Source organism: Capra hircus, chromosome 10 (genome assembly GCF_001704415.2).
Source record: "Capra hircus breed San Clemente chromosome 10, ASM170441v1, whole genome shotgun sequence".
NCBI lineage: Eukaryota > Metazoa > Chordata > Mammalia > Artiodactyla > Bovidae > Capra > Capra hircus.
The window spans coordinates 75,586,287-75,658,375 of record NC_030817.1 but is presented as its reverse complement, the minus strand read 5'-3'; the positions used below and the strand labels follow the sequence as shown (position 1 = coordinate 75,658,375).

The 72,089-nt window shown below is 37.5% G+C and overlaps 4 protein-coding genes and 2 pseudogenes across 4 annotated transcripts; all 6 read left to right on the top strand.

The window, feature by feature from the left end:
• Positions 2,036-2,959, top strand: LOC102181126 (annotated as a pseudogene).
• Positions 14,814-15,785, top strand: LOC102184811 (olfactory receptor 4K5). Its single transcript, XM_005685428.2, has one exon. It carries the CDS (start codon positions 14,814-14,816, stop codon positions 15,783-15,785), a length of 972 nt encoding a protein of 323 aa, XP_005685485.2.
• On the top strand, positions 25,767-26,831 carry LOC102185089 (olfactory receptor 4K1). Its single transcript, XM_005685429.2, has one exon. It carries the CDS (start codon positions 25,821-25,823, stop codon positions 26,775-26,777), a length of 957 nt encoding a protein of 318 aa, XP_005685486.2. The 5' UTR covers positions 25,767-25,820; the 3' UTR covers positions 26,778-26,831.
• On the top strand, positions 30,139-47,363 carry LOC102181395 (olfactory receptor 4K1-like). Its single transcript, XM_005685573.2, has 3 exons — positions 30,139-30,163; positions 34,104-35,044; positions 47,247-47,363. Exons 1-3 carry the CDS (start codon positions 30,139-30,141, stop codon positions 47,361-47,363), a joined length of 1,083 nt encoding a protein of 360 aa, XP_005685630.2.
• On the top strand, positions 56,196-57,235 carry LOC102185366 (olfactory receptor 4K15). The gene has a single exon (XM_018053805.1). The coding sequence runs from the start codon at positions 56,196-56,198 to the stop codon at positions 57,210-57,212; it is 1,017 nt and encodes a 338-aa protein (XP_017909294.1). The 3' UTR covers positions 57,213-57,235.
• On the top strand, positions 67,503-68,469 carry LOC102181688 (annotated as a pseudogene).

Sequence of the window (72,089 nt, the reverse complement as noted above, 5' to 3'; positions counted from 1 at the left end):
TTACTGTTTTTTCTGATTGGAAAGATAATATATACTTATTGCAGAGCAACAACAACAACAACAACAAAAAAAACTTCAGCAAACATAGAAATGTGTAAAGAATAAATTTATTACATTCTTTCACTCAGAGATAACCACCGTTAACACTTTAGGGTAGACCTTTATAAGCTTTTCTGTGTATATAACACTAGCAAGAGTTTTGTATACAGATGATTTTAGTACATGGGTCTCAGACTGCTCTAAAAAGTTTCCTTAATTTCAGATTAAAAAACAAAGGTTTGGATAGTTAAGAGTCCTATCTTGTCTGACTGCAGGTTTTACTAGGTATGATGACCTTGAATTCTTAAGTCAAAAGGGGAAAGATCCACTGAGCTGGTGGACAAAGGAAAGTAGAGACAGAGGAGCTAAGTGCAGTGATAGGCGCTCAGTTGTGTGTGCCTCTTTGTGACTACAGAGACTGTAGCCCACCAGGCTCCTCTGTCCATGGGGTTCTCCAAAGACAGACTTTACTGTTTTGATTATTTTGCCTAAGGTGAAAAATGGTCTGTGTAAAGAGGTGCCACTGAAGTGCATGGAATAACCATTCTTTTAAGTGGGATGATATCAAATATCACACTTTGATATTTAAGTACTGCATTAATTAACACATGCAAATATTTTATCATAGATGGAACAAAGGCATTGTACCTAACAACTACTGAATATCTTTTATGGGCCAAGTATTGTTATAAGTTTAACAGAAGTGGACCTTGTGAGGCCTTCCCCAACAGGCCTTCCCCGACAGCCTCTGCTTTAGCTACTCTCTGAAGTACCTAGATAATAGTATTTGATGCACATTTCCTGAGTTGTTTTATCCAGTGGAAGATGTTAAGTACTTGATGACCAGGAGCACATAGCCCCCAGGCCTCCTGGAGCCTAAGGACTAATACTGTTAACCCCTATAACACTGCCCTGTTACCTTGCCATCAGCCAATCAGAGGATTGCGCATGAGATGGATGATCACAAACCTCGTGGGCCTTCTCCCTCATCTGGCTTTTAAAAATGCCTACATTTTTGGGCTTGAGTCACCCGTTTCCTTTCATGGCCCTTTTATAAAGCTTTGTCTGCTACAAACTCTGATATTTAGGTTTGTTCAACCTCTCTGTGTGTCAGGTGCATGAACTTGGGCTAACACTAAGTGTTTTATCTATTAATATTATATTATAGATATTCCCTACAATCTAAAATAGGGCATATCAGTGAAACATTTGCAAGCAAAAATGTCATAAAGTGAAGCAGTAATTACCTGAAGACATAACTTGCTAATGGATGCACAAATGACCTGAGATAAAACACAGATGCTCACAGATACAGTTCACAGGTATGGTGGCCAGATGCTAAGAACCTAAGTGTAGTCCTAGGAAGAAGCTTGGCAGTGCCACTTCTTGCTATTCACGGATCCTGAAGCCTCTATAACAACTCACTGTAAAACAAACGCCAAACACTATTTTGGCTTTTCTCCTTTTTTATAAAAGCAAAAGTCTTCTTCAAATTTAAGTTACCAAAACAGGCAATAATATAAGTCTTTTTCTATAAAGCAAACTTTCAATAAGCAAGAGACACTTGTAATTCTTTTAATCTTTACAAAAATCCTATGAGTCATATATTATCATTTTCTCCAGTTTACAGTTGCAAGCCCAGAGAGCTTAATTAATATACCCAAGTTCATATTGCTAGAAATTACAAGACAATTCTTTGAAAGCTGTCAGTATGAGTCTAGAGTTTCTTTCCTGTTTCAGCAATTGTGATGATTGGTAAACTATTCTTAGAATAAAACTATCATGCTCAGATGCAGAGACAAAAGCCAAGTTATCCAGTCATTAAAAAATAAATGATTGTATACAACACGTATTTTATGTGCTAATAAGGAAGTAAGTATGTTGAGAGGGATTTGACACCAAGCTTGGCCTTGCTCATTTTCTCTCCCAATCCTATGATGCATTTCTATTTCACTTTACAGGAACATTCCCGATCCAGTTTCAGCAATTTGAAACCATGGACCAAGAAAATAATTCAGGAGTGACTGAATTTGTACTGCACAGTCTTTCAGGTTCTCGAGAGCTACAACTTTTCTATTTTGCATTTTTTATACTTTTCTATTTATCTGTTGTGCTGGGAAACCTCCTCAGTGCTCACAGTCTTCTCTGAACCTTCCCTACACACACCCATGCACTTTCTACTCAGTAACCTCTCGTTCACTGATGTGTGTCTGTCCACCTTTGCTACCCCCAAAATGATTGTTGACTTCCTCGTGGAGCACAAGACCGTCTCCTTTGAAGGATGCATGGCCCAGATATTCTTCCTGCACACCTTGGCTGGTGGTGAGATGGTGCTTCTTGTGGCCATGGCATATGATAGATACATGGCCGAATGTCGCCCGCTGCATTATGCCACCATCATGAATGTGCGCAAGTGCATAAGCCTCGTGGTGGGCTCCTGGCTCACTGGGGTTCTGCACTCAGTAAGTCAGTTGGTCTTCACAGTACACCTCCCATTCTGTGGCCCCAACAGAATGCACAGTTTTTTCTGCTATCTTCCCCTGGTGATCAAACTTGCCTGCACAGACACCTTCACTCTTGAGGTCCTGATGCTTTCAGACAGCAGTCTAATGGCCATGTGCTCCTTTGTGCTCTTGCTGGTCTCCTACACGGTCATCCTGGTCACTGTGTGGCAGCGTTCCTCAGCGGGCATGGCCAAGGCAAGGGCCTCCCTGACTGCCCACATAGCCGTAGTAACCCTCTTCTTTGGGCTCTGCTTCTTCATTTATGCCTGGCCTTTTAGCAGTCTCCCAGTGGATAAGTTTCTCTCAATATTTTATATAGTTTTTACTCATCTTTTAAACCCCTTGATCTATACTTGAGAAATAAGGAGGTAATATCAGCAATGCAAAAACTAAGGCACCAGCAGGTGCGTTCCTAATGGTCTCCCAGTTCTCCTTTATGGCAAACAGCGGCCCATAATAATAGCCAGGTTAGTGTACCTTCTTTTGTGAATTACTGTTATGTCTCAAATACCATAGAACACATTTCTTCCTTTTTATATCTTTTGCTTATAGAACAGCAAACTCGTCATCTTAGATAACAGAAGAATAAGACACCCTGTCTTTTACTTGTGAAATAATTTTTTAAATTTCATGGCAAAATTATTTATAGTGTTGGGAAAGGGTGTATTTTTCCTTTTACCCCTTGTGAGGTCTTGTGCATAAACTAGTAATAAAATTGACACAAAGCAGATTAACAGGAGAAAAAGAAACACATTTTAATTCATCCACATGAAGCTCTCACAGAAATGAAACCTAATAAGAGGCCAAAGCAGGCAGATTTTATACACTTTAGACAAAAAACAAACAAACACAAAAAACAATAAATTTGTGAGGAATTGACAGGACAAAGAAACTTATGATTTGGGTGCTCAATTAGTGAAGAATCTAAACAAATTTTGCACTTGAGATAGTAAATTAAAGAAGTAACAGGTTTGTATCTATAGGCTTCTTGGCCCAACTCCATCTTCGGTGATAAGGGTGCCCTTCTACCTCCAGATACGGAGGGTGCAACCCCTCATATAAGAGATTTCCTAGTTTCGGCAGACAGAAATGTGGGTCAGCCAGAATGTCTTTCTTGCACTGGTCATTTCTTAATTAACTTTAAGAATCAATATAGTAACTTTAATAATCAGTATGCCTCACAACCCCTCATATAAGAGATTTCCTAGTTTCGGCAGACAGAAATGTGGGTCAGCCAGAATGTCTTTCTTGCACTGGTCATTTCTTAAGTAACTTTAAGAATCAATATAGTAACTTTAATAATCAGTATGCCATTGAGGCATATTTTGAGGCAACTTACTATGGAGATCAACAATAATATTAAAAGTCCTCTTTTTCTAAGTCTTTTTTTTTTTTCTTGTAGATTATTGGTGGAAATGTAAATTGGTGCAGTAAAAAACAGTGTTAAAAAAACTAAAAATAGAACTGCCATATGATTTAACAATTCCACATCTAACTGTACACACATACACACACACATCTGGAAAAAATGAAAGCACTAATTCAAAAAGATATACACACCTTGATATTCATAGTAGCCCTGTTTAAAATAGCCATTGTCAGAAGTAACCCAAGTGTTTGTCAACAGACAAATGGATTAAAAAGATGTGAGATACACACACACACACACACACACACGCATATATAACAATGGAATATTACTCAGCCATATAAAAGAATGAAATTCTACCATTTGCAGCAATGCGGATGGATCTAGAAAATATTACATTTAGTAAAATAAGTTAGAGAAAAACAAATACATTATGATATCACTTATGTGCATTATTTAAAACAAATAATACAAATGAAGGCATACAGTAAAACAGAAACACACCCACAGATATAGAAAGCAAACTAGTGATTACCCACGGGGAGGACAAATGGAAGAGGGGCCTGTTAGGGGTCTGGAATTAAGAGATACAAATGACTGTGTGAAATTGAAAGTGAAGTTGCTCAGTCGTGTCCGACTCTTTGCAACCCCATGGACTGTAGCCTACCAGACTCCTCCATCCATGAAATTTCCCAGAAAAGAGTACTGGAGTGGGTTGCCATTTCCTTCTCTAGGGTATCTTCCCAACCCAGGGATTGAACCCAGGTCTCTGGCATTGCAGGCAGACATTTTACTGTCTGAGCCACCAGGGAAGCCAAAAATGCACAAATGACTGTGTATAAAATAGATATGCAACAGGGATACATTGTATAGCACAGAGTATTACAGTCATTATCTTATAATAACTTCTAATGGCATATAAACTGTAAAAATACTGAATCAGTATGCTATACTCCTGAAACTAATATTATAAATCAGCTATACATCAATAAAAGTCTTCTTTTCCTTAAAAAAAGTGACCAGATTAATGCTTCTTCCAATCTCCTTGGTAAATATGGAGATGTACAAAATACTAAAATTATGTATAATATGTAAATCATATTTTCAAGTTTTAGGATAGTAATTAATTTACAGTTATTTTCCAGCCATCATCTTATCTGATATCATTATTGCCATAAATTTTACAGATGAGGAAAAATTGGCACAGTTCTTACCATTTTAGTTGACAGAATAAGTCCTTCTGATTGCAGACCTCATTCCCTGTCTCTTCTGTCTTCGTACATGCATATAAATACAAACAACTGTATTCCTTGCTATTCAAGCTATTTTAATCTGAAGTAAGGAACTAGTTTCACTGAGATAATTTTTTGTATATTGGCAGATTATTTCTAGCAATCTAAAGTCTCATTGCACACTAACCAAATTTAGAGATCAAAAGAGCACATAGGTTATGTTGCAGAACTCATCTGAACTCAGAAACCAAATAGATTTGCATACTTACTTTAACAATGTTACAAATACTAAAACATGACTTCTCAAGCAATGTTTTCATATTTCAGTGTATTAAATCAAAGTTCAGAATTGACACTTAAAGTTGGCGATTCAGAGTACATAAAAAAAAGACATCTCTCCATATAAAATGAGAGGATTTTTTCTAATAGTGTTAAATGTGTGATTTGCTCTCTATATTCTCCTCCCTATCTCCATGCTATGCACTCTAATTTATGTTGACCAATAAAACATAATATTTTAACGCTCTTTCAAAGTATAAAATCATTATTTTGAATTTTCAAAAATTTTAACTTTTTCAAACTTAATGTTCAATTCTTATTCATTAGCCATCTTTCACCAATTAGAAAACTGAGAGTAAGTGTCATACAAATTAATTTAGTTGAACATACTCATAATTGGCAAGAAGAAGAAATGAGTCAAGTAACTTTAACTTCTGACTTCTAGTCTTTGAAAGAAAGTCCATGCCCAAAGGCAAATTATGCTTTTGATATAGCACATATAGAAGAAATAGGAGAGGCACCCCACTCCAGTACTCTTGCCTGGAAAATCCCATGGACAGAGGAGCCTGGTAGGCTGCAGTCCACGGGGTCGCTAAGAGTTGGACACGACTGAGCAAATTCACTTTCACTTTTCACTTTAATGCATTGGAGAAGGAAATGGCAACCCACTCCAAATGTTCTTGCCTGGAGAATCCCAGGGATGGGGGAGCCTGGTGGGCTGCCATCTATGGGGTCGCACAGAGTCGGACACGATTGAAGCAACTTAGCAGCAGCAGCAGTAGCATATAGAAGAAATAGTTGTATGGAATAGGATTTAATGTCAATTATATGTTAAACAGTGTGAGACTCATTTTTTTCTCCATAATTTTACCATTCTGTAAGATTTTGTTGATTCTTCTGTGAAACATAGGGCTGGGTCATACAACAATGGGAATAAAAAGGAAAACACACATTCAATGATCACATAAAGTTTATAAGTTGTGTTTTTATATATCATCTCATTCCATCCTTGCAAAATACCTATGGATTAGAAAACCAAGCTTATACCTCTATTGGCAACACTATTGAAACTTAAAAACATGATAAAAATACTTTTGAGTTTTTGGTATTATTTAACAGAAATGAAGGACATCATGGTATCTGAAATGGTGGAAGTTTGGGAGGGGGAAAGTTGATGGACGGTGACTGTAGGTCATGAAAATGATGGGCAGTGCTTGGCTGCCAGGGGTAAATTTTGTTTGTGCAGGACGGTTTGGGTCTGGGAACTTCGGTGAAGGTATGGACTAGCACAGAAAACTAAGTAGCACCAGGAAAAGACCAAAATATCTGTCTTCACTCCAAACTTACGGATGTAAAAACGCTTCCTCTTGGAAATTACAATGGTGGGATTACCAGCATGTAAATTTAGAGTTTGACTTTATATGCTGTGTATATTTTGAACACAATTACCTAATATAATCGCCTATGATATTGAGAACTCAGGGGCTTCCACGGTGGGCAGTGGTGAAGAATCTGCCTGCCAATGCAGGACACGCAGGAGACATGAGTTCAATCCCTGGGTCAGGAAGATCCCTTGGAGGACGAAGTGGCAACCTCTTCCAGTATTCTTCCTGAAGAATCCCATGGACAGGGGAGCCTGGTGGGGTACTGTTCATGGGGTGGCAAAGAGTCGGACACAACTGAGCACAACCCAGTACTCAGTGTGGAGAACTCAAAGGGACAATGAAGTTTGGGTGGCATTTGGAAAAGCAAAAACAAAAATGTCTCTGAAGGATCACATGGATTTGGACACATGAAGTCCTTCGGCTGAGCACAGAAGAACTGATGCTTTTGAACCGTGGTGTTGGAGAAGACTCTCGAGAATCCCTTGGACTGCAAGGAGATCCAACCAGTCCATCCTAAAGGAGATCAGTCCTGGGTGTTCATTGGAAGGACTGATGTTGAAGCTGAAACTCCAATACTTTGGCCACCTGATGCGAAGAGCTGACTCATTAGAAAAGATCCTGATGCTGGAAAAGGTTGAGAGCAGGAGGAGAAGGGGACGACAGAGGATGAGATGGTTGGACGGCATCACCGACTCAATGGACATGGGTTTGGGTGGACTCCGGGAGTTGGTGATAGATAGGGAGGCCTGGTGTGCTGCAGTTCATGACAAAATAGATTAACCTCCAGTTTCCCCCTCAAATCAGTAGTAAATCTATTAGATATATAAGAAATATGTTCAAAATGACTAAATATATATAGCAAATTAAAAGGAGAAAATATTACCATCATAAAGTAAAAGCAGGTGACTTCTGCTTAGGGTAAAAAGAGTAGACATAATTTTCCATATTCTTCCTGCTAAATACAATTATCATACTGGACATAATCTATTAAACAAACATTATTATTCTTAGAAGGGAGACTGGATAGGGACCCAAGGAATGACATAATATAACTTAAAAAGCCAACAACTCAAAAACTCTAATGAGAAAAGACAAAAAAAAAAAAAAATCCTTACAAAATCTTGTTCTCTCAAGCTGAAGAACCAAGAAGGCAGCTGGCAAGACAGAAAACTTCTACAATAATTTCTCTCCTCCAGGCAAAAACCATACCAAAACATTTTTCATCCTACTTCACACTAGCAAAGGCCAATGGATAGCTTAGACTGCTATCCCTAGTCAAACTGTAAAAATGTACCCAAATCCTCCTACCTCCTGAGATGGTGTCAGAGGTGGGCATGTAGGGAGCCAGAGCTCTCTCTTTGTCAGACTATAATCAGTTCCTCCTCCCTTGGTGTAAGTGGGTAGCAGCATCAGCCTCCAGTCCCTCCCAGCCAGGTAGTATTGAAGGAGGCCTCGGGAGGAGCCAGAACTCTCTCCCACCCAGCAATGACTAGAAGCTCCTCACTTATCCTTAGGTGTTGAGAAACCAGACTTCTACCCACACGGGACCTGAGAGGGCATTGTTCCCCCTGTCTTCATTTTTTTTTTTTTCTCTCTCTGCCAAAAAAAATGTGGGTTGTGTCTCTTTTATCATCAAAGATGTCATGCTCATCACATGATTTTTATTGTGCTTTTATTTTACTAACATTAGAAGAAAAGGGCACTAGATTATAGGTAGAGAATGAGGCCCAGTGATTCACCATCATTCCCACAAACAAATGGAGAAACTGAGATTCAGGAATTGTGTTTTACCCAAAAGAATATGGCTGGCTAGCCCCTAAGTTCAAATATCTCTCCAGGCATGTAGGCAGCTAGTGAGGTTGGGTTCTCTGAAGAGTTAAAAGCCAAGTACAGTGAGGGTGCAAAATAAAGAGAAGACTGATCTCCCTTTAAGCTAAGGGTAAACAGAGGCTAAATTTGTGGAAAATATGTGGAAAATATGTGGAAACCCATCCAACAAGTAATATACATATTTATGATTACAATTCCTTCAAGTCTTTGCTCAAATGGAATGTATAACAGGTACCTGTCAAAGCAATTTATAAAGAAGCGAGCTAAACAGACCAGTTTAAATAAGGTTAGTAAGGTTTGTTATGTAGATTCCTTGGAGTCATCTCAGCTGGTAAGGATCTAGGGTTGTCTCTGATTAACCTCTGACATTCCTGGTAGAAAGGAGAAGGGAACACCCATGCAAATGTATGTCCTGGTTTTAGGCAGATAGGGAGGTCAGAGAGCTTTGATTATACCTGCTTCTTCTCAATTGTCTGAGATTAAAATGATTCTTAAGCCAAAGTGGCATATTTCAGAGTGGCATATTTTGATACCTTTCAGGCTTTATTATTAATAAAAATGAAGGAAATATAGCAAAACATTAAAATATGGCAAAATTAAACACTATACAAAGACATTTAACAGTTCTCTTTGAGTATACTAAGCAAGAGAGTTCCAGAAAAACATCTAGTTCTGCTTTATTGACTATGCCAAAGCCTTTGACTGTGTGGATCACAATAAACTGTGGAAAATTCTGAAAGAGATGGGAACACCAGACCACCTGACCTGCCTCTTGACAAATCTGTATGCAGGTCAGGAAGCAACAGTTAGAACTGGACATGGAACAACAGACTGGTTCCAAATAGGAAAAGGAGTACGTCAAGGCTGTATATTGTCACCCTGCTTATTTAACTTATATGCAGAGTACATCATGAGAAACGCTGGACTGGAAGAAACACAAGTTGGAATCAAGATTGCTGGGAGAAATATCAATCACCTCAGATATGCAGATGACACGACCCTTATGGCAGAAAGTGAAGAAGAACTAAAAGGCCTCTTGATGAAAGTGAAAGAGGAGAGTGAAAAAGTTGGCTTAAAGCTCAACATTCAGAAAACGAAGATCATGGCATCTGGTCCCATCACTTCATAGGAAATAGATGGGGAAACAGTAGAAACAGTGTCAGACTTCATTTTTTGGGACTCCAAAATCACTTCAGATGGTGACTGCAGTCATGAAATTAAAAGACGCTTACTCCTTGGAAGAAAAGTTATGACCAACCTAGATAGCATATTCAAAAGCAGAGACATTACTTTGTCGACTAAGGTCCGTCTAGTCAAGGCTATGGGAGAAGGCAATGGCACCCCACTCCAGTACTCTTGCCTGGAAAATCCCATGGACAGAAGAGCATGGTAGGCTGCAGTCCATGGGGTCGCTGAGAGTTGGACACGACTCTGACTTCGCTTTCACTTTTCACTTTCATGCATTGGAGAAGGCAATGGCACCCCACTCCAGTACTCTTGCCTGGAGAATCCTAGGGATGACAGAGCCTGGTGGGCTGCCGTCTATGGGGTCGCACAGAGTTGGACACAACTGAAGCGACTTAACAGCAGCAGCAGCAGCCAAGGCTATGGTTTTTCCTGTGGTCATGTATGGATGTGAGAGTTGGACTGTGAAGAAGGCTGAGTGCCAAAGAATTGATGCTTTTGAACTGTGGTGTTGGAGAAGACTCTTGAGAGTCCCTTGGACTGCAAGGAGATCCAACCAGTCCATTCTGAAGGAGATCAGCCCTGGGTGTTCTTTGGAAGGAATGATGCTAAAGCTGAAACTCCAGTACTTTGGCCACCTCATGCGAAGAGTTGACTCATTGGAAAAGACTGATGCTGGGAGGGATTGAGGGCAGGAGAGAAGGGGACGACAGAGGATGAGATGGCTGGTTGGCATCACTGACTTGATGTACGTGAGTCTGAGTGAACTCCGGCAGTTGGTGATGGACAGGGAGGCCTGGTGTGCTGCGATTCATGGGGTCGCAAAGAGTCGGACACGACTGAGTGACTGAACTGAACTGAACTGAAACTGAGGCTCAGAGTTAAATGATTTACCTAAGAACTTATTCTTAGTTATTAATAGAGTTGGGAACAAGAATCTACCTCCTTTAAGTTCTTATTCTTTGTCCTTTCCTCTGTATACTGCCCAAGGGCTGAAAGACCGTCCCTTTTTCTCCTATGATTTTATGGCCCTCATTGTAATTGTCAACGATATGGGATGCTATTTACTTTGTTCCAAAGGGAATATGCAGTAGAAAGGATTAACAATACCCATTGGAAGATGAATCTTTGCTATCTATTGCTAAATCTCTAAAGCTTCAGTTGGTTACTTAGATAAATCCATGCACTGTTCCAATCTGACAGGAGAAAAAGGCATCTATAAGCATAACTAGGTGGAAAAAGTTAATCCCACAGTAGGAAACTGCAGAGTTCGATTTACATTTGGACATGTCTTATATCAGGTAGGTTATATTGAATAAAAATGTACATTAAAAATAGATTGCGTCCAGGTACGTATTGCATTATTACATTGTGTCTCAAAGATACTCCACAGCTGGGAGGAAAATGTATTAAAAGTAAAAGAAAATGAGTCAAGATGAGAATGTTTGTGTGTTTTAGCAGGTTTGGAAGAATTTGTGAGAAATTGTGTAAGAAGGCGAAGTAATCTTAGTCAGATCATGACAAACTCCAATTGTATTTTAAAAAATCCTTTATGCTATGCTTACCTAGTACCTGAATAAATAAACATGAAAATCAAGGCTATATATTTCTTTGTGGATACAGGCCGATGTAAAACTATAAAAAAATCATGGAAATGTTAATACAAAATTCAGCTTATAGTTTTGTAGTTGTATATCTTTGCCTCAGTGATTTACTTTACACTCTGTAAAAGTGGATCAGACAAGATTTATTTAAACCTATAGAACTACAGTGCAGATTTCTTATTAAGATTCTCATTATTTTTTTATCACTTTTTAAAAGCTTGGTAAACAGACAGTTGTTTGTTTCCAATACAAAAAATTAGCAATTTTCTCTATGCTGCAATTCAAAGGGATTATTTTATTCCCTTTGAATTTGTTGGTTTGGTTATGGGCACTGGTTTTAATGACTCAAGTATGAGCTTGTATTATTAATGAGATGAAATGTTTTTGTTCCATGTGGAGATGAAGTTTATGTAGGCAGTTTATGGTTTGTAGACAATTTACTGGGAAGGCCTCTGTGCACAGGAAGATTAGAAGATAGAAATACTATGTAAAATGATAGATATGCTGCTGCTGCTAAGTCGCTTCAGTCGTGTCCGACTCCGTGCGATTCCATAGACGGCAGCCCACCAGGCTCCGCCGTCCCTGGGATTCTCCAGGCAAGAACACTGGAGTGGGTTGCCATTTCCTTCTCCAATGCATGAAAGTGAAAAGTGAAAGCGAAGTCACTGAGTTGTGTCCAACTCTTAGTGACCCCATGGACTGCAGCCCACCAGGCTCCTCCACCCATGGGATTTTCCAGGCAAGAGTACTGGAGTGGGGTGCCATTGCCTTCTCTATGATAGATATGAGGTGAAATATATTTCAGTTAGCACTAAGTGCATTTATGGAAAATCTATTCCACGCAAAGTATCTGTACTATATCCTCTGAGTTGTACATAAGATGTACAAGTATTCAAGCATCTCTCCGTGTGGTAGAGAAATGTTAGCTACCCACAAACTCTTACCTTAAAAGAGCATATAATATACATGAAAGTAAAGCACCTCAACAAAATTAGGAGGTAAGAAATTTCAGCTTAAGCTCTGTGAAGACTTTTTGAGGAGATGGCACTTGCATTGGAATAGACCATCTATTTGTGAAAGATAGGAAAAAATGAATAGGGAGTGTTTACCAGCTTAGTAAATGATTGAGTGTGTCTTTGCTGGAGAACGGTGCAGATAAAACCAGATAAAACCATGTTACTTGGTTGTCATGGTAAATAATTTAAAATTTATTAATTTTTTCACTTTAAGGAGTAATGAGATGTTACAAGTGGAAGAGTGAGGAAAAAGTAAGGTTTACAACCTGAAAGAATGATAGCGACAGTTACACGATGAAAAATCCTGAAAGGGAGAAACGGTTGAATTGAGGAGAAGAGTTGTGAGCCAGAAATGTACCTCATTCTCTCAATTTATACACATTGTGCTGTGTGCTCAGCTGCTCCGTCAAGTCCAGCTCTTTGTGACCCTACGAATCATAGGCCGCCAGGCTCCTCTGTCCATGGGATTTCCCAGGCAAGAATATTGGACTGGGTTGCGATTTCCTTCTCCTGGGTATCTTCCCCACCCAGGGACTGAGCCTACATCTCCTGCATTGGCAGGGGGGGTCTTTACCAGTAGCCTCCGGGGAAGCCCGTATAATGGAATATTACTCAGTCCTCCAGGGTATCTTCCTGACTTAAGGATCAAACCCACGTCTCATGTCTCATGCATTGGCAGGCAGGTTCTTCACCACCAGCACCTGGGAACCCCTTTATACACATTGTGTTCATACAATAAACATTTTCACTAGGTAGAGTTCATCATTTTATGTAATAAATTCATAAACTTGAGCAGGAACAACTTTAGAGATGGGGAAACAGAAAGAAAGCGAGTCCACATGGAAAAGGTAATAAAATAATGTATTCTATATTTCAGAATAGTCAGTTACATATTGTTATAAACACTGTTGTCACTAATACATTCATTTAATTTTTAATATTTTAAGATGGATTCTTTTAATAGTTTGATTCCAGAAGTCTATAATAATGTGTATATAAAACGTGGATAAGTTGAAATATTTCTGTGAACATTCTTCTGGTAAAAATATAGGAAATGATTTTCTCATTGAAGCCTTCCATGTGTGGATTGTGATTGCATCTGGATCTAAATGAAAACTGATCAAAAAGTATAGAGTTTCAGATATGTAGGATGAATAAATACTGGAGATCTAAGTAATGGATTATATATTTAAAATTTGCTGAGAGACTAGATTTTAATTGTTTCACAAATGAAAAGATAACTATGTGGGATAATGGATATGTTAATATTAGCTTGATTGTGGTAATAATTTCACCATGTATACATGTACCAAAATATCACACTGTATACCTTAAATATGTTTTACTCATCAGTTATTACACAATAAAGCTAGGGAGGGTGGGATTGAGAATCTAGGATGGTATCCCAGGGACAGAGTGAGACTTTAGCTTCTTGTATGAAATAGGCAGTTGAACACATGTATGATCCTACATGGGGGTAATATCACTTCTCACTCTAAGGTTCATTATTATAACTGTGTTCAATGGTTAATTGTGAGAACAAATACAGCTATAAATACAGCTTCCTGAAAGGTTTTTTTTTTTTTTTTCAGTTCAAAGGAATTGGATTTATACAGTAAGGCTATATTACTACAGGGAAGAAATGAGATGTAAGTTTGAAATAATTCTCAGGATTATTCTGATTCCAAATAAAATATATTTAAAGGAGCATGGGACATTTATAACTCAATTATTTTTATTTCTCTATGCTGAAACAATTAGTTTTTAATTATGAAGAGGTCTTAATAATATCATGGAGAACACTAAGCAAGGGGATCATAAATTAAATTTAATTTTGATAAGCAAGCATAATGGAAAATTTAGGTTCTGTTTTTAAATTATTAAGCAAAGATGAGTTTTAGATAATTAAAATAAAGTTATAACATGCATTTTAAGAAATTATACAAAAAAGTAATTGACAGTCTAGGTTGCAACTAGAGACCTGGAAAATATATATTCAACAGTATCTCCTTAGTAGGAACTGTTTAAATTGTTATTATTCCTGCAATAGTAGTAAAGTTTTGTTTACATTGTTATCACGATGTTAGATCATGAATGAGCTTGTTTACTACTGTGTGAAAGATTATTAAGACTATCCCAAAACTCAAGGGGTTCTAATGAGACTGGTAAAATTATTTGGACATTCTCATAAGCTCCTTCTGACTCTTCAGATATATTATCATGGTCTCTTCAAAATTTTTCATTCAGCAAATATGCGTTATATCTGGTATTTCAGAATCCTTTACAATAAAAGTGTTATAGTTTGTAATTCTGATTCCTCCGATTCCCCTTCTTCAGGATTGTTTCAGAGCAAGTCTGCAGCCTGGATCCATGGATAAGGTCAATTCATCGGTGGTGTCTGAGTTTGTGTTACTGGGACTCTCTAGTTCTCGGGAGCTCCAGCTCTTCTTTTTTGTGTTCTTCTCTGTGTTATATGTGGTCATTGTGCTGGGAAACCTTCTCATTATCCTCACAGTGACCTCTGACAACAGCCTGCACTCTCCCATGTACTTTCTCTTGGGAAACCTTTCCTTTGTGGACATCTGTCAGGCTTCCTTTGCTACTCCTAAGATGATTGCTGATTTTCTGAGTGAACACAAGACCATCTCCTTCAGCGGCTGCATAGCTCAGATTTTCTTCATTCACCTTTTCACTGGAGGGGAGATGATGCTACTTGTGTCCATGGCCTATGACAGATACGTAGCCGTATGCAAACCCCTGCACTATGTCGTCATCATGAGCCGAAGGATGTGCACTGTTCTGGTAATGCTCTCCTGGGCTGTGGGCTTGGTGCACACACTAAGCCAGTTGTCGTTTACTGTGAATCTGCCTTTTTGTGGGCCCAATGCAGTAGACAGCTTTTTCTGTGACCTCCCTCGAGTGACCAAACTTGCCTGCCTGGACTCTTACATCATTGAAGTACTAATTGCAGTCAATAGTGGAATCCTTTCCTTAAGCACTTTCTCACTCTTGGTCAGCTCTTATATCATTATTTTCATCACTGTCTGCTTTAAGTCTTCTGCCGCAATGACCAAAGCATTTTCTACTCTGGCTGCCCATATTACTGTAGTAATATTATTCTTTGGACCTTGCATATTCATCTACGTGTGGCCCTTTACCAGCTACCCTGTGGATAAAGTTCTCGCCATATTTTATACCATTTTCACTCCCATTCTAAACCCCATTATTTATACATTAAGGAACAGAGATATGAAGACTGCCTTGAGGAAAATTCTGACCTGTTATTCGAGGCCCAAGAAAATTTCTGAAATGCCAGTAATAGTGAGGAATTCCCTTTATTAAGACCAAATTCATTCAAATTCCACAAATCAATAGTCTGTTTATAAATATTTTCAGCATGCTGCATGGTATATCTTAACTGTGGTAAAAGTAATGAAGAAGATGATTTAGAGAATATTTAGTGGATATTAAAATTTTTCCCAGATATCATCTTAGCAAAAGTTACATATCCAAGAATGTGAAAAAAAAAATATCATGACTACTGGTTCTTGAGATAAGTTATGGGATGGCTGTATATAGATAGCATAGATGCTTTTCAGTTCAATTCAGTCCAGTCACTCAGTCGTGTCCGACTCTTTGCGACTCCATGAATTGCAGCAAGCCAGGCCTCCCTGTCTGTCACCAACTCCTGGAGTTCACTCAGACTCACGTCCATTGAGTCAGTCATGCCATCCAGCCATCTCATCCTCAGTCGTCCCCTTCTCTTCCTGCCCCCAATCCCTCCCAGCATCAAAGTCTTTTCCAATGAGTCAACTCTTCACATGAGGTGGCCAAAGTATTGGAGTTTCAGCTTTAGCATCATTCCTTCCAAAGAACACCCATGGCTGATCTCCTTCAGAATGGACTGGTTGGATCTCCTTGCAGTTCAAGGGACTCTTAAGAGTCTTCTCCAACACCACAGTTCAAAAGCATCAATTCTTTGGCGCTCAGCTTTCTTCACAGTCCAACTCTCAAATCCATACATGACTACTGGAAAAACCATAGCCTTGACTAGACGGACATTAGTCGGCAAAGTAATGCTTTAGTAATAGGTAAATGTAAGTAGGATGGGAAAAAAGAATGAGTCGCTGATTCTTTGGTGGGGATAACTTTAGACCTTTTAAAAAATCTTATGGGTTTCCTAATTTACATGCCTAAGAATCAATATAAAAATAGTATTCAAGAATTTGAAACTGAATTTTCCCAGCCAGAGGATAGCAGCTTCACTGATTTAAGATAAGTGCATAAAATTAAGTGAAGAGTCTTCAGGTATAAGATTTCTCCTCCAATATCAGGAGAAATGCCTATCCCATATTATTTTCCAATAATTAACAGTGCTTTAAAATATGGAACTAAATATAATTGGAAGTTTACTTTTCAAATATTTAGTGGGCTTTCTCTGATCAGTTAAGGAAATGACAGTTTCCTCCGAAATTATGAGTTGTAGAAGAGAGGAGAATCTTTAAAGCTGACCAATTCAACACTGACTTTTCAGTCTGTTCTATAAGGAGCTGTGCAGCACTCTTTGTATGTGGGCCAAATACAAAGTTCTTTGTTATAATGATCAATGTTAAACATACATCCTGGTTAGCAATCAGGACCCCACAAATGGATCTCTACCCTGGACTCTGGGGACAGTTAGGGAAATTAGTACTGTTGATTAGACCTTCTAAGTTTACTTTCCCAAATCTCTCAATTCATAGAAGGCAAATAGATTATGTAAATATTAGTCTCTCTCTTATGCTAAGAATGAAAACTCTAATTTTGCACTTCATTGTTTGCCTTTTTTATATATTGTTGCACTTTATTGTTCAGTTATACATTGTGTGAAGGCAGTTGGTTTTTAGTTTGGGTAAGTTGATTTGGTAGGTAATTTTTGACACTGAAATCTATATGCCGTATATAATATTGAATTAATCTTAAATTTGTATCTTAATGGACTTCTTGAAATAAAATGCTAAATATTAAGAAACGGAGTCTGAATTCCCAGAGTTAATTTCACAAAAGAAGAAATATTCATGTCAGAGGACTCCAAATTTTGAATTTTTCCACAGGACCTCACTTACATTGTATGCAAATGAACAAAGTATCTTTGCAAGGTCTCTCTCAAGGAGATATAAAGTGCTCTCTATATCTCAACTAAGTTTTTTCAAAGAATGTCTTGAAAGTCAGCAATTTTTCTTGTAGTAGAGAAAAACACATTTTGTTCTTATTTCTTTATGGAATCTCTTTATGAGCTGCATATTCAAGGTCCTACCTTTAAATGTTGATGAAGTTGACAACTCTCTTAGCAGTGGATACAATTTCAGATAAGTTAGAAGAATTTCCATCCAATGTGTGCCAAGAAAAAGAGCAATGGTCACAATTATGTCTGGTGTTTCCTTTCATCAAAAAAAGTAATAAGAAAGGTTAGAAGAAAATTACAAGTATTCCTTTAATAAAAAGTATATTTTTCCTTCCTGAAGCAGGGCATGGCAACCCACTCCAGTATTCTTGCCTGGAGAATCCCATGGACAGAGGAGCTTGGTGGGCTATAGTCCATAGGGTTGCAAAGAGTTGGACACTACTGGAACGACTTGGCACACACATATTTTTTCCTTAGTGCATTTCCTTTAAAAAAAAATATGTATTTTTGATGTGAAATATTTTTAAAGTTTTTAAAAATGCTGGCAAGTCCCTCCTTTGTCCATTTATTGACAGGGAAACTATATCAGTTAACAGTTTAACAGGAGAAAATCAAAATTTAGTAACATACATATGTTTGAGAGACCTGGAAAAATGTATAACTCACCAAAATGGCTAAAACCTTCACCTAAATACTGCCTGCAGCTAAAGAGAAAAGAGGATGTTGGGGACAGAGGTATGATTAGAGGAAGGCAATTCACATGGAAATACAAAAGCAAATGTTTGGTAAATGAATATTTGCTGAGCTGTGCAGAGACAATGGGACACTGAGAAGAATCTTAACAAACAGACTTTGCTGTGTTCCTCCCTGCTATACACCTAGTTCATATGATAGTTATCAAGGAGATAGTGCGTTGTGCTAAGTCACTTCAGTCGTGTCTGACTTTGCAACCCTATAGACTCTAGCCCACCAGGCTCCTCTGTCCATAAGATTTTCCAGGAAAGAATACTAGAGTGGGTTGCTGTGCCCTTCTCCAGGGGATCTTCCCAACCTAGGAATGGAACCCATCCTTCCCAACCCAGGGATGGAAACTTGTCTCCTGCATTGGCAGGTGGGTTATTTACCACCAGCTGGGAAGCCCATCATGGAGAAGGCAATGGCACCCAACTCCAGTACTCTTGACTGGAAAATCTCATGGGCGGAGGAGCCTGGTGGGCTGCACTCCATGGGGTTGCTAAGAGTCGGACACAACTGAGCGACTTCACTTTCATGCATTGGAGAAGGAAATGGCAACCCACTCCAGTGTCCTTGCCTAGAGAATCCCAAGGACGGGGGAGCCTGGTGGGCTGCCATCTATGGGGTCGCACAGAGTCAGACACAACCGAGGCAACTTAGCAGCAGCAGCAGCAGCAGCAGGGAAGCCCATCAAGGTAATAGCTCCCTTCCTAAAACAGATTTTTAAGGAATCTCCACACTGTTCTCCATAGTGGCTGTACTAGTTTGCATTCCCACCAACAGTGCAAGAAGGTTCCCTTTTCTCCACACCCTCTCCAGCATTTATTGCTTGCAGACTTTTGGATTGCAAATAGAACTGCCTTATGACCCAGCAATTCCACTGCTGTGCATACACACTGAGGAAACCAGAACAGAAAGAGACACATGTGCCCCAATGTTCATTGCAGCACTGTTTATAATAGCCAGGACATGGAAACAACTTAGGTGTCCATCAGCAAATGAATGGATAAGAAAGCTGTGGTACATATACATAATGGAGTATTACTCAGCCATTAAAAAGAATACATTTGAATCAGTTCTGATGAGATGGATGAAACTGGAGCCGATCATACAGAGTGAAGTAAGCCAGAAAGAAAAACACCAATACAGTATAGTAACACATATATATGGAATTTAGAAAGATGGTAATGATGACCCTGTATGCAAGACAGCAAAAGAGACACCGATGTGTAGAGCGGACTTTTGGACTCTGTGGGAGAGGGAGAGGGTGGGATGATTTGGGAGAATGGCATTGAAACATGTATACTATCATGTAAGAAATGAAGCGCCAGTCTATGTTCGATGCAGGATACAGTATGCTTGGGGCTGGTGCACGGGGATGATCCAGAGAGATGATGAGGGGTGGCAGGTGGGAGGGGGGTTCATGTTTGGGAACTCATGTACACCTGTGGTGGATTCATGTCAATGTATGGCAAAACCAATACGGTATTGTAAAGCAAAATAAAGTAAAAATAAAAAAAAATAATAAAACAGATCCTGTCTACATTCTTTAGGCAGTTAAAGGGAAAATCAAAGTTTCTTCGTGAGTCTTTGCATCTTACTTGTCTTCATCTCAAAATAATTCTCATGCCAAAGAAATATTTTGGGGTAGCAAATTGTGCTTCCCTACAGCTATTTTAATGATAATGTTTTTTCTTTTCCTGCAAGCAAAAGAAACTAATTCTGACCATTCAAAGCACAAAGTTACTATTATAATAAGTTGGTATAAAGAAAAAAAAAAGTTGCCTTTTGTATCAGCTCCAAAAGGATCAAACCCTTAACCACTGCAGTCACCTACTGAGGGTGCACCTGAGAAGAATTCAGAATGGAGAAAACACTGGTAGCACCTACCTCTAGATAGTTAAGATGCCCTTTGAAGGACGATTTTCAATGACCTCAGATTCTTGTATTTTTCCACACAGAGAAAAACACTAAAAGCATTAATTTGATATGTCTGTTCCTTTGTAATTAACAGTAATCTGCTATTTTGTTTGACTACATGTTTTTCTCAGCAAAAATATTTGTATTCTGGCTCCTTCCTCACCTCTTCAAACAGTTCCTCAGAGCTCTTTGAGAGACTGTCTCCTGGGCTGTTCTCCAGGCTTTTCTGGTGGCTCTGATGGTGAAGAATCCGCCTGCAATGTTGGAGCTTGTGGTTCGATTCCTGGGTTGGGAGGATCCCCTGGAGGAGTGCATGCAACCCACTCCAGTATTCTTCCCTGGAGAATCCCCATGGACAGAGGAGCCTGGTGGGCTACAGTCCATGGAGTTGCAAAGAGCTGGACACTACTGAGCAACTAAGCAAAGCACTCTTGGGCCATAGTCTTCAGTTAGGTTTCTGAATAAAATTTAACTCACAATTTTTATGTTGTGCATTTTACTGTTAGTCAATGTGCGGCCATGTATATGCTTGGTTTGTAGAAATGTGCACATGATAATTTTACCAATCTTATATTTTCCCTTGTCAGGTTTTTAATCTTACACATATTCATCTATGAAAATAATGTAATAATTTAATCATTGAATATATTCCACCACACTAAAATATTATATTTCTTTACTCTCAAATTTATGGATACTTGGGTTGTTTCGAGTATTGATCTCTTTCAATCCACCCTGCAATACATGCCATTGTTCTTGTGTCCTTAGGTATGTGCACATTTTATTTGAGTGTGATTACACACACATATACACATGCAAAGTGATAGGAGAAATCTATTTCAATCTCTTTCTTTAGAGCTGGCCATTTAAAACTTACGTCTACATCACAACCTTTGGAAATCTAGACCATGTATTATATGAAATATAGTTGAAAAGACTGGTCCACTAAAAAATATAGTCACAAACTGAAAGCAGAGAATTAGTTTATTTTGTGGGAATGTTTAGGACTCCAAGCCTGGGAGACAGCATCTCAGTAGCTCTGAGATAACTTCTCCAAAGAGGCAGGAGAGGGGATCAGGCTATATACAAGTTTGCGACAAAGTGGGTAAGCAGTCTGAACGTGAGAGACTATTGCTATGTAGTAAGGAAACCAGATATCATGGGAAGAGGCAAGGCTCAGGCTCACTGAATTCATTCCTTTCATATGCATCTCAGCTATCTAGGGCCGAATCCTGTTTCTAGATAGTTTATATCCTTAATCCCTTGTTCACCATGTGGAGTGGCAGGTGTGGCAGATGGCTATTTCTTGCATCCCCCCAGCTCTTCAGCAATTGCCATGGGGGGTAGGGTGGTGGCATCTGCTGGATCACAGGCATTTTGCTCTGTTTTCGGGGCCCTCATCCACATTTGGAGGCCAAAAATCACTGATGACTCAACATTTCTTGTTTATTGATATGGCAGGAGATATTTTCATTTCACAGACAGCTGAAATATTTTTGGGGAAAAATACGTTTTTCATGTATAAGATAGGGTGCCTTAAAATATTTGAAGAGACATTATGTTTAAGTGGGAGTAGGTTTTCTTTATTAAACTACAGATGGTAGAACCAGTTAAGCACTCTAACAATAGACTAAGCTGTCCTGCAAAATAGTGAGCTCATTGTGATTGGAGGAAACCACTCTGAGGCTGGGTGATCATTTGTAAGACAGTATGATTGTTTTCTTGGGCTCCAAAATCAGTGCAGGTGGTGACTGCAGCCATTAAATTGATAGATGCTTGCTCCTTGGGAAAAAAGCTATGACCAACCTAGACAACATATTAAAAAGCAGAGAGATTACTTTGCCGACAGAGGTCCATATAGTCAAGGCTACGCTTTTCCTAGTAGTCATGTGTAGATGTGATAGTTGCACCATAAAGAAAGCTGAGTGCCAAAGAATTGATGCTTTTGAACTGTGATGTTGGAGAAGACTCTTTAGAGTTTCTGGGACAGCAAAGAGATCAAACCAATCAATGCTAAAGGAAATCAGTCCTGAATATTCATTGGAAGGACTGAAGCTGAAACTCCAATACTTTGGCTACTTGATGTGAAGAACTGACTCACTGGATAAAGATCCTGATCCCTGATGCTGGGAAAGACTGAAGGCAGGAAGAAAAGGGGATGACAGGATGAGGTGGTTGGATGGCATCACTGATTTGACGGACCTGAGTTTGAACATGCTCCAGGAGTTTGTGATGGACAGGGAAGCCGGGCGTGCTGCAGTCCACAGTGTCACAGAGTCAGACATGACTGAGCGACTGAACTGAACTGGACTGATGATTGTTTTACTGACAGAAAGTCACGAATTGAAAAATTACTTTGCTGACTAGGAATCAGTGGTAAATAATCTTTTGTTTTCATACACACCAACTAGTTGGTAATAAACTTTTTTCCTTTCTTTTCAATTCCTGGAAAAATTAGTTCGTAAAACATAATTACTCCCACTGTTGGATGACATCAGATCTCTAAAGGGTGATTTCTCACTTCCCCAAAGAAATCACTTTCCTGGATTGAGGATGGAAAGCTTTATATTGCATTACCTTAGATATTATAATTATATAGTCCAGGACAAGAGGAGTAGAGCCTTCGCTACTTCAGGCAAGAACTGAGGGGTATGCTTTTGCATAGCCTGGTTCAGGGACAAGTTTAAATGCATCAGATCAAGAGTATATTGCAAATATTTTTAATATGGCAGGCAGCCAAGTTGGTAATAATAGGATTAATATTTGATAAACAAAAGGAAGTATGATATAACCATTATCTGTCCCTTATATGCCATTTTTTATGCTTTCTATCCAGAAGATCATTGGCCATTTGTTAAAACAATTATTTACTATCACAATTTGCCTAGAATGAAGAAGGCGTAACTATATAATGGCCAGTAAGGGTATCCTTTACTGCTTCTGCTTTGCTGTCCGTCACTCAACTGGAGAGTGACAAAAGTTGGTTGTTCCTTTTTGACTAATGGGTTCTACCTTAAATATTAAGAAGAAAATGAGATATAACATTGACTTTAATCTATTCTACTTGGATTAAGAAATCACAGGAAACTAGGATGGAGAAGATTTTGTAGTAGTTTCCTGTATTTTGAAAAATGAAATGCCAAATCTTATCATCTATTAGCTACTTTGTAGAAAACTTGGATATTTTCAGAAGAACTTTCTTAAAAGATGAGACGATCTTTAAAAATTGAATAAATACCACTAACTGCAGGTTATTAACCATTATGCTTTCCCTTCCTCCTCTTCCCTGTGCTTTCCTCCTTCTCCTCTTCCGCCCCCCTTTTCTCCTCTTCCTCCTAATTATTTTCTTCTTATCTTCATCTTTCTCTCTCCCTTTCTCCCTCCCTCTCTCTTTAATGTTATTCCACTAAATTGTCATGATATTTGTCAGGCTTTATCTAGGAGACTGAAAGTTATATGAGGTCCCTCATGGCCACAAATTTTATATGTTTAAAATTGGTAACTGCAGCTTTGTGGGATCGTTTTTAGTTTTAGAAATGGAATTTCTTTCCTTTCCCATGTTTGTTCGTCTCCTTCTCTGTATTGCTCATGTAAATACATGATCAGAAAAGCCAGCACTGGCCCAAATCTTCCACACGGAGATGAGAATCGCATAATGGAAGTTTGTAATGAGGTCAGTTCATGCCTTTTTAATCCGTTTCTATTCTTGAGTAACTTAAGTTTCTGATTCTCCTTAAAACTAGAGATTGTAACTCAAATGCACTGAGTAAAGTCCTTGAAAGGGTAGAATTTAGTGCCTCAAAAATCAGGGTATAATCACATAAATTAAAGCTTTTAACAGTTTAAATATTTTTAATTGGTTAATTTATGGTTACTGTTCAGTCTTGCTTTTAAGCTTTTAAATATCTGTTATATTAGTTCTATCTTTCACTGAAGAATACAGGGTGTAGAACTTCAATCAGTATAGTGACAAATTAATACCTATTGTGTTGTGCTGGGTACACAGAGCTAAAGCCAAAAATGTCTCCCGATCTACAAGAGGTTGTGCAGGGTTTTCTTCTGGGATCAAGTGGCCACATGGTGCCCAACGTATTAAAGCAAAATGTCAAAAAACAATTTAGAGGCAATTAACACATTATTTAAATGTTCTCTTTTGAAAATCTATCTTGTGTTCAAAATGCACCATATAGAGTCATATAAAATATTTCCAAAAGAACAGACAGATTTTGATAAATCCAGGTGTGTCAGGCATGTTAGGGAAGAGACAAAAGGCAGAGTTGGAAGAGACTGAAGATACATAGGTGACTCATTCACCGTTGGTCTTTATGTAACAGAAGGTGAACTCTGATTAACTATTGTTCAAAGGATAAAAGCAATGTTCTTGATTTTCACAGAAACTTTCAGAGTATTACCATTGCCTCTTCTTTCCACATTGTCACAAATTGTCACAAATATTAAGCTTCCTAAAGCACTGTCAAACACTTTATGATTCTCGGTTTCGAGAACATTAATGTAATCCACTGGCATTACGTTCAAGGCTAATTGCATCCATGTTTTGCTCCTAACCTACCGTTCCCAACTTCATTCTGACTGTTCCTTAGCACACCCTCTTCCAGCCAAGCCACTGAACTCGTGGCTCTCTGAGGATGCCTTTCATGGTTTCACATTTGTAGCTTTAGTCCTGCTATTCCCCATGCTCAAAATAGCCGTTTCCTTCAGATCTGGCTAGCAAATTACAAGCTTTTAAATAGTTTTAGCTAAAATGATACATATCCCATGATATGTTACCTTACAACTTTGGCATAGTTTATTTCATTTTGCTAATATCTATCGTATTGTTTTATCAGTTATCGTTTGCTTGTTTCTGATTTTATAATTTTAATATGAATATCTTATCTCTCTATGATAGAATCCATATCTAATTATCTTTATTTCCTTTTTTTAAAAAATTTTACTTTATTTTACTTTACAATACTGTATTGGTTTTGCCATACATCAACACGAATCCGCCGTGGGTGTACACATGTTCCCAATCCTGAACCCCCCTCCCACCTCCCTCCCCATATCATCTCTCTGGGTCATCCCAGTGCACCAGCCCCAAGCATCCTGTATCTTGCATCAAACCTAGACTGGTGATTCATTTCTTATATGATGTTATATATGTTTCAATGCCATTCTCCCAAATCATCCCACCCTCTCCCCCTCCCACAGAGTCCAAAAGATCGTTCTATACATCTGTGTCTCTTTTGCTGTCTCACATACAGGGTTATCATTACCATCTTTCTAAATTCCATATATATGGGTTAGTATACTGTGTTGATGTTTTTATTTCTGGCTTACTTCACTCTGTATAATCGGCTCCAGTTTCATTCTCACTTCTACCTTCCACAGCGGTCACAGATGTTAAATACTTGTTCATTGACTATTTACATGGTCTCATTAAATTAACTTATAATTGAAAACTTATCACATTTCTTTTGTATATATACTAGATACAGTGTCAATCATTGTGACATTTTCTTGATTTTCTTTTACTTAGGTAACAGTGGATTGGATACATGGCTCACACAAATGAATCAATGGTATCTGAGTTTGTGCTTCTGGGACTCTCTAATTCTTGGGAACTCCAGCTTTTCTTTTTTGCCATCTTCTCAATAGTGTATGTGACATCAGTTCTGGGCAACATCATGATAATTGCTATTGTTTCCTCTGACTCCCATTTGAACTCTCCTATGTACTTCCTGCTCAGTAACCTTTCTTTCATTGATATCTGCCAATCTAACTTTGCCACCCCCAAGATGCTTGTGGACTTTTTTGTGGAGCACAAAACTATCTCCTTTGAGGGTTGCATGGCCCAAATATTCCTTCTTCACAGTTTCGTTGGGAGTGAGATGATGTTGCTTGTAGCTATGGCATACGACAGATTTATAGCCATTTGTAAGCCTCTACACTATGGCACAATTATGAATCGAAGACTCTGTATAATTTTTGTGTTTATTTCCTGGGCTGTGGGTATTCTTCATTCTGTGAGCCACTTGGCTTTTACAGTGGATCTGCCGTTCTGTGGCCCCAATGAGGTAGACAGCTTCTTTTGTGACCTTCCCCTGGTGATCGAGTTGGCTTGCATGGATACTTATGAGATGGAAATTATGACTCTAACTAACAGTGGCCTGATATCACTGAGCTGTTTTCTGGCTTTAATTATTTCCTACACTGTCATTTTGATCACTGTCTGTCACCGTTCCTCCAGTGGACCATCCAAGGCACTTTCTACATTAACTGCCCATATCACAGTGGTGATTCTTTTCTTTGGGCCTTGCATTTATTTTTATATATGGCCTTTTAGCAGACTTTCTCTGGATAAGTTCCTTTCTGTGTTCTATACTGTTTGTACACCCCTGTTGAATCCCATCATCTACTCTCTGAGAAATGAGGATGTTAAATCAGCCATGAAAAAATTGCGAAACCGTCATTTGAGCTTCTGGAAAACTAGGGAACACCATGGAGGAACATAAATATGCAATGGAAATGAAGAGCCCATTGCTGGATCACAGCATCAAGTCAATTATTTTTGCTAATGACAGGGGTTATTGAATTACAGAATTAGATTTTTTTCCCAACTGCAAAGGAATTACATAAAACCAGTTCCTGGTTTGCTATTTAATTTTAACCAGTTTTTCATAGTTTATAATTCTAAAGTACAAATTCTCTTGAAAATATTTAGTAACTTTTCAAAATATTTTATAAATAATTTAGATATTCTAATCTGCAAGAAAAGCTATTCATGTTACCAAATTTGTGATTCTCTTCAATTGAACTTGTGTAATTTTTATGCCTTGCGATCAAAACATACAAGTAAATTATGTTTCTGTTAGGCTCTATCAACTTATTCATAATATTTTTTTCTATAAATTGACATGGTGGAAAAATATTGTTTTAAAACATAGATTTCACTTCACTTGTATACATTTGTTGCATGTTTTTTAGCTAATCTTTTCCTCATGTATTGAAAATTTTTGGTTATTTATAGTTTTTCCTATCTGCTGCTATGTCCCAATAAAATTTTTCTGTTTTTTCTAGATTATTTGATATACATTTCTATTCATTACAAAACTTTTTCTAGATATTTGGTGCTATCAGCAGCATACCTATCTATTTCCCTAGCCTACTTACTTTTAAGTAGAAAAAGTTATTTATAATGAGTTCTACATTAGTCATAAAAAATTGCAAATATCTTTGAAATTGTCTGCAAATACATCAGATATAGAATATTTAAATTCACAGAAAAAGTCAATTTCTTATGTACCTAAAACATACAAATGCACAAAAATGACAAAATTTTTTTGAAATTGAGGATAAAGTCTGAGATCTATTCTTTCATATTTCTTGGAAAACAGAAGAAAGAATGTAAAATTCTTGTACTTGTAATAATATTTTGCCTGCATGCTAAGTCGCTTCAGTCATGTCCAACTCTTTGCGACACTCTGGACTGTGGCTTGTCAGGCTCCTCTGTCCATGGGATTCTTCAGGCAAGAATATTGGAGTGGGTTGCCTTGCCCTTCTCCAGGGAATCTTCCTGACCCAGTGATTGAACCCAGATCTCTTATTATCTCCTGCACTGGCAATCAGGTTCTTTACCACTAGCACCACCTAGTAATAATGGTTTTAAAATCTGTGCTGGAGAAGACTCTTGAGAGTCCTTGGACAGTAAGGAGATCAAACTAGTCATTCCTAAAGGAAATCAGTCCTGAATATTCATTGGAAGGACTGATGCTGAAGCTGAAGCTCCAATACTTTGGCCACCTGATGTGAAGCCTTCATTTGAAAAAGACCCTGCTGCTGGACAAGATTGAGGGCAAGAGGAGAAGAGGACGACAGAGGATGAGATGGTTGGATGGCATCACCAACTCAATGGACACGAGTTTGAGCTAACTTGGAGATAGTGAAGGACAGAGGAGCTTGGCATGCTGCAGTCCATGTGGTCCCAAGGAGTCAGATGAAACTTAGCGACGGAACAACAAATTATTATTTCATTCGCTGGCCAAAGGTTTCTATATACTTCTCCCTTTGCCTTATGAAAAAGGCCTTATAACAAAAAGACTAAATGTATTCTACAAAGAAAAAACAGTCGCTTAACAGAAAATAGAAAGCCTGCAATTGTCATCACATTGGGTTCAGTATTAATTAAATTTTAATACATAACTTAATGACTATGTGTTTAGATATTAACTCTGCATGATAAATCAGAGCCAGCTGAGTCTTAGATATAGATAGTCTTTTACAACCATGATACTTATTATTAGCTAAGGATTCTTGGAACTTTAGACTTCAGGTCAAATTCATTTGTACAATAACAAACATGGTAATGTTCCTTTAACATGACTTTTATTTTTAAACAAATTTTATATAGTGCCAAAACATTTAAAATATGTAATAAACATTAATACATTCATGATATTGTTGGTAGTATTTTTTTCCCTTTTAACTCTGACTTGCAGGTGAAAATGGAGAGTTGCAAATGGTACCCTTGAAAAACTGTCATTTAGCTGCTCGGATCCTCAATAATCAAATATCGAGGTAGAGGAGGGGTAGGTGACACAAGGAAAAATGGAGGTGAGGGAGAACAGTAGGAGAAAGAGGGAAATTAGAATTTGAGAGTGGCCATTTGATTTGGCCAGTTCCTTGTACTACCAGAGACACATTCTTCCACTTTCTAATCATTGTTGGGTCTACTTGGGACTTTTGTGATTGGGCACAACCTATCATATTGAGTTTGATAAATTCAAAAGTCAAAAAGCTAAAAAAAAGTTGGCAAATATGACTACACTAATTTCCATAAAAGTTTTAGTTTCTTTTTTTTTTTTAATTCTATCACAAATAAAGTCAAAAGAAAAATTAGGTGACAAGCAGTATTATCCACAGGGGTAATATCTTTAATATGTAAAGAGGTTTTATAAGTCAGTAAGCAAATACCCATGGCATCCAGTCCCATCACTTCATGGCAAATAGATGGGGAAACAATGGAAAAAGTGAGAGACTTAATTTTTTTGGACTCCAAAATCACTGCAGATGGTGACTACAGCCATGAAATTAAAAGACGCTTGCTCCTTGGAAGAAAAGCTATGACAAAAATAGACAGTATATTAAAAAGCAGAGATGTTACTTTACCAACAAATATCCATCTAGTCAAACCTATGGTTTTTCCAGTAGTCATGTATGGATGTGAGAGTGGGACTATAAAGAAAGCTGAGTGCCAAAGAATTGATGCTTTTGAACTGCGGTGTTGGAGAAGTCCCTTGGACTGCAGGGAGATCCAACCAGTCCATCCTAAAGGAAATCAGTCTTGAATATTTATTGGAAGGACTGAGGCTGAAGTTGAAGCTCCAGTACTTTGACCATCTGATGCGAAGAACTGACTCATTTGAAAAGACCCTGATGCTGGGAGAGATTGAAGGGAGGAGGAGAAGGGGAGGAAAGAGGATGAGATGTTTGCATGGCATCACTGACTCAGTGGACATGGGTTTTTGCCATAGCTTACAATAGCAACATGTCTGCTATTCCTGAGTAAAACCATTTTTCTGGTAAAGGTAACTGTCTGCTTTATCTTAAAGGTTGGCATGACTTATGGTTTTGTTTTATTTTTAAAGGTTAAACTGGAAAAATCAATGGTAAAAGTTGAGATCATCAGAAGATCTTGAAACTTTTGAGGAGAAAAATGATGATGGTTTAGACAGGGGAGTTAAAATGAATATAATTTAACAAACTGGGAATATTTTGGAAGAATACAAAGTAGTATGTAGAAAAAAACTAACGAAAAAGAAAGAGCTAAGTTTCTGGCTGAAAATGCTGAGGCAAAAGAAGTGCCATTAGCTGGGGATGGGGCCGAGTGAAGGAGGAATAGGTTTGGAAACAGAAGAACTGAAATATCTGTGAAATATTAAAGAGAAAGATATCAAGAAGGAAGCTGGTCCATCAGCAGAGAGTTCAGAGAAACCTGGGCTTCTTTATTGGCTCATCAAGTTTCCCTTTCTTGCTGTCACCTGCTCTTCTCTGCAGACTTCAGTCCTTTCACTGCTCTGAGACCTCTTTCCACAAAATCCAAAAGCAAACTACTTGCATATCTAAGCAGTTTTACCCTCTGTATGCCCAAATGAACTTTCTGATTCTAATGTATGGTTAAGTAATGAGCAAAGACAATTAAAATATTGGATTTTGAGGGGTAGTTTATTATAAGGTATGGAGTTTGAAAAACTTCATCATACATATTTCCATAAAAAGAAAAAAGCAAAGGATTAAAGAAAAGACTCTAATTCTCTTAGGCCCCTTGCCTGACTTATATTTCTTATGAAACATATTCCTGCTCTGGGCATTTGTGCTAGTGTTTGCAATGGCACCCCACTCCAGTACTCTTGCCTGGAAAATCCCATGGATGGAGGAGCCTGGTAGGCTGCAGTCCATGGGGTCGCTAAGAGTCGGGCACGACTGAGTGACTTCACTTTCACTTTTCACTTTCATGCATTGGAGAAGGAAATGGCAACCCGCTCCGGTGTTCTTGCCTGGAGAATCCCAGGGATAGGGGAGCCTGGTGGGCTGGCGTCTATGGGGTCGCACAGAGTCAGACACGACTGAAGTGACTTAGCAGCAGCTTACTGCCTTAGTCACTTTAAACAAGAGGGAAAAAGGCACATGGAGGGAGACAGGTTGTTAAACAAAAGTAGCTGGTGTTGCAAGCTCCTAGATCACTACATTTCCCTCTTGTGATACGTACTTTGCTTTCAATTATAGACAAATAACTTAAATGTTTTTATTATCTTGTTTTTGAGGAAAACAACTCGAAGTGTGTTGATAATTCCCACAGCAAGATGACCTCACTTAATAAAGGGAGCTTTTTTAATGGGCTATTGCAGTCCATGGGATTGGTTATCTGAGATTTGGGGGTATGTAGTATAGTATTCAAATATTGTCTTATGGGCTCTTGTGACTCAATCTTTTTTTAAAAAAAGACAATAGGTTTTGGAGGTTTCTTTTCTTCAACCTATTATTGCTCCCCTGTGATTTCTCTCAAAACTGGCATGCAGAATTTAATCACACGAAGCAAAAAATTAAATATAGATATTAACATTCAGAGTTAAAGGGATTCTGGGCTAAAGTAATTATAGAATTGAGATGACAAGATTCTGTAATAGCCTATATGGGACAAGAATCTGAAAAAGAATGGATATATGTATATGTAGAATTGAATCACTTTGCTATACACCTGAGACTAACACAATATTGTAAGTCAACTATACTCCAATTTAAGGAAGGAAGGAAAGAAAGTCGCTCAGTCGTGTCCGACTCTTTGCGACCCCATGGACTATAGCCTACCAGGCTTCTCAGTCCATGGGATTTTTCAGGCAAGAGTACTGGAGTGGGGTGCCATTTCCTTTGCCAGGGGATCTTCCCGACCCAGGGATCGAAGCCGGATCTCCTGCATTGTAGGCAGACGCTTTACCCACTGAGCCACCAGGGAAGTTATAAAAGAATTAAATTAAAAAAAGAACTTGGAGTTTGTATATGAGATTCTAAAATCTGAAATAAAACATTAGACTTATCTGATTATTGTCACTGCTAACACATTGATGGACTGAAGCACCCAGGTGAAGGTAAGCATATTGCTAAATTATTTTGAAAAAATAGATATGGTGATAGAGAATAGAATGGGGCAAAAGTTGTCATTTTAATAACCCGATAGATTTTGCATTTATCACTTTGAAAACTTGTCAAGCCTTGTATATACATTGATACACTATAAGAAGATGTTTTAAAAGGCATAAGTTTCTATGAATAATACAAAAAATAATTAGTAATTTTTATATTTTAAAATGCTCTCAATATATGGATGTCTTACCTTGAATAAATAATACAGTATATCTCATGCAGCTGTCACCGAATGTGATGACAGACACAGAAACATTTTCTCAGATTCAAAGATCTGGCCATAAACTTCATTTCAAGGGTTCTTACAAGAAATCACAGATCATTTCAATTTTATTTTGAATGGCTCAATTATCGCCATGCATTTACATAAAAATATAAATTCTTTTTCAAATTCTGTATATAGAAGTATATGTATAGAATTTGGAATGCAATTTTATATCTATATTTCTTTTTAGAAAACAAAAGAGACTAGGCTTTTAGTGTGTGTACATATTTTAAGACTGAATTTACAGCTTTCTAAAACTGTTTAAGCCTACGAGGCAGAATATTGTGCAAAAAAGTCAATTATGCCAATTTCATAGTAAGGTTAAAAGCTAAGTTTCCATTATTTAATTTCTAATAAACCAGCCCAAACTATACTGATGTTTTTCAAGAGGATGCTTATTTCACATAAAAAAATTTTTGCACATGTTTGCTATTCCTTTTGTCTGGAATAGATTTCCTCAAGGCTTGCTCTTCATTTGCTTTAGTTGGTGCTGAAATGTAACCTGCCCAGTGAGGCTTTCATGACCACTTGGTTAGTCCATATTCCTTTACCCTGTTTTATTTCCTCTGAAGCACTTGTCACTAAATGACATAATATATATTTTATCTCCATTGCCTCTGCCAGTCCCATAGTTTCTTTAGGATACAACCAAATGAAGATAGGACATTTTTCCCCTCCCTTTTTTTTCCCCATTGCTTTGCCTCCAGAGCCCATGGAGGTTGCATGGTGCAGAGCAGGCAATTTGTATTATTTGTTGAGTTAATTAATATATAAATTATGTTTTCAGTTGACTTTGGAAAAACATTTTTGTTATTGTGATAAACTCATCAGAGAAAGAAGAGATTAAAAAATGACCAGCAAAGATAAGTGGTACAAATATGTTTAAATAACAAACATATCATAGTAATTAAATTACATTCAGTTCCATATTTGAAGTGCTTTGAAAATCTGATTAAATAATATTATATTCAACTGCTGTGAAAAGTAGATCACACTGAAACATGTATAATATCATAGAAGAAACAAATCGCCAGTTTAGGTTCGATGCAGGATACAGGATGCTTGGGGCTGGGATGACCCAGAGAGATGGTATGGGGAGGGAGTTGGGAGGGGGATTCAGGATTGGGAATATGTGTATACCTGTGGTGCATTCATGTTGATGTATGGCAAAACCAATACAATATTGTAAAATAAAATAAAATGAAATAAAATAAAATAAAATCTGAAAAAAAAGGAGATCATATGGAGAGAAATAAAGAGTGATTGAAAAGAACATGTGCTTCTGAGATTCTAGGAAGATATTTTGACTACTAAATCATGTAAAACTCAAATTGTTTTAATATAGAAAAGTGAAAGTAATTTGTCACTCATAGTAGTTTAACTTGTTACAAATTAATTTCTCTCTTTTATTATCACTGCAGATTTTCTCAAATGCATGGACACATCTCACTTATTTCTCCAATGTCATTGCTAAAGTAACTGGTCTGATTTTCATCTCTTTGCACTTGGCCTAAATTTCTTGTCCCTCCAAGATGCTATAAAAGGCATCAGATTCATCTTTTGAATTTGTAATCTGAATGTGTAAGTATGGTACATGGGACTTTCAAAGTGCTATTGAGATCTTGCACACTTCTATAAAAAGTATATTGGTATATAATATCAAATCAAATTTTCCCTTCCTTCCATATTGACTTATCTATTAGATAAATCTGTTATCTCTGTCCATCTTTATCTAGCCAATCCATAAATGCAAAAGTAAATGACAATTTTTATAGTTATGTAACATAAGGAAAATATAAATTCCTAGAAATAATAGTAATAATACCCTTATTCGTTATTACTTTTTTAATAAATAATTATTTTTTCTTCCCCTTAGCTAACTTGAGCAGCCCAGATTCATTTAATGGATGGAGCAATAAGTCAGTGGTTACTGAATTCATTCTGTTGGGCTTGTCTAGCTCTCGGGAACTCCAGCTCTTCCTTTTCTTTATCTTCTCTGTGTTTTATGGTGCTGCAGTGATGGGAAACATTCTTATCATTCTCACAGTGATTACAGACTCTCGATTGCATTCTCCGATGTACTTTCTTCTTAGCAATCTCTCCTTCATTGATGTATGTCAGGCTACATTTGCCACTCCCAAGATGATTGCAGATTTCCTCAGTGAACACAAGACCATCACTTTCAAGGGATGCATGTCACAGATTTTTTTCTTGCATGTTTTTGGGGGCAGTGAGATGGTACTTCTTGTTGCCATGGCCTATGATAGATATATTGCTATATGCAAACCTCTGCATTACATGACCATCATGAGCCGAAGAACGTGCGCTGTCCTGGTGGGGGTCTCCTGGGCCACTGGCATCTTGCACTCAGCCAGTCACCTGGTATTCACAATAGATCTTCCTTTCTGTGGACCCAACAAGGTAGACAATTTCTTTTGCGATCTCCCCCTCGTGATTAAACTTGCCTGCTTGGACACCCATGTTTTTGAGATACTGGTGCTCACAAATAGCGGCCTGTTGTCACTTATCTGTTTTCTTCTTTTGCTCATTTCTTACACTATCATCCTTGCTACTGTCCATCGCCAAGCCTCTGGTGGGACATCCAGGGCACTTTCCACTCTGTCCGCCCACATTACTGTTGTAGTTCTGTTCTTTGGCCCATTAATCTTTATCTACATTTGGCCCTTTGAAAGCTTCACAATTGATAAATTTCTCTCTGTGTTTTTTACTGTATTCACTCCTCTTCTTAACCCTATGATTTACACTCTAAGGAATAAAGATGTAAAGGAAGCCATGAAGAAACTAAGGAACCAACATGTGGGTTCCAAGGAAGCGTTCTAGACAACTGTGATGAAGCAACACAAGTCCTTTCTTCTTGCTCTTTGTAATGCCCATGTATAGTTGTTATCATTGTGTTTCTATCATAATTAGTCTTCCCGGTTATAGGACCTGAATTGGTCACTCTAAAGTTGGCAAATGCAATGCAGAACCTCATATTATGTTACCAGTTTTTATATTCTGTGGCTCACTTCATCTTCCCTGAAATAGTAACTGTGCTCTGCTGTGCTTAGTTGCTCAGTTGTATCTGACTCTTTGTGACCCCATGGACTGTAGCCTGCTAGGTTCCTCTGATTCTCCAGGCCAGAATAATGGAGTGGGTTGCCATGCCCTCCTTCAGGGGATCTTCCCAGCCCAGGTATTGAACCCAGGTCTCCCACATTGCAGGCAGATTCTTTACTGTCTAAGCCATGAGGGAAGCCCCAAAACAGTAACTAAATATATTAAAATTTATAATTTCCCTTATATAGGTCTTGTTAAAAAATCTTGTAGCTTTTTAAAGATATCTCCATATTAAATCAGATTAGCAAACACATCTAACTTGACTGGAGTAGCATAGAAAGCAATTCAGTGCTAAAAACAGAAATTGCTTTGACATTACAGGCTAAATGAAAACTACTTTCATAAATTATAGTTCATAACTATTTCAGCTAATAACTTGATTCCTATAAGTAGCTGCAAATATTTCACATTCATAAATAAGGCAATACTGTTCATAAATTTTAAATTATGTTTATTAATTATGTTAAATTTTAAATACTCCAAATACTATAGTATCAATGATAGGACTGAGTTTTGACGCTCTGATTTTGAAACAAATAACATATCAATAGCATCACCAAGGCCATAATTCAAACTATGAGTAGTCTTATGCTTTCTGGGACAACTGTCATAGCACTTTACAGATTTTATTTATATCATTGATAATAAACCTACCAGCTAAAAATGATTATAGGATATTTAAATAGACAGCGATGTTGCTTAATTCATGTGAGAGTTTAAATTTCAAAATAGTCACAGAAAGCACTCATATTAGTAATTATGAAATTTATCTCACACTTAAAAAAAAATTAAGTGAAATTTCAGAAACATCTCACCAAATCAGGGAATGACTAGGATAAAGAAGGTGAGAACAATTTATTCAGCCCCTTATTAATCACAGATCTATCACTGTTATCACCACATCACTGATTCATGCCAAGAGGTGTTTATTCTGTTTGTGTTAGCTTTAAATCCAAATGTCACTTTTTAACTGAAGATGTAATTGTGTTTTTGTTTTTATTACTTAGATTTAAAACAATTACTGTTCTATTACCATATTTATCAATATACAAAAAGTTTAACATGTAAGCACATGCAGTAAGTGCCATAAGAAGGATATAATATTCAAAACAGTGATTTTCAGGTAAGTTATACTGTTGTTTGATACAGTTGAGGCATTTGGAGTGATGAAATAGGAAACTAGTGGAAAGCTAGTTTGTCCTTACCTCAGTCATATCTTTGATACATTGTACCCTGCAGCAATCTGATCTCTTTATCACATTTGTTGTCCACATGTGAGGGTGTGAGGTTACTTCATTGGATATCACTTTAATAAATTTAAATTTATTTAAAACAGGCTATATGAATATTATTCAAATGAGAAATGACAGATTTTACAAAAGAGGCAAAGCCATAATTCCGTGTTTAGTAAAAGATTTCAGATGAAGTCAAGATATCTATTAGAAAGTTCATTACTAGATAATAGAGGCAAGCAATGCAAGTAATGGATATAACAGACATTGCAAACATACGTTTATAATGGGATGTTATAAATGTATGCAGTGTTAATAATTTCAGTGTGGTAATGTTCAGCTTTGTTCAATTCAGTGCAGCTCACTACTTTTCAGCAATTTTTTACTTAATTTATGCAGATGTTGTGGACAGAGGAGACTAAGAAAGAACTTTGACCTCATATAAATGACTGAATATTAAGGGAACAAAGACTCACAGAACTTACTCTGTATTCGAATTGCAGAAGGGTATGACCAGCAGAGCACATTTTGCTGTCCAACCACCAGAAAATCTCATAATTGATACCAATTTAATGAATTGCCCTAGTGCAAGTTTTGGCTCACAGACTTACAGACTCAGAAATGCCAATTTGTTAATAATTGCAAGAAACTTGGGGGAATTTGTCAAGTTCCACTGAAATTGTAATTATAAAACAAATCAGATAGTCACAGCATTGTGATTAGAATAGATATCAAATTATCAGTGCTTTTGGTGAACCTATGTTGGTTACTTGATTGACACAAGATCATCATACTCTGATAACCCAACATGGAAACACCACCTGAACAATGTTGGGATGGGCACTGTTCTGATTTGCCTTGGTGACTCCCTCTCTTATTTTTCTATATATTCAGGGCTGCATATAGTCTTTTTCAGGATGTGTTAAAACCTCTCACCAGATTAAAGTCAAAATTTACTGGCCTAAGAGTCACTGTAATTGAATTGAAGAGAATTGACATATGTTCTATCCATTATGTATGCGTTTGGGAACGCATGTAAGAATTAAAGATTTTAAAATTTAAAAAAAAATAAAAAAATTAAAAAAAAAACAAAACCTAATTCTCAAATAATAACCATATTTTACTATTGCTAAACACTCATGAGTCATATATCATAGGCAGCAAATTTCATGAAAAGCTATGCAAATGATTAACACAAACAGAAAAAAAGTTAATCTATTAGGTAGTAAAAATATGATTTGAAACAAGAGAGAAGTGTTATGTTCTCTGTTATACTGATAAGGACTAAAATAAGACTGAAAATTTGGAAATGTGGAAGTTCTATTTAGTCAAATATTACCGATAAATTTTTAGAAAGCAACCTGATATATTTATCAAAATGTGTCTGTATTCATAACTGAATAAATTTATCTAGGCATCTTCTATCTTGAGTAATTAAACTCCCAATCCCCAAGCACAAAATTAAATATTTATAAACATTATACATTATGGACTCTAGAAAATAGAGTCCCCATTAAGAACTGGATAAAGCTAGTCATAAAGAAAATACAAATTTTGACTCCTTTCATGCAAGAATGCCATTGAAGACAGAGATTGATAGTTTTTCCCCTTTCTGGAAGAACATTCCTCCACCCAATGGAACCAGAATAAACTTCATTCTAAAATTTGACAAGCATCATTATAAGGGAATATTTAAAGTGAATTTCACTTAAAAAAGAAGTATAAAAAATTCCTTTAAAAACAGCAATACAAATTCAAGAATATATAAAGACAGGAAGCAAAAGTGATGATCTAGTTACGATACCCAGAAATATAATATTGGTTTGAAATTTGACTATCATTCAATATAATTCACTGTACTAACAAAATACAAGAAAATAAACATATGATTATCTCAATACATGGGAAAAGTCTTTAATAACAGTCATTGTTGAAAAACAAGACTTTCATTAGCTAAGAACAGAAAAAATATCTATGGCTGAAAACTTCAATATGAGGCACAATGAACATAACAGTACCTATAAATAGAATTGTTATCTACTAAACTGAAATGCTAGTTCAGAAAACAAAACAATGTCAACAAAAAGTTTTAAAAAAATTTATAAACAAGAAGTAGAAGGAGGTGGGATTCACAGCAAATTGAATTCAGATAAACTTTAGAGGTTAACTAAGTGAGTAGCAAAAATCCACCCTAAAACATTTAAAAACTGCAACCTGGAAACTTTACACTAAGTTCAATCAACCAGACACAGAAGAATAAATATTACTTGGTGTCACTTATACAAGAAATCTAAAATAGTCGAAATCATAGAAAATCTCATAGAAGCAGAGAGTAGCAGTTGCCTGATAAAAAGGAAAGCAAGAAGATACTAGTTTAGTAGTTTCTATTATAAGATTAAAAGCTCTGGAGTTCTAATATTCATCATGGTGACTATAGTAAACAAAACTGTATTTTACACTTGAAATTTGTTTAGAGAGTATATCTTATGTTGAATGTTATTATAAAAGAAGCAACAATAATAAAAAGGAAACTTTCAGAAGAAGCAGATATGTTTGTGATACACATTGTAGGGACAATCTCACAAGTGTATAATTATCTTCAGATTCAGGAAATTATATAAATTAAAAATGTTCAGCTTTTGTATGTCAGTCATACATCAATAAAATGTTTCTTAAAAGGTTAAAGCTCCACATCTAACAAAAAATTAGAGCATGACAAAGTAAATGATATAACATTTAGTGAATATTTGAAATAAAAACATTAGATATAAAAAAGAAGTGTACTTATATGATAAGATGTTACAATATCATTTAATAAAGTGAAAGATAAAAAGTATAGATCAATTAAAAGGTAAAATAAACCCAACAGAAAAAAATAGAAAACTAAAAAAAAAAAAATCCAATAGAGGAAAGAATGAGTAGGAAAAATGAGCAGATATTGATAAAATAAAGGGCTTCCCCTGTGGCTCAGCTGGTAAAGAATCCACCTGCAATGCGAGAGACCTGGGTTTGATTCCTGGTTTGGGAAGATCCCCTGAAGAAAGGAAAGATTACCCACTCTGGTATTCTGGCCTGGAGAATTCTTGGGGTCGCAAAGATAAAATAAATAGAAAAAAACAGCAAGATAGTAGATATACAGTCATTAAAGTAATTACATGTGAGTGGTCTAAGGACTTCACTAAGAAACAGATAGTGTCAAGATGAACCACAAGCAAGAACCAGCTGTTTGCTGTGTATAAGGGATCAACTTTAAATATAAAGACATAGACTGCTTAAAATAAAAGGATGGAGAAAAGACATACGATGCAAACAGTAATTATAAGGGAACCAAAGAGATCAAACCAATATCTGACTCTGAAGACTTCAGAACAAGGAATATTACTGAGAATAAATAGAGATATGCTGTGATAGTTAAGAATTTAATCCATCAAGAAGGCATAGTGATCCTAATCTACTCACACCTGATTGATGAGCTTTTAATCAATACATTGAGCCAAACATTTCTTCTAAATGTATTTATTTATTTGTTTGTTTTTGTGTAGCAGAGTTTTCTTAAAGTAAGAAAAGGGACAGGGAAAGCTTCTGACAAAGACATCAGGAGGGGGGCAGAGAATGACCTTTGCTGGTCTAGCATGGGAGTTATATAATTTTAAAATTAGCTATTCAGTTCAGTTCAGTAGCTCAGTCGTGTCCGACTCTTTGTGACCCCAGGAATTGCAGCACACCAGGCCTCCCTGTCCATCACCAACTCCCAGAGTTCACTCAGATTCACGTCCATTGAGTCAGTGATGCCATCTAGCCATCTCATCCTCTGTCGTCCCCTTCTCCTCCTGTCCCCAATCCCTCCCAGCATCAGAGTCTTTTCCAATGACTCAACATGAGGTGGTCAAAGTACTGGAGTTTCAGCTTTAGCATCAGTCCCTCCAAAGAAATCCCAGGGCTGCTCTCCTTCTGAATGGACTGGTTGGATCTCCTTGCAGTCCAAGGGACTCTCAAGAGTCTTCTCCAATACCACAGTTCAAAAGCATCAATTCCTCGGTGCTCAGCTTTATTTATAGTTCAACTCTCACATCCATACACAACTACTGGAAGAACCATAGCCTTGACTAGATGGACCTTTGTTGGTAAAGTAATGTCTCTGCTTTTTAATATGTTGTCTAGGTTGGTCATAGCTTTTCTTCCAAGGAGTAAGGGTCTTTTAATTTCATGGCAGCATCACCACCTGCAGTGATTTTGGAGGCCCCCCAAATAAAGCATCTCATTGTTTCCATTGTTCCACATCTATTTGTCATGAAGTGATGAAACCAGATGCCATGAAGCGATGAGACCAGAAGCCATGATCTTAGTTTTCTGAATGTTGAGCTTTAAGCCAACTTTTTCACTCTCCTCTTTCACCCACATAAAAAGGCTCTTTAGTTCCACTTCACTTTCTGCCATAAAGGTGGTGTCATCTGCATATCTGAGGTTATTGATATTTCTCCTTGCAGTCTTGATTCTAGCTTGTGCTTCACCCAGTCCAGTATTTCTCATGATGTACTTGGCATATAAGTTAAATAAGCAGAATAACAATATACAGCCTTGACGTACTCCTTTCCCAATTTGGAACCAGTCTGTTGTTCCATGTCCAGTTCTTACTGTTGCTTCTTGACCTGCATACAGATTTCTCAGGAGGCAGGTCAGGTGATCCAGTATTCCCATCTCTTGAAGAATTTTCCACAGTTTATTGTGATCCACACAGTCAAAGGTTTTGGCATACTCAATAAAGCAGAAGTAGATGTTTTTCTGGAACTCTCTTGCCTTTTCTATGATGCAACAGATGTTGGCAACTTGATCTCTGGTTCCTCTGCCTTTTCTAAAGGCATCTGGAAGTTCATGGTTCACATACTATAGAAGCCTGGCTTGAGGAATTTTGAGCATTAGTTTGCTAGTGTGTGAGATGAGAGCAATTGTGTGGTAGTTTGAGCATTCTTTGGCATTGCTTTTCTTTGGGGTTAGAATGAAAACTGACCATTTCCACTTCTGTGGCCACTGCTGAGTTTTCCAAATTTGCTGGCATATTGAGTGCAGTACTTTCACAGCATCATCTTTTAGGACTTGAAATAGCTCAGCTGGAATTCCATCACCTCCGCTAACTTTGTTCATAGTGATTCTTCCTAAGGCCCACTTGACTTTGCATTCTAGAATGTCTGGTTTTAGGTGTGTGATCACATCATTGTGATTATATGGATCGTGAAGGTCTTTTTTTATATAGTTCTTCTGTGTATTCTTGCCACCTCTTCTTAATATCTTCTGCTTCTGTCAGGTCCATACCATTTCTGTCCTTTATTGAGCCCATCTTTGCATGAAATGTTCCCTTGGTATCTCTAATTTTCTTGAAGAGATTAGGCTATGTTCTCTCCCTATTGTTTGATCTGAGACCAAACTATGGTGGAGGTAATGAAGATAATATTGACCTCCCTCAAAAGGTCCCATGCAGGCACTGCTGCGTGCAGTGCCCCCAAGCCTGGAGCAGGCCACCACTGACCCTGAGACTCCTGGACACTCAAGGGCAAGAAGTTTTTCAGGAAGGAGAAACTGTCCTCAAGCAGGATACATTTTTTTGTGTGTAATCCTTAGAACAGAGTTCAAACTGAGTTGTTTGTTTTGTAATCATCAGTTTTGAGCTTAAAGAAAAACAAGTTTTATGTGACTAAGGAATGTAGAGGAAAAAAAGATGTTTGTCCTTTCCTCCTCCTTGAGAATTCCAGATCATTCTCTCTGCTTCAAGAGCCCCAGACCCTTTTCTCATCCTCCAGGAACCCTGGACTTCTTATCAACCTGCCTAAGGATTGACTCTCTCATTCCCCTCTTTTCTTTCAGGAGAATTATCTTGCCAAGGGAAAGGGGCATCATTTTCATTCCATAACTACTTCCTGCTGCAATGGGGTGCTGTCCCTAAATTGCTGAGGCAACATATTTTCCTAACCCTCCTGAGGGTTTCTGCTCCAGAGACCTCAAGTAAGAGTTGGAGGAGTCTGTGGTGCTCGTAGGAGCCTGAACAACCAATCATTTGTAACTTAAAAGATTTCAAATGGTTAAAAACAAATCCAGTTACACAGTTACAGACGCAGGCAGCAAAGACAGAGCAATTAGAATCATTACGATTAAAACAGTTTTCCACAATGAGGAGCTTCTTAATGTTTCCCAAAGTGAGGTGACTGAGGATTCAGGAGAATCCATAGCCTGAATCACCTTGTTCATGTGTTTAGTAAAGTTAGTAACATTAGTATTCATATTGGGCATGAATAATGGCACAAGCTCCTCCTTGTGCAGCCCTTAGAATATCTAAGGCCAATCTGTTTTGTAAAATTGCCTTTCTAATTTGTATCTGTTCAGCATCAAGGGCTGAAAGTTAGTCACAGCATCAACTCATGGCATAACATCTGATCTGTAGTTCCCAGAGATGGAACAAATATTGCAGCCAGATAATCATACCAGTGAAATACATATCTTGCCCAATTAGTTTTAAGATGTGGCAGATAAGTAGGCTTCTCTGAAAGCTCTGAAACTATGAAGAGTAAAAGCTAGACCTAGGGTGCATCTCCCTATCCAGCCAGGGAGAAGCCACACCCATAGGTAAGAATTTCATATTCAGTAAGTCCCATTTGGTGCAAGCCAGCATGACTGAGGGATCCAGTCCCAATCAGTGCCCGGCCAGGCAAAAGGAGGACTTGAGCTGGGATTGGAAAACACAGGAATGATTACATTGCATATTTCTTGAGGCAAAAATCCCAATTGTTTCTAATCTTTATTATTAAGTTGTCAGCTAACTTCTGGGGATGGCTCTATTTGTTCCCAGCATATGGGAGCATTAGATAATAGATGTCCCTTTTTAGGAGTTAGCTGTATGACCTCATCCCATATTTGATAAACATCAGGTAGAAAACCACCAGATCTAGACCCTTTTACCTTTTTAACTGCAGCGAAATAGCCATTAAACCAAGACAATGTATAGTCAAAGTTGAAAGTCACATTATGCCTATAGTTATGGTACAATATGTTACACCAGTCCATCTTAAGAGTGTTAGATGTCATCACAGAGTTGAAGAAAGTCCTTTCCTTGAAGCAGAGAAACCCATCATGGGAAGCCTTCAACTGATGAGGAGGAGAGTGCTCCGCAGACCCAGCAATTACGTCGATTGTGGAATGCAGCATAGGAATGAGCCTAGGACAGGAAGGCATTGTCTTGAGGGTCAAACTGCAGACTCAGGACTTTTGGAGTCAGCAGAAGCAAGCCTACATAGATTCTCAGGCCCATCTTGGTTCCTGGCTCAAACAGTGGCTAGTTTGACTCAAAGCCTGGGTCAGAAGTTAACCTCCCAGTAATGTCTGTTGAAAAGCTAAAAGCTGAGTCACACAGTTAATTTTAATGCCTCAGGATCTATGACAATATCTGTGCATTAAAACAATCTGTCATAGAGACAGTACCTTCTTCTTAGCGGCAGTTCAAGTCCTTATTAAAGCTATGGGTAGAAGCTTTAAACCAACTGTCTTGTGTTTCCTGAGTTAGCTTACACAGATGCCTCTTAATAATGTCATTAGCCTTTTCAACTTTTTCTGAAGATTGGGGTCTCCAGGAACAGTGTAAGTGATATTCTATTCCTAGAGCTTTCAACACCCCTTGAATTACAGCAGCTTTAAAAGCGGAGCATTGTTGCTGTGAACTTTAGAGTTGAAGATCCTACTTACATGATGAGATGTCAGTACAGTAAAATTTTGCCCATTAATAAACTTATGAGCTTTCAGTTCAGTTCAGTTCAGTCGCTCAGTCATGTGCGACTCTTTGTGACCCCAAGAATCGCAGCACGCCAGGCCTCCCTGTCCATCATCAACTCCCGGAGTTCACTCAAACTCATGTCCATAGAGTCGGTGATGCCATCCAGCCATCTCATCCTCTGTCGTCCCCTTCTCCTTCTGCCCCCAATCCCTCCCAGCATCAGAGTCTTTTCTTTTTTTATTTTTATTTTTACTTTATTTTGCTTTACAATACTGTATTGGTTTTGCCATACATTGACATGAATCCGCCACGGAGTGAAGTAAGCCAGAAAGAGTCTATTCCAATGAATCAACTCTTCTCATGAGGTGGCCAAAGTACTGGAGTTTCAGCTTTAGCATCATTCCTTCCAAAGAACACCCAGGGATGATCTCCTTCAGAATGGACTGGTTGGATCTCCTTGCAGTCCAAGGGACCCTCAAGAATCTTCTCCAACACCACAGTTCAAAGGCATCAATTCTTCAGCACTCAGCTTTCTTCACAGTCCAACTCTCACATCCATACATGACCACAGGAAAAACCATAGCCTTGAATAGACGGACCTTAGTCGGCAAAGTAATGTCTCTGCTTTTGAATATGCTATCTAGGTTGGTCATAACTTTTCTTCCAAGGAGTAAGAGTCTTTTAACTTCATGGCTGCAATCACCATCTGCAGTGATTTGGGAAACCAAAAAGATAAAGTCTGACACTGTTTCCACTGTTTCCCCATCTATTTCCCATGAAGTGATGGGACCAGATGCCATGATCTTCATTTTCTGAATGTTGAGCTTTAAGGCAACTTTTTCACTCTCCTCTTTCACTTTCATCAAGAGGCTCTTTAGTTCTTCTTCACTTTCTGCCATAAGGGTGATGTCATCTGCATATCTGAGGTTATTAATGTTTCTTCGAGCAATCTTGATTCCAGCTTGTGTTTCTTCCAGTCCAGCGTTTCTCATGATGTACTCTGCATAGAAGTTAAATAAGCAGGGTGACAATATACAGCCTTGATGTACTCCTTTTCCTATTTGGAACCAGTCTGTTGTTCCATGTCCAGTTCTAACTGTTGCTTCCTGACCTGCATACAGATTTGTTAAGAGGCAGGTCAGGTGGTCTGGTATTCCCATCTCTCTCAGAATTTTCCACAGTTTATTGTGATCCACACAGTCAAAGGCTTTGCCATAGTCAATAAAGCAGAAATAGATGTTTTTCTGGAACTCTGTTGCTTTATGGGCTTTAGGCATTAGTAAAACAATAGTAACCATTACCCTTAAATAATGCGGCTATAGCCTTTATTTTCAATAACAAACAAACTAAACTCTGATCCTGTGGGCAAGCTCAAAGTTGGAGCCTGCAAGACAGCAATCTGAAGAGCCTTAAAAGCCTTTTGAGTAACTAGAGACCAAACCAGCTTGTCAGTTTGGGCCTGCTGAGTCTCAGTTTTAAGTTTATATAAAGGCCAGGCAAGTTCTCCATAACCTGAAATCCACATGTGGCCATAGCCTGTAATGCCCAAGAATCCTCTCAATTGTCTTAAAGTCATAGGTAGAGGATGATCTAATATAGATTTAACTCTGGAAAGCATCCTTCAAATCAATGATTGAAAAATATTTGGCTCGTCCAGACAGCCCCATTATGGTAGTGGATTGGGAGGAAAGCAGACCAGGGGCTTTAGTGAGCAGAGAGTTGCCCCAGTGTCCAAAAGAAAATCAACTTATTGGCCCTCCACAGTTATTAATACCCAGGGTTCCTCAGGTGTTACTAGGATGGGAGCTTGTTTGTGGACCCCCAGGCACCTTCGGTCCCTATTGTCGTGAGAGTCCAACCCCTGGGGCCTACACCTCAGAGGGCAGTCTATTCTCCAATATGGTCCTTTGCAGACAGGACATGGAGCCCGGGGCAGCTTAGATGCCTGAGGGCAATCCAGCTTGAGATGCTCCTCTTTTCCACAGTAATAACAAGTCCATCCCATTTCACCTGGGTCCCTCTGGGCATTTTTTCTCAGGCTGTTTCAGAGCAGATCTAACAGCCATTGTTGGAACTTCAGTCTTTTGCCTGGTTCTTTTTTGCCTCTTATTTTCCTCCTCATATTCTTTACCATAGTATATTGTCTGAGCCAGCTGCAACAGTTTTTCTACAGACTGGTTTTGTCCAAACGCTTGTTTTTGTAACCTAGGGCAGATATCTGGAGCTGGCTGAGTGAGAAATAAGATCATTCTTCCTTCTGCACTTTCAAGATCAACATCAGTAAACTTGTGGAGAGCCTCCCATGATCTATCTAGGAATTTACCAGGAGTTTCCTTCTCTTCCTGCTCTATGTCAGCCAACCTAGCATACTCTAATGTCTTAGTGTGCGGTTGCTTAAGTCCTTCAAGATTACGTCCGGCAAAGCAGCTCTGTTATTGGAACTACTTGGCTCCCAATTGGAAGGAGGGCTATTTTGTGTTCCCTCTTTCCCCTTGTCTCATGTCCAATCCATTCATCTCCAAAAGTAGTAACTTCCCCCCAAACTCAAGTTTTCTAGTCAGGAGTCAGTGTCTGTCCCAAGACATACATTACATCTCTCGAAGTAAGGTCATAAGTAAAGTTAGTCCTGTGAAGTCTTCTATGTACTTTTTGGATCCTCTAAATAGTCCTGACCGCAATTGGGACTGTTTGAAATTCTACCGAGACTGAGGCAACCCTTCCTAGAAGGTTTCCCTGATTCTCAACCTGTTCAGTTGGGAGCCCCAGATAAAGGGGTAAAGTAAGAGAACAGGAGGGAGCTGAAGGTTTCACATGCAAATCTGCACCCTTAGGACATAAGTCTGCCATGTCTCTCAGAGAGATAAAGAGCAACACATATGTTACTTCTACGAATTTCCCTTATTTTCTACAGGACCGGTCTAGATGTAAAACAGTAATAATTGAGATCCTACAGCAGGTCAGCATTCCTCGTCTTCCAAAGGATACTGTGGCCATTCAGTATCAAGGAAGATCAGATATGTCTTTTTAAACTCGGGGGATCAAACTTGTCCCAGCTTGTTTTTTCCAGCAATCCCACTGCTGGGCATACACACTGAGGAAACCAGAATTGAAAGAGACACATGTACCCCAATGTTCATCGCAGCACTGTTTATAATAGCCAGGACATGGAAACAACCTAGATGTCCATCAGCAGATGAATGGATAAGAAAGCTGTGGTACATATACACAATGGAGTATTACTCAGCCATTAAAAAGAATTCATTTGAATCAGTTCTGATGAGATGGATGAAACTGGAGCCAATTATACAGAGTGAAGTAAGCCAGAAAGAAAAACACCAATACAGTATACTAACACATATATATGGAATTTAGGAAGATGGCAATGACGACCCTGTATGCAAGACAGGGAAAAAGACACAGAGGTGTATAACGGACTATTGGACTCAGAGGGAGAGGGAGAGGGTGGGATGATTTGGGAGAATGGCATTGTAACATGTATACTATCATGTAAGAATTGAATCGCCAGTCTATGTCTGATGCAGGGTGCAGCATGCTTGGGGCTGGTGCATGGGGATGACCCAGAGAGATGTTGTGGGGAGGGAGGTGGGAGGTGGGTTCATGTTTGGGAACGCATGTAAGAATTAAAGATTTTAAAATTTAAAAAATAAAAAACTAAAAAAAAACAAAAACAACAACAACAAAAAAAACACACATTTTAAAGGAGTGGTTCTGGAATTGCTCGCTCCCATCTGTAAGAGAGGAAAAAGCGGCATCCATAGCCATGACTTCTTTCCACCGGAGACGTCCCTCCCTGCTCTAGATGGGAGTGTAGACAGACTTTCCACCAAAGCTTCCCTTCCCTGGTCAGGCTTAGTTTGTCCCTTACCGATGCAGGCATCTTACTCATACCGGTTCTTACCTGGTTCTACCACCTCGGCGGGGAGGAGACACACAAGGGGTAGACCTGATGGTGTCCCAGATTGATTTAGTTCCATACGACCAAGACCTTCATTAGATTTTCCCTTTTCTCTGAAGCCACCCGTGGTGGAGCAGAGTAGCTTTTTGGAATGTTTCCCAAGCTAGGCCTACTGGGGAAGCATCCATCTTACCTGTGCCTGTGCAGTTTCCTGAGTACAGCCCTAACCCCAGTAGAAATGGTGAGTCACAAAGGGATGAACAGCAACCAAGATGTCCCTTCTGAGTGTCACCACGCCAGTATATATGATAGCAAAAGAGGGTCGGCCAGTGAGGGAAAAGTGATTTTTGTCCTCAAGCTATTAGGGCCAATCCTTCCAGTTCATTCCCACAGATTCCACAAAAGATATCTAAGGAGTTGAGGCAAAAGCCACCTGAGAGCCTCCCCTGGTCCACTGAGAGCTAGCGCTACCAAAGGAAGAAGCCCACTGTACTTCCAATCTGAACAGATCCTGGCAATTTCCGATCTGTGTTCTCAAAAACATCATAGTCACCAGCAGTGCTTCTATCCATATAGATAGGCAGCACAGCTATGATAAGACTCGCTTTCAGGCCCCTGGCCCCTGAGGCAGGCAGTCAAGAGAGTAACCTCTAGCCTGAGAGGTGTTCCTAGAGCTAGACTTCCACCTCGCTCCATACATGCTTCTAGTAACTTTCCGCTCCTAGCAAAGCTAGGCGCTTCCATATTTGGGATCTAAGTAAAAGTACATAGTAACAGCATGGATCACAAGTCCCTTGAAAGTCTATGATCTGACAGATTAGGTTAGTAGTTCTAATTCCCCATGCAATTACAAAATTGTCAAAGGGACCAGGAAAAGTTGACTGAGAAAGGAAAGTTCGGTCCACATGCTTCGCCCATTTCTGGCTGCTCTCCTTGCAGGGACATTGGATGTCTCTTGGCACTGACAGGTCGGTATAAATCCCTGGCAACGTTCCCCTTTGGGGACTGCCTTCAGTCATTACAAGGCACCGTGAAGCCACAGAGCAGGGCTCATCACTTTTAATACAGGGCGTGTCATTCCTTCACACTAGCACACCATAGAGCTAATACAGTAAAGCAGAAACCGTTCAGACCGGGGAAGCAGAGAGGCCAGAGCTTTGAGTGTCCCTACTTTGTCCTGAAGATCCCGGACAAACTGTCTAGGTGCTAGCTTACTGTGAACGATGTCAGATTCGTGATCTCTGAAGAAGGTTTAACATCGGGCCCAGGGACCAGGCTTGATCACTCAAGAGCTTTTGTGTAGCAGAGTTTTATTAAAGTAAGAAAAGGGATAGAGAAAGCTTCTGACAAAGACATCAAAAGGGAGACGGAGAATGCCCCCATTTCTTCTAAGTTTATTTTAAAGTACACATTCAGGTAAGAAAAAAACTAAATTTTCTACAATGTGGGAATAATCATTTTATTAAATCTATAAATTGGAGGAAGATCCATATACTAAGAATGAAGTTTGCAAATTACATGTAACAACCAGGGGAAAGGTTCATGATTTATGTTTAGAGAACATTAGGCATTAAAAAAAACCTATATAAACAGGGTGATCCCATCCATCAAAATAAATGATATTTAGGAATTAAATATAGGAATATTAGAGAAGTAGATATCACCCATATTGATGATTTGAGCCTGAATGTTTCCTAGAATGTTAAGGATAACATTAGTAGTATTGGTATTATAGTAAAGGTATATTTAGGGAAAATGTGTTAATTTGGAGGGCTTCCCTTTTAGCTCAGATGGTAAAGAACCCACCTGCAATGCAGCAGACCCTGGTTTGATTCCTGGGTGGGGAAGGTCTGCTGGAGAAGGGATAGGCTTCCCTCTCCAGTTTTCTTGGGCTTCCCTGATGGCTCAGCTGATAAAGAATCTGCCTGCAATAACGGAGACCTGGATTTGATCCTTGGGTTGGGAAGATCCCCTGGAGAAGGGAAAGGCTACCCACTCCAGTATTCTGGCCTGGAGAATTCCATGGACTGTATAGTCTATGGGGTCACAAAGAGTTGGACATTTTGGAGATGATAAATTTGTGGTTCAGAGGCGTCTTGTGATACATTTTGGAACTTTAGAGATGTATACTTAGGGCTCTTTCTTATAAAGGTGTAAAGTTACTTAAATGTATTAATCATCCAGCAGGAGACCCTAAGGAGAAAATGATTCCAAATGACAGACTTTTGGAGATTATCTACAGGAAAAGGATAGTAGAAAGGATAGATATCAAGGGTACTAGGAAGTACTTGTCAACAAAACATTTAAGAGTGTTTTGGATGCATGTGTTTGGGAAGAGATGAAGAATCAGTTTAGCTCTAATGATGAAATCAGAATGTTCCAAACTGTGGAAGAGGCATCATGGTAGAGAAGAAAGGACATTAGGCAAAGGGTTAGAAAGTGGTATTGGTCAGCATCAACTGAATCAAACAATAATTCTTTGAGATCTCTTTCAACCAATGTATAAATTTAAGATGTTGGACTAGTTGACTTTAGTGTTCACACTAATTTCGAACTTCTATGTTATAATAAGGAATTCTTTTCTTTAACCTTTTATATATATATATTTTTCTTTTTTTATTTTACTTTACAATACTGTTTTGGTTTTGCCATACATCAACGTGAATCCGGGAGGAGAACATCATAGCTTCACTTAGCTTTGGTTTCCCTAAAAACTTGAACTAAAAAGTTTAAATTTCTGGAAATTACTTGAAGTTTATTTACTAAAATCTATTCAGCATGATGCAGTGTTTCTGTTATAGAAGATCTTTGCCTGCCTTACCTTGAAACCAAGCACATGGCTCTTCTAGAGCTATTAACATAGCAAGATGATGCACTGTTGTTCAGTACACAGAGGCGCAAAATGGCTCCTCATCAATTTTTAACACCCCCAATGGCCCTGTTCTAAAACTCTCCTGAAGCAGAAAGAACTAGCTAACAAAACTGCTCATTGCTCTTCTTTCCACCTTGTTACATTTTGTCCACTAGGACAAAGCATTTCCATGAGTCCTCCTGCTTTGTCCATTTGTGAATGCTCAAGGTGATGTACTGTAATCCTGTGAGCAAACAAGCTCTCATGCAATCAGCCTCAGTGAAGGTAATTTCAAGTCTCTGTGTCTCCTGGTCACTACAATCTAGTGACATCAAATCACTAATTAGCTTCTCACACTCGTGATGGTTTTTCTTATATCTATGTGTTGAGGACAGTGATACTTCAAAGTGTAAATGGTGAAGACTGAAGTCCATAAAGACATGGGTTCAGTGCATTTGCCCCCATCCAGGGAATCCTGAAGAATGTTGTTTTTTCCTGGTAGGTACAAAATAGAGGCTATTCTAGAGGCTAGGCACTAGGAGAGAGCTGTTTTTCCTCAGCCTTCTAATTCAGTTACGACAGAAAACAAAGAGAAGCAATCATGCTCTGCTCTTTCAATCTTGGGTTATTCTATGTCCATTTTGCTTATTATTGTTATCCAAATATCTATATCTCAAAAGTATTAGACAGCTGTATTTCTTTGCTAAAACCAGGATGGATTTACTTTTTTGACTGAATATGCTTTCATTTTAATACAACATTTTGTAATAATTTTTATAATGGAACTAACATAATTTTGGGGATTATGCTTTCAAAAGGCAGAGAATTATAGAATCATAAAGATTAGGAGGGAGAGTTCTTATCCTCTTTTGAAAAGAAATGGTGCACCTTCATATTGGTAAATTGCCTAAAATTGCAGTTATTTAGTGAGAGGTAGAATAAGAACATACATTTCAGTGACTCAGGCTACTTCTTGTATAGTCCATGATATTTTTGGACATCATCTGCTGATTTGGGTTTCAGGTTATTTTAAAGCTTATAATTTAGAATGGCTTTTGTTGGTTCATGACAAAGAAATACCAATATAAATAAATTATGAAAATCAAAATATCCTGCTGAATATATGCCTTACTTGCGAAAAGAGAAGATATGTCATATATGATTACTATATTTTAGAATCTTACTACTACTATGATAAATTTACTACATGGTAAATTCATTATTGCACAAAATGTTTCATTCAAGTGTTTGATGATTATATATCGCTGAGAAGCAGGGGGAAAGTTACCTACACTTTGAATCAAGGGAAAATAAGATAAGAGGAAGAAAAAGCCTAAAAGTTCCCTAAACATGGTTCTGATAAATGACACTATGCTCTTGATATTTCAATATTTTTACAGACCCCAAATCATATAATAATCACTATCATTGGTGATGCTTCCTAAAAATATTCTTGCTAATTAAAAACAAAGTTTATATGAAATTGTAGATTAAGTTCACTACGAGTTTCCCCTTGAGAGCAGTGTTTGAATCCTTCAAAAATTTCATCGGTTCTCTGGACCTCTCAGATGAGGTTAAGTTGAAAGAACGCATTCTCCTAGAATATGTGGGTAAACAATTCTATACTTAAAGCTTCAGTGGAGACTAAAAACTAATTCTCTTCATGTATGCTCATTGACATTTAATTGGTTTTAATTTCTGGAGATCTTTGAAAGTCATTTATGGTAAATTCTTTGCAAAATTGTAAAAGAGCATTTTTTTTTTTTGCATTTTTTCCTTTTTATCTATTGCTTTGTCTTTTAGATTTCTGATTGCTCCAAGTACTCCCCCAGTTACTTAGATCTACATTAGGACACAGCATCCAGGTTGATGTCCCCTTAAACATCTCATCTTGGCTACAGACATCTTGAGTCTATTTCCTACTTATTTTAAAGTAAACTTCTTTATAACTCATTTCTTCAAGGCCAGGTCTGTTTTCTTAGAAGATGTAGAAATAACAACTAAATTTGATCCATGAATTAATGGCTATAGATTATAAGCTTTCTCCACACTTTTCACTTCATCTTAGGTAAACGGAAGCATTTTGTCAATATCCTTTTGAAGATGACACACAAGCTTTGTCTCCATAGAGTTGGTTAAATCTCTGATCTGGATTTACATGGAGAAGGTAAAAGCAGCAGAAATGTTGGAAAGCTTCTAAAAGATGTATCTTTGACTGGTAGAGTTTGGTGGCCTCTGTAAACTATGCTCAATTATTTCACTTCATCTACCAGTATTAAGTTCTGAGATAGAAGTATTGGAGAAATAGTTGTTTGATAGAATTTCATATAGAAGGGGACTGAGGGTCACCTAGTAAATCTTATGCACGTGTTAATTTCTCTTTAATTATTATAAGAAATGAAAAATTGGTGTTTACATGAACACATCTACTAATTGGAACTCATTCTTAAATGAGACAGATAACACCATCTTTGAGCAGTAAAATAATCTGAAAATAGTAATAATTAGTTATTCTGGTCTGAAACAATACATTATTCAGAACATTTGCATATATTTAATCATTACAATTGATTAAAGATGTGTCACGGATGTAATTGCTTAAGAAACATTTTCAGTGTCTCCTTGAGAGCAACACCATTTTCAATATCTGATATTTGAGGATAATGAACCCTGAAAGACTAAATATTCAGTATCATACAGCTGCCCAATGACAACTTGTTTTTATTCTAACAGCTTTATATTTCCACTAGTACAGTAGTTTTATTTGATGTAAAAAGACAGTCCAATTCCTCTAAAAAGGAATATTGTAGGGAATGAACGGAAATGAGGATTCATCAACTTCTCTACATGAAAAAAGGGATTATAAATGTTAATGAATGAGCTTCAGGGAGGCAAGTTATAAACCTAAGTGATCTATCACCAGCTCATGGCACAGAGCCTTGGGGAAAATGGACAGTTATGTACTTAGAGAATAAATGAACTAAAAAAGAATGAACTTTATTAGAAGTAAAGGATTTATACTTAAAGTAATTAATTTAGTTTCTTTTGCCCACCACTTGGATCTTGTGTGCTAAGCTCAGATGTTGATTGAATCAGTTTTACCAGTATTCTCTCTGGAAAACAATATCCTTTCTTTTCCTGGGAACCCCAAGAAGCCAATGACCGTGAAGAATACACATATGCAAAAGACTCAGTGGGAGGGTAACTCTTAGGATGATTTCTCACATAATAGATTTCATTCTAAAGATGTCAGAATGTTTTCTCTACTTAAAATGACTCCTGCTGCCCACTTCTGTTCTAGCACCAAAATATCTCCCTTGGAAGCTCCCTGTGCTTAAGACTTTGCTTTTTCTGATAGGGCAGATATGAACCCTTATTTGCTGGTTTTGTTAGATATTAAGCTCTTCCTTGTATCTAGGGATTCAGTGCAGGATTCATGTCAGGGGTGTAAGAGTCAGGGTGTTTTCCAGGGAGGATACATCAAGATGGGTTCCTGGAGTTGACTTGCTAATACGAAACTCCCGAGAAATGATGAGGAGGGGAGAATGGCACTGAAGAGAATGTGGTGGCTCCTTAATATAAAGTTGTTTCCATGTGTAATTTTACTGTCCACCTGTTCTGACTTCAACCTCTCCTAGTTAGGTTTTTGAACAGCCTGGGATCATATGTTTAGATATAACCTGGGATAAAATGTGAATTAATTCTTTGGTAGATTTTCTAGAGAGTTAGAGATTTGAAATATACAGGTGAGTCCCTGAACTTGGTTCTTGGGGGTTGAAATTATTCATTATATACCCTGTCTTTATGTCTAAACCTTCCAGTTAAACTCAAAGGATGCTAGGCAATTTTAAATTATAATCTAAGAAGACATTAAGTTAAAAAATTGCAGATGAGTAGAAATCAGTAAAAGATACTCTTTCCCAAGATCTAATTTAGATCCAGAGAAAGGTTCTTTAAAATCATATGCTTCATTACATTTACTCACACAACTTTTCCAAGTTTTTTTAAAGTTAAAGTAGCATAAAAGGGAGAAAGTTCTGATAAAATAGAATATAAAATAACTGAGTAGAAAAGAAAAAACAATTTTCCTATGATACAAATTTCTTACTGAATACTCCTATGCAATATAATTTTAAGCCCTGCCAAATCAAATAAGATATCAATCATAATTCAATAATATGTCTACATTATGAACACCAATGTCTGAGTTTAAAGAAGCTTAACATCTTTGGGGAATAACTGAGAGGAACTAACACTATATTCTTTCATATGATAGAACTGCATGAAGAGATGAATTACAGCTCTAGGAAGACTTACAGTAAACTCTGGATCTTTAAGTTTTGCTGTGGTTTTGTGTTTTAGTTGAGATAATTTGTAACTCAATAGGGAAAGGAATAAGATTTAATTATTCAAGGCAATGACTTCCTATGAGCTCTCTCACATAATGAAATGCCATCTTTTCTTCTCCTGTTTAATTTTTTGAACATATATCACATACACTCATAAGCACATGGAGCAGAAGTAGATATCTTGATGTATTTTCACAAAGTGAATACTCCTATGTAACTATCAACCACATCAAGAAACAGAACATCACCAGCAGTTCAGAAGGCCCTTCTTATCCGTTCTGTCCCCAATTTCCCTTTAAGGATAATCATTATTAAAGCTTTTTCAACCTTAGAGTTTAGTTTCACCTATTTTTGAACTTTATTTTAAAAGGTTAGCACAATATATAGCTCTTTGTATCTAACTGTCTTGGTCAACATTAAGTCTGTGAAATTATCTTCCTTTGTGTTAGCAGTGTAAAAAGAATTTATGCCCTTTACTGCAGAAAAATGATTTAGTCTCTGTAGATTCTTAGACTGGATTTCTGTGATGTCAAAAAATTTTCAGATACTCAATTTCATTTTTAAATTAGTTTATTACATTTATTAAGTTTATGTAATTGGATATGCCAGTTGGTTGAACATCTCTCCCTTGAATAGTGTTGTTATGCTCTCTATACGATCTTTGATGATATGTGAAAACTTAGATACAAATATAAATAGAAACTAGAATCCTAGGGTATGAGGCAGAACTGGGAAATCAAACCCATGCTCAGTTCACTGATTGATATCTGTTTCTCTCACATTCAGGTGACTAAAGAGAAGTCCTTTCCAAAGTCAATGAATGAGACAAATCATTCTCAGATGACTGAATTTGTGTTGCTGGGACTCTCTAATTCCCAGGAGCTCCAACCTTTCTTGTTTCTCATATTTTCACTACTCTACCTAGCAATACTGCTGGGCAATTTTCTCATCATCCTCACTGTGACCTCAGATTCCCGCCTTCATACCCCTATGTGCTTTCTGCTCGCAAACCTCTCTTTTATAGATATATGTGTTGCCTCCTTTGCTACCCCCAAAATGATTGCAGACTTTTTGGTTGAATGCAAGACTATTTCTTTTGATGCTTGTCTGGCCCAGATTTTTTTTGTTCATCTTTTCACTGGCAGTGAGATGGTGATTCTCGTATCCATGGCTTATGATTGTTATGTGGCTATATGCAAACCTCTTCACTATACGACAATCATGAGCCGCCTTGTATGTATTATTCTTGTACTCATCTCCTGGTGTGTGGGTTTCATCCATACTACTAGCCAGCTGGCATTTACTGTTAACTTGCCTTTTTGTGGGCCTAATCAAGTGGATAGCTTTTTCTGTGACCTCCCTCTGGTGACTAAGTTGGCCTGCATCGACACTTATGTTGTCAGCCTACTAATAGTTGCAGACAGTGGCTTTCTTTCTTTGAGTTCCTTCCTCCTGTTGGTTCTCTCCTACACTGTGATACTCATCACAGTTAGGAGCCACTCCTCTGCCAGCATGGCCAAGGCCCGCTCCACGTTGACTGCTCATATCACTGAGGTCACACTCTTCTTTGGACCATGCATCTTCATCTATGTGTGGCCCTTCAGCAGTTATTCAGTTGACAAAGTCCTTGCAGTGTTCTACACCAGCTTTACTCCCATTTTAAACCCTGTTATCTATACTCTAAGGAATAAAGAAATGAAGGCAGCTATGTCAAAACTGAAAAGTCGCTATCTGAAGTCTGGCCAGGTTCTGCAGTCATGAGAAATATTGTATTTCTGGAAACAAAGTAAATTCACAGGACTGTTAACACTGTACTTGTGTCTCTACATATTTACAAATGGAATCACTGTCATGTTAAAACCAATCATTTTAACCAGTGGGAAGCATTGATTAAGTTGAAATAAAAGTTAATGGTAATAATGAAAAATACAACAAACCTTGGCAATTTTCATCTTTTCTTCCTTCTATTATGTTTGCTTGCCTTTTTGACTTCCTTTCCTCCTTAATTTTTAAAATTTAAATTTGTTTTAAGATAAAGAGCTACTGACTGTGATGTCAATGGTACAACGTCTTTAACTTTATAAAGTGTAAATACATCGGGCCTTCTTTGGGTGGAAAAAGTATTGTTTATACCACAACGAACAGAATTATTTTTACTGTGTATAAATAAGGCAATGCACTGTTTTAAACCTTTTCAAAATTGGAAGAATAGTGACGTGTACTTTCTGTTTTGCTGTTTTATGTTCACTCTGCTGCTATCACAGGAGAATATTGTGAATAGTGTTCCGAGTCATTTGTTTGGTGACTTATCATTGGATTGTTAGTTTTCAAGGGGTTCCTCTACCAGCTCCATTTTTCCTTGTAAACTTCCTTGCCATTTGGGTCATTTGGGCAATGAATTCCAATTAAATGGAAGTATTCACAAGACACAAGGTCATTATGGGAGTCACTAGCAGGGTCAAATAGATGAGCAGCAATGATAACTCTAAGGCTTCTGGAGGAAAATTCTGTACTCTGTAACTCAGCACCACCCACCATTTGAAAAGCAGATTGTAGGACCCTCTTGGGACTTATTCTGAATTGAGTTCCTAACCATGAGTTAACAAGTGACTATGTGACTAGGATTTCCCACCATTTAAAAAAAAATCACAATTTCTATCATTCACTGTTCTTACATCAATGTCCATTATACACCATTCTCCATAGAGAAGGCAGTTAAGGTCTGGAAAAGGATAATCTGTTAGCCCACTTTGGTTCTGTATCCCCTCAGTACTTACATAATGGAGACATAAATCAGCTGGAATTTAGGCTATGGATCAGATCGTAAACAATCTCCCTGGAATGCAGGATACCCGGGTTCTATCCCTGGGTTGGGAAGATCTCCTGGAGACAGGAATGTCTACCCACTCCAGTAATCTTGCCTGGAATATTCCATGGACAGGGGACCCTTGCAGGCTACATTCTGTGGGTTTGCAAAGAGTTGGACACAACTAAGCAACCAACATACACCCTGAAGCACTGGATTCCCTTTCACTAAGGCTTTTTGACTACAACTACTCTTAAAACTTTACCTGTAAGTAGAAGAGATTGATATTGAGAACTTGCCAATCAGTGGCAAGTAAATTACATCAGACCTCCTCCTCCACAGGTGGTAGTGACTTGCCTTTACAGGAATGAAATTTTACTCTAGATATGAATTTTCTGTCTCTGCTTATATTTCTTCTTCCAAGATCACTATCTGAGGCCTCAGAAAGGCTCTGATCTATGAATTTAGGATTCTACAAAGATTTCCTGTGCAACACATTTTACTCTGAAAAATATTGTGGCAGTGGACACAGGACCATGAGATCAATTTTCCTGAACAAGTCCAGGCTCAAAGAACAATTGAACGTATAATTAAATGCTCAGAAAAGAGTCTAGCATTATGATTATACCTACTTGGAAACAACGAACTCTAAGATATGATATATGCATTGAGTGCTGAGTGCTGAGTGCTGTCATGTCTGACTCTTAGCAACTCCATGGACTGTAACCCATGAGGCTCCTCTGTCCATGGGATTTCCCAGGCAAGACTTGAATGGGTTGCCATTTCCTTCTCCAAGGGATCTTAGTAACCCAGGGGTCAAATCCATATCTCCTGCATTGGCAGGCAGTTTTTTTTTTTTTTTCTACCAGTGAGCCACCAGGGAACCTATATGCATTGAACTAACAGTTAATTGTAACACTGTGTTATCAACTTTTAATATACAGTTTTGAAAAGTATAGAGTAGAAATAAAAGTGTTCCTCTTTCCCTCATTCTTAGTGACCTATTTATGAATTTTTTGCTTCTTGCCACTGCAATTCCAGGCTTTGCTATACTGAAGATTCTGATTGCCAGAAGAACAACACTAATAAGAAATACATTATGATTTCCACTGAGCCACATCTTTGCCAACTGCTTGACCGCATTGGTAATTTTCATGTTAGTAGACAAGCAGCCCACAAAAGGGAAGTCACTGCATTAAGTAGAATAGATGGCATAGTTAACATGAGGAGCTAAATAATGTTAGTAAGTTCAGTATCTCAGTCATGTCTGATTCCTTGTGACGCTATGGACTGAGGCATTCCAGGTTTCCCTGTCCATCACCAACTGCCAGAGCTTGCTCAAACTCACGTTAATAATGCAGACTGCAAAAACATATCAAAGTAAGACATAGAAGAAGAAAACCTATAAGAAGTAAATTAATGATCAGGTTACCACTATAGGAACTGAGCCTGATGTTCCTAGAAGCCTTTGATGAACCACATGTCCCAGGACCATATTGTTTTGATTACTACAGCTTTGTAATATAAGAAAGGAGAGGGAAATTTATTGAAAGAAATAATGACAGAAAATTTCCCAAATATGAGGAGGAAAATGAACATCCATTTCCATAATACCTAAAGAACCCAAATAAGCTGAGCATCAAAAGATCTTCACTAACACATATTTTAATCAAATAGTCAAAAGTTAAAGACAGAGGGAATTTTGAGAATGGCAAGAGAAAAGATACTGAAGACATAAGAGGGAATTCTTATAAGCCTATCTGCAGATTCCTCTGCAGAAACTTTGCAGACCAGGAAATAGTGAGACAATCTATTCAAAATACCTGAGAGAGAAAAGCTTCCAGTCAAGCTGAGGACCTTAACCCTGATCATCTTGCTGAATGTCACTCCATTCCATATTTATGTATTTGTTCAGCCTCAGCATACATGCAAGTCAGTTTTAGAATTATTAATATATACTCCCTGAGAAACAACTTTACCAACTATAGTACAATGCTAATGTATAATTATTTTTATCTTTAAACTTTCAGGTTAAAATTGGAATGCTCCAGTTGTGTAGGGTGGTTCCTTCCTCCTTCAGTGCAATTATGTCATACATTTCTAACACAGTTAGAGCTGTTTTTCAGATTCTGAATTCTAGGAGGGATGCCTTTACAACCTGGTTGATGTTTTGCTTGTTTGCTTATTTGTTTATGTCTGCTACTAAAATTAAACACTTGTTTACATGTCTATGAGTTTTGAAAAATACATAAAGTCATTTATCCACCAGACTTGTAACATACAGAACAGTACGAGGCCCTTTTTAATGTAAAACAATAAAAACATAAAGAAAAGAATAGGGAAAAATTTTTAAACACATTTACCTTTCCTCCCATAGATATCAAATGTTGGTATTGTACCATAGCTGCCTCAGATCTTTAAAAGTATATGTAATATCACTGATCCAGTTGAAACAAGTTTCAGCTCACTTCCTATTCCTCTTATCTTCCATTCAAATACTACTTGGAATTTGGTGTTTATCACTTCCCTGGATGTTTTGGAACATTTATTGTCCATAATTATTTAAACCTGTGAAAATGTGATCATTAAATTGTGATGAAAATGTGATCATTTAAAAATGATCATTTCATTTTTAAACTTTCTTAATGTTCATGTATAAAATTCAATTTTAACTGTTGGTAGTATGCCATTGTGTTAAAATATTATAATTTTTTTCATTTCCCCATTTATAAATACTTAGATTATCCTCTTATTTGAAAATATTTTAGCAAACGGCATTGTGCATGTATCCTCGTACATGTAAAATTTTACTAGAGTAAACAGAAAACTGAGTTTGCTGAATGGTACAGAATCCCATCTTCCGTTCTTTAAAAATGACTGGTTATAAATTACAGCAGAATCTCTGAGGACAGTCAGGGATGTAACACATGTAAAGTATCTAAACTATGGTCTAATAGACTACAGGTGTATTTGTTCAGGAGATAGAAGATTTGTCATGGAGAAAAAACAAAAGCATCTTCAAATATTTGAAGAACAAATATGTTGAAGTTGGAGATTTCTTCAACTACAGGTGGTAGAACCAGTTGAACATTATAACAACAAACTAAACTGCCTTGCAAAGTAGTGAGCTCCTTGTGAGCGGAGAAAACCTTCCCAAAAGTTGGTGATCATTTATAAAACTGTATGATGTCTCTAATGATAGAAAGTTGGGGGTCAAAAAGATTACTCACTAGGAGTCTCAGTGATAATCAAACAATATTTTGCTTTCATATGTACCACTTAGTTGAAGTTTTTTTCTTTCAGCTTGTTAAAATTATTATGTAAAATATAATTATTTCCACTGCAGGATGACTTCACAGTTTTATAAAGGGTGATATTTCACTTCTCCAATGAGATCAGTTTCCTGGCATCCTGGTAATATAAAATGTCTTATCTTAGGATACTGAAATTTTATGGTTGAAAGAAAGAGGAGCAGAGCTTGCAGTACCTTGGCACAGAACCTGAGAGGCTTAGCACATTTCAGTGCAGAGACCAATTTAAAATCATGTCAAGAGTCTATTGAAAATGCATTTGACATGAAAATTCACAGGTTATTGGAAATTTAGAAGAGTCAGAGAAACAAGGACTGGGAGAGTTATTAGAACGTGTAAGTATCATAAATACATTTTGAACAGATTTCCTTGGAATAGAGAAAGAAATAGAAAGCTGTTTTCTAGATGCAAAATTGACAACTAGAATTCAGAAAGAGAAAGTCACTGTTGTCTCAAACTGGAAACTCCATTTAGAAAAAGCAAATTTCTGTTCTTTTCTCTCTGCATATAACACAGACTCTCCTACTGCACTGGCTTTAGGGGTAGCCCTGATAGGAATAGGATTAAAATTTGACGAATTGAGGGAAGTATGTTATAACCATTATCTATGCCTTCTTTGCTCCTTTCATGCTTTCTATTCAAAGGATATTTAGCCACTAGTAGCCTGGTGGGCTACAGTCCATGAGGTCACAAAGAATCGGACATGACTGAGCGACTTCACTTAAGTCTGTATTTACTGCCTATCAAAATTTGCCTGGAATGAAGACAGGAACTGCTGTTCTTTATTTAATTTTGTTTTTAATCTTACAGGAAAGTAAGTTTTATAAGATACATTATGGACAAGAAGAATTATGCATACCTATGTTCTCAGAGTTCTATTGATACTTTCTAGAGAAAGATATTAATGTAAGATTAATTCCCTAAGTATCAAACTTCACATAAAACCAGGAGGGAAAATTTATTTTATGATGGCTTTGCAGTCTGAAAATATTTTTATGCCTGAGATTTATTGGCAGTGAGAAAATACATAATTCATTAACTAAAATGCTGCTGGACTTTTTAAGGAAATTCTAAGAAGTTTGAGTGATTTTTCTGAAATTCACATGTTCCCATTACATAACTGCCTCTACATTTCTAATTTTGGAAATGAAAATAGCCTTGGAGATTATCTAGTCTTATTTTCTAAGCTAATAAATGGAAGAAGTTTATTTATCTATACTAATATGTGCCTATCTAAATTACTAAAAAAAATGCAAAATATTATACTGACCTGGTCTGTAACACTTGTATTAATAGTAAAGTCAATGTGGACAGGATATTCTAGTTACTTCTTTTGTTTTGAAAAGCAACTGACAATTCTATTGGCAAGATGGATATTATATGAAACTGGGAAGTTTCAGGAAATATTTTAGAGATAAGACAATCTGTACAATAGATAATGTGTGATAACACTTCCTTGTGTAACACTATAAAACCTTGGGCTTTATTCTCTCTTCAACTCCCATCCCTGCCCTTGTCCCTCTCTCCAAACCTTCTCTCTGAGTATCTATTACGTTCAGCATACATATCTCTTGTCATTCATTACTACAATCTGCTAATGTCAAATCCCCAATTAGTTTCTAACCATTGCAAAGGGTTTCCTTTTATCTGTATGCTGAGGGCAATAATGTTTCAGAGTGTAAATGGTTAGAGTGAAGTCTTAGAAGACTTGTAGTCTCTATTTTGACCTGTATGTAAAGGCTTCTGCAAAATTTTGTTTCACTTGCCAAATGTAGATACTACAAGGCATACATAGCACAAGGAGGGAGTTGTGCTGCCCTAGACTCTTGATTCAGTCAGAAGAGCAGAGAAGGCAACTTTTCTATGCCTTCTTCTTGGATTTTCTTAGGTTCTGTGCCCATTTTATCTATTAACAAATTTCTGAATACCTGACCCTGCAGAGTAATTGATGCCTAAATTTCTTTGATGAAACCATCATGATTTTACCTTTTCTTTTTTTAACCATACATAATGTTTCCATCAGTGTAACCAGTTACATCTTTTTTTACATTTAAGCAATTTGCTCTCTAGGGATATTTTCAAATGCCAGAGAATCATAGGCTATTATGGTTGAATAAGAATAGTGCTCATCTGCCTCCTTTTTTCAAAGAGAAACTGAGTACCTGAAAGGTTGTGTGATCTGCCTAAAATTTGGTAAGATAGTGGGAAAGAAGTAGAAAAGATTTTATCCTAGGCTAATGCTCTGTCTATATCATATGATACCTTTGGATGTCTTTTCTTGATGTGCCTTTCAGGCTATTTTAAAGCCTATAATTTAGAATGGTTTGCTTATTCAAGTCAAGAAAATATTAGTAGATATAAAATATATTTATAGCTATGGCGCCCCACTCCAGCATTCTTGCCTGTAAAGTCCATGGACAGAGGAGCCTGGTGGGCTGCAGTCCATGGGGTCGCTAAGAGTCGGAAACGACTGAAGTGACTTAGCAGATATAGTTATTAGATATAAATAACTAATGAAAGGAAGAATCACTTGCTATGTACTTAATTGTGGAAAGAAATGTGTACTGGAGTGACTTTAACTTTCACTTTTGCTTTCCTATATGATGCTTGTGTTTGAGAATATTATCACGAATGTTTTTATTCGTGTATGCTCAGTCATGTCCAAGTCTTTGCAACCCTATGGACTGTAGCCCTTCAGGCTCCTCTGTCCATGGGATTTTCCAGGCAAGAATACTGGAGTGGGTTGCCATTTCCTTTTCAGGGGCTCTTCCTAATTTAGGGATCAACCCCATGTCTCCTACATTGGCCGGCAGGTTATTTACAGCTTGAGTCATTGGAGAAGCTCCACTACTATGGTTAAACCTATTATATTGTTATAGGATAAAATGTCTGATTCAATTATATGAAGATCATACATATCTCTGAGGAGGGAAAAATTAATATGTACTTTAAAATTAAGGAGAGTAGGAAAAGAAGGAAGAAGCCTAAAATTTTTCTAAGCATTATTTTGAGAAAATGATTAAATTTCCAGAAAATTCAGGAACTGTACAGAATCTAAATTTCATGGCAATAACTATAATTGATTGTGCTTCCAAAAAAAAAAATTTGGAGTGCATTTGATTAATATTTCTGACTAAAATTTTTTCTGATCAGAAAAAGAAGGCTTACATTAAAAAATTATATCTGGAATGTTTTGAGTTCCTCCTGGATATCAATGTTTTAACTATTTGATTAATTCCATTCATATCTCTGGGGGCTAAGTTGGAAGGTCACATTTCCCAAGGATATGCGGCTGGAATGTAGGTCAGGATTCAGTCTTCTTTATGTGACCTTTACTGAAGTTTTATTGATTTTGATTTCTAGAAGTCTCTACAAATTTCTGTAATTGCCAACATATTTACTGCTATCATGAAGAAAAGCAATGTAGCAACTAGGCTAAATCCTGTGCAACATTTGAAAATTTATTTTCGTCACTTTGCTTCTTTTTACTACCTCTTTCACCACTCTCGGATTCCTGAGAGCTCCAAGTGCTCCCCCAGCTCCAAAGGGCTTCCATCAGGATACAGCATCTAGCCCTGTCCCACATCCTTGGAGACAAGTCCATCCCAGGTACAGGCACTGTGCCTCCTACCTTCTTTAGAAGTAAAGCTGTTTTATGGCTCATCATCTGAGGGCCATACCAGTTTTTCTTGGTAACTTGTGCGTGACAACTAAATCCTTTCCAAGACTTAATGACCATAGATAAAGATGTGTGCACACTCTTCATTTTATCCTAGATAAGAGGCAGCATTTCATTTGTGTCTTTCTGAGGATCATGCAACAGTGAGGGACCAGGAAAGGAGAAGAGCATGGGAAAAGCAGACAGTCAAGAAACTTTCTGATAGTCTTTCTAACTCTAACTTTGAGCTGGGAGAGTTTATTGGCATCTGTAAATCATACTCATGCCTACTTTATCTTACCTATCAGGCATAATATTCCAGCAATAAAAAGTATTGGAGAGAGGCTTTATTTCATAAGATTTAGGAAAAGGAGGAATCTGCAAGCCACCTAGCAAAAACTCCTATGATTGCCTGAATTCACTCTAAAGTACTAAAAAAAAAAAAAAGAATTTACGTGAGCCCATCCAGTAGAGTAAACTGGTTCTTTGAAAAGTTAGATAATACCATCCTTGAACAGGTATTATTGTCAGAAAGAAAATACTCTGATATGAAATAACACATTATTAAGAATGCTCACATATGTGTACACTTTATTAAAAATTTAGCATTTATAAATTTTTTCTTTTAGCAAACATTTTCAGTGTCTCTTTCAGGATAACATTATTCTCAATGTTTTATTTCTGAGGATAATGATCCCTGAACAGTTAAATGACTTGCTCAATGTCATACAGCTGCAAGTTGTGATCTTAACCTAGAATATTTTCCCAATAGATTTACATTTCCATTATAGTATAGTATTTTATTGGGTATAAAAATAGTGTCTTTTTATTAAGTGATAAAGCTATTCTTATTTCATTTAATAAAGAATGTACTGGAGGCTGATAGAAAAAGAAGGTCCATTACCTTCTTTAAAAGGAGTAAGGATTATAATATTAGTAAAGAATTTTCAGGAGGGAAAGTTTTAAATCTAACTGCTTTATCACCATCCTACCTAGCTCAGTGTTCTGGGGAAAATGGACAGTTAAATTATTATAAAACAAGTTTACTAAAAATAAGAATGGATTTATATTGCAAACCAATACAATATTGTAAAATAATTAGCCTCCAATTAAAAAAAAAAAAAACTTAGAGCTTTGTTTGCCCAAAATCTTCATCCTACATTCTTAAAATGGAGGTATTGATTTAAGAGCTTTTCTGAGGTCAATGAGCTACTCTGTAACAGAAAAGGAAATAGATATAATCTATATTTTTATCCTTCACAGTTCCCCCCCTCCCCCTTTGGAGCAAAGATGAGAAAGCTAAACTTTCTTCCTCTTATGTCCATAGCCCCATATCATAAGTGAAAAAATGGAAAAGATGAAAATATTCATTTATTATGCAAATCTCAATGATTTATGACATAAAATATGCAATCATCTTCCACTAATGCTGAATTGTGAAAGATAGTTTCTGAAGAAGCCAATGCCCCAAACTATCTTACTAGCAATGAGAACATAATTTTAACTGTTACAGCAGGAGGTTTTTAGAATCCACAAGGGAAAGAAAAAGAAAGTCCCCTTTTTTCTGGACATCCTAAGAAGCCTCTCAATTGAATCAAAATCAGACCATTACTAGCAATCCAAAAGCCCCTCCAATGTTTCCTCCTGTCCCTTTAATCCCATCAAGGAAAACTGCTATCCTAGCTTCAAATACTATAGACTTGCTTGTCTGTCTTTAAACTTCATTTAAATAGAGTAATAGAGCATTTACTCTTTTGTGTCTAATGTCTTTTGTACATTAATTTTGTGAAAATATATTTCCTTCTGGTAGCAGTTCACACATTTTTCTCTTTTTAAGAGTTCTTATTTTATTTAGTGAAGAAAAAATACATTTGGTCTCTGTAGATAATAATAGTGGATTTCTGTGATATGTAAACAACTTTTCAGATATTTATTTGTAACATTCACTAGTAACTCTAATTTGCAAATTAGCTTACTTAACTTACTAAACTTAAGCAATTAATGAATCAATTGGTTGAAATTCTCTCCACCAACCTCCCAACCACCACCCTCTTCATCTAGAAAACTTTTGGCTGAATATATCCCATCCTGACTCTGTTCTCCTTTTAATTACTAGAGCATTCTCTGTATTTAGACATGTGTGAAGTCTAACAAGTACATTTGAGTAGGACCTAGACTCTCTAACTGAACTGGAAAATTAAACCATAATTAGTTCATTAACTGATTTCTATTTCTCTCCTATTCAAGTGATTGAACAGAAGTCCTTTGCAAAGTCAATGAATGAGATAAATCATTCTCGGGTGACTGAATTTGTGTTGCTGGGTTTATCTAGTTCCCAGGAGCTCCAACCTTTCTTGTTTCTCATATTTTCACTGCTCTGCCTAGCAATACTACTGGGAAACTTTCTCATCATCCTCACTGTGACCCCAGATTCCTGCCTTCATACCCCTATGTGCTTTCTGCTCGCAAACCTCTCTCTTATAGATATATGTGTTGCCTCATTTGCTACCCCCAAAATGATTGCAGACTTTCTGGTTGAGCACAAGAGTATTTCTTTTGAAGCCTGCCTAGCCCAGATTTTCTTTGTTCATCTATTTGCTGGTGGTGAAATGGTGCTCCTTGTATCCATGACTTATGACCATTACATTCCTATATGTAAACCTCTCCACTATACGACAATCATGAGAGGGCGGGCGTGTGTGTATTATTCTGGTCCTCATTCCATGATGTGTGGGTTTCATCCATACTACTAGCCAGCTGGCATTTACTGTTAACTTGCCTTTTTGTGGGCCTAATCAAGTGGATAGTTTTTTCTGTGACCTCCCTTTAGTGACCAAACTGGCCTGCACAGACACTTATGTTATCAGTTTACTAATAGTTGCAGACAGTGGCCTTTTGTCTTTGAGTTCCTTCCTCCTGTTGGCTGTCTCTTACACAGTGATACTCATCGCAGTTAGGAACCACTCCTCTGCCAGCATGGCCAAGGCCCGCTCCACATTGACTGCTCATATCACTGTGGTGTTATTTTTTGGACCATGCATCTTCATCTATGTGTGGCCCTTCAGCAGTTATTCAGTTGACAAAGTCCTTGCAGTGTTCTACACCATCTTTACTCCCATTTTAAACCCTGTTATCTATACTCTAAGAAATAAAGAAATAAAGGCGGCTATGTCAAAACTGAAGAGTCGCTATCTGAAGTCTGGCTGGGTTTCTGCAGTCATAAGAAATGTTTTTTTTTCCTAGAAACAAAGTAAATTTATAGAACTGTTATTACCACTGTAGCCTGTGGCTAGATATTTACAAATTGAATAGCTGTGATATTAAAGCAAATCATTTTTACCAATGAGGACTGGTTAACTTGAATTAAAGAGTAATGATGATAAAAAAATACATTGAATGAATTTTACTTATTTTTATACTTTCTTCCTCCAAATATGTGCTTTTATTCCTTTTTTTTCTAATTCTATTTCCTACTTTTTATTTAACCTCTTAAGATACAGCCTTTGGAAACACTGAGAATGGAATTTATGTTTAAGTGGTAATTAAACTGTATCTTTCTCTCTCAAGATAGTACTGCTCAGATGCCAATTTTAGAGTAATAATAGGTACATAACACTTTATCATAGAGATAATAAATCTGTTTGCATAGATAATGTATGATATACTTAAGTAAGAATGCATTTCTCACTGTACTCTGTAACTGACCGCATGAAGACAATTCTAATTATCTAGTAAGGTGTAAAATGGCCTGGTTATGAAGTAGAAGGCATTTGTAGTCAACACTTTCACAAATCCTTCTTCAATGTTGTTGCTTAATATGCATTATTTATGAAAAACAATTCAGAGGATAAATGTACCAGTGTGTTCTGTGTCTGGTTATCCTAATTTCTGTTTAATACTGATAAAACAATCTGGAGAATTTCAGAGATAAATTACAATTCTCTACTTCTTCTCTTCACAATGATGAGAGACTCTAAGATAAAACACACTCTCTCCCCCAGGTCTTCATAATTCCTGTATTTTCAGATAGGAGTGAAAGTCACTCAGTCATGTCCAACTCTTTGCACCTGCATGGACTATGCAGTCCATGGAATTCTCTAAGCCAGAATACTGGAGTGTGTAGCGTTTCCATTCTCCAGGGGATTTTTCCAACTCAGGGATCAAACCCAGGTTTCCCACATTACGGGCAGATTCTTTATCAGCTGAGCCACAATGGAAGCCCAAGAATACTGGAATGGGTAGCCTTTCCCTTCTCCAGTGAATTTTCGTGACTCAGGAATCAAACCAGGGTGTCCTGCATTGCAGGTGGATTCTTTACCAACTGAGCTATCAAGGAAGCCCTTCAGATAGGTAGGGTAGTTTTCAAATAGATACTTGGTAGAAACTACCATATTTCTATGTGGACTTTTTCTTTAGTTAACATCTTATCTTTTATATTGTCTAATGCATGTCCAGCAAATGACAGAATCCTATTTAAAGGCCTTAGGAATAGTCATGAATTTATCCTCCCAGTCACAAAATCAATATTTATTAAGGATTTCCTACTATATGCTATTTTTGGTTGTTCCTCTTGTATTGTACTCAAGACTTCTCCTATATTTCATACTGTGTTTGATTCCATCATATGTTATAATGTTAATGGACTATTTTCTAGTCTTACCCTTTAGAGTCTCTGATTGCAGCCATGGAATTAAAAGATACTTACTCCTTGGAAGAAAAGAAAACACCTAGATAGCATATTAAAAAGCAGAGACATTACTTTGCCAATGAAGGTCTGTCTAGTCAAGGCTATGGTTTTTCCAGTGGTCATGTATGGATGTGAGAGTTGGACTGTGAAGAAGCTGAGCACTGAAGAATTGATGCTTTTGAACTGTGGTGTTGGAGAAGACTCTTGAAGAGTCCCTTGGACTGCAAGCAGATCCAACCAGTCCATCCTAAAGGAGATCAGTCCTGGGTGTTCATTGGAAAGACTGATGCTAAAGCTGAAACTCCAATACTTTGGCACCTCATGTGAAGAGTTGACTCATTGGAAAAGACTCTGATGCTGGGAGGGATTGGGGGCAGGAGGAGAAGGGGACGACCGAGGATGAGATGGCTGGAGGGCATCACCGACTTGATGGACGTGAGTTGAGTGAACTCTGGGAGTTGCTGATGGACAGGAAGGCCTGGCGTGATGTGATTCGTGGGGACGCAAAGCGTCGGACATGACTGAGTGACTGAACTGAACTGAAATACTAAAGAATATTTTCACTAAGTCTCGTTGAGAAACTGGGAATGAATATAATTATAATAAATCAATTTTCATTAGAAAGTGAATACAGCTTGTCATATTTTAATAGACACAATAACATTTAAATGTTGTTTTGTAAATTTAGCATGTATAATTATTGACTCACTTGAAAAAATTTTGTAATAAATTTTAGTATAAGATAGATTATATGTGTATGTGTGTGATATTGGTAGCAAAATATTAACTAGCATTCAATCAGAATGCTAACAAGTTGACTAGTAGTTTATTTTTATGATTATTTTTATTTGCCTGGAAAATTTTTCTAATTTTTGCTAATTTTTACTAAATTTTAATAATTTTATTAGTAAAAATTAAAAAAATTTTTACTAATTTTGCAAATTTTTCTCTAATAAAAGAACAAATAAACACAGCTTTATTAACATTTTATTAATTGAATTAGTTGTTCCTCATCCCAAAAGTTATTTTTCTACTTCATTAATACAGTTGAATATTAATGCTTTATTTATTTTCCATACATTATTTCAGCTGTCAACACAAATTCTTCAAAGATTTTTTCCAGGTCTTTGATTAAATCTTACAGTCTTAAGTAATTTTATTAAATCTGCCTTCATCTCTTTATTCTAGAGATATACTATAGATCAAGTGGTTGAATAATGAAGTTAACTTGGAATAGAACAGACTCAAACTTTTCTGGTTCTCTTGGATTCCCTGCTCTTGGACTCACATATACAATCACAATAGAGTCATAGAATAGGGACATCACAGTCAGATGGGAGGCACAAGTAGAGAAAGCCTTAAACCACCTACCTGCTGAGAGGACTCTAAACCAAGCTCTGATCACCAGGGTATAGGAGCTGGTAATGAAGAGTAAGGTAGAAAAAATGATGACTGAGTTACAGGTAGCACAGATGATCTCAGTGACAGGAGTTGGCATGAGGACAACTTTATGAGATCTGGTTCACATAGGAAGTGATCAGTCTTATTGAGACAACAGAACTGGAGCTGAGAGGCTAGGGAAATAGACAAGAGGAAGTACAAGAAGCAACGCACGCGGCAGCAGGCTCCCATATGGATATAGCATAGTACTGTCATGACCGTGGGGTAGTGTAGGGGCTGGCAGATGGCAAGGTACCTGTCAAAGTCCATGGCAGACAAGCAGGTTTCAGTGGTGCCCGTGGAGAATAAGTAGAACTTCAGGAAGCAGCCAGAGAAAGAGATGGTGTTGGTCTCAGAGAGGTTATCGAGCATATTGGACACAGAAGTGACATACCACATACCACAGAATTTAGGTTTCCAATTGAATTTCACAAGTTTCTTTACACAACTAGAAGCATTTAAATTGTAAAATTCCAAAGAGTTGTATAACTTGCATGATATTTTCTAGAAAACCATGCCTCCTAGATAAGTACTAGATTCTTTTCAGAGTGGTGGCTCAGATGGTAAAGAATCTGCCTACAATGCGGGAGACCCAGGTTCAATCCCTGGGTCAGGAAGATTCTCTGGACGAGGGTATGGCAATCCACTCTAGTATTCTTGCCTGGAGAATCCCATGGACAGAGGAGCCAGGTGGGCTAGAGTCCATGGGGTCACAAAGAGTTGGACACGACTGAGC

Coding starts and splice junctions, on each gene's coding strand:
- LOC102184811 (XM_005685428.2), top strand. CDS start 14,814: ATGGATAAGGTCAATTCATCGGTGGTGTCTGAGTTTGTGTTACTGGGA.
- LOC102185089 (XM_005685429.2), top strand. CDS start 25,821: ATGGCTCACACAAATGAATCAATGGTATCTGAGTTTGTGCTTCTGGGA.
- LOC102181395 (XM_005685573.2), top strand. CDS start 30,139: ATGGGGCCGAGTGAAGGAGGAATAG. Junction 30,164..34,103: donor GCCGAGTGAAGGAGGAATAG/GTTTGGAAACAG, acceptor TCTTCCCCTTAG/CTAACTTGAGCAGCCCAGAT. Junction 35,045..47,246: donor AGAAACTAAGGAACCAACAT/GTGGGTTCCAAG, acceptor TATTTTCTACAG/GACCGGTCTAGATGTAAAAC.
- LOC102185366 (XM_018053805.1), top strand. CDS start 56,196: ATGCTCAGTTCACTGATTGATATCTGTTTCTCTCACATTCAGGTGACT.